The sequence below is a fragment of the Jaculus jaculus genome, chromosome 7 (genome assembly GCF_020740685.1).
Source record: "Jaculus jaculus isolate mJacJac1 chromosome 7, mJacJac1.mat.Y.cur, whole genome shotgun sequence".
NCBI classification, from domain to species: Eukaryota; Metazoa; Chordata; class Mammalia; order Rodentia; family Dipodidae; genus Jaculus; species Jaculus jaculus.
Window position 1 is genome coordinate 87,677,603 of NC_059108.1, and position 72,089 is coordinate 87,749,691.

Genomic DNA, 72,089 nt, shown 5'->3' on the forward strand with positions numbered 1-72,089 from the left:
GTTGGCCAGGGAGGTCATTGATGCCCCCAAAACATTATATGCCATTGCTGAGGCCCTTTGTTTCCCACCAGGAATAGATGGTAAGATGTATTGCTGAAGACTCCACATACTTGGGTTGCAGGGCCACTGAAAATTCCTGCTGGAACTGAGCTGATAACCTCCTCCATGTAGGCCAGCTGACAGAAAGCTGGAAGAAGCCATTCTGCATGCAGTTCAATGGGAGAGAGAGAAATCACCAGTAAAGATATTCAACAGTGGACTCTGCAAGCCTTATATTTGGCCTGCTAGGCCAAATGAGCCAATGAGTGCAATAGTGGCATGTCTGGAATGGTGGATACAAACTGCCCTCTAATTGGAATGGAGGCCTGTTCCATGGTGCGGGGGGAGGAATACATCCCTGATACTAAAACTTAAAACAGGGGTAGTTATGAGCCCTAGGGGTGTAACGTCTACTGCTGTTTGGCTAAATGTATATACTATGCATATCAAACTTCCCAGTAAGCACTTCTCTTGATGTTCATATCCTTACATTAATGCTACTCTCAACTTTGGTAGAGAATCTTCTCTTTTTAGATGGCAGTGACCTTGGGATGACTCAGAAGGCATCATGGTGCTGGAAAGAAATGACCAGTGTGCTCAGTACTGCAATATCTCTATCACACCTTCCAAGGCTCAGGGTCTATGGCAGAAAAGATGGTGGAAGAATGTAAGAGCCAAAGAAAGGGTAGGACTCCTTACAACGTGCTTCCCCCAGACACAAAATGGCCTCGATATCCATGATCTCACAGTGCCTGACACTACCTACTCAAAACCATCATAATAGGAAGAAAAGATCATGACATCAAAATAAAAGAGAGTCTGTTTGAGATGGGGAGAGGATATGATGGAGAATGGAGTTTCAAAGGGGAAAGTGGGAGGAGGGAGGGTATTAACGTGGGGTACTTTTATAATCATGGAAGTTGTTAATAAAAATATTTGCAAAGAAAACACCAAACAACCAAGCAAAAAGAATTATGGCTCTCATTGTAATGACTTCCAGCGATATTGGAATATATGAAAGTTCATATATTTTAAATGAATGATTATAATTATGTTCAAAGAAATCAAATAAGAGAAACACATGAAGAAATACCAAGAGCATGCATAAAAACAGATGAACAAAATAAGGAGGCTGTTACAAGATATGTGCAAGGAGATAGGAAATACTGAAGAAGAACCAATGTGAAATATTGGAAATAAAATATACAATAAGTCAATTAACATGGCATAAAGCTCACCAATAGAATAAATCAAGGAGATGACAGAATACATGAGTTTAAGAATAAGGTAGAAAGCCGGGTGTGGTGACACACGCCTTTAATTCTAGCACTCGGGAGGCAGAGGTAGGAGGACTGCCATGAGTTCAAGGCCACCCTGAGACTCCATAGTGAATTCCAGGTCAGCCTGGGCTAGAATGAGACCCTACCTCGAAAAACCAAAAAGAAAAAAAAAAAAAATAAGAAGGTAGAAGACTTGGAATATTTCAATGAGGAGAAATAAATTAAAAAGAAGGTAAGAAAAGGACTTACAAGATATCTGAAAACACCATGAGGAGGTCAACTCTGAGATTTCTTGGCATATATAAGGAGAATAATTTTAGTCTAGGCATAATAATTATTTTGGGGGGGGGGTTCGAGGTAGGGTCTCACTCTGTTCCAGGCTGACCTGGAATTAACTCTGTCATCTCAGGGTGGCCTTGAACTCATGGCAATCCTCCTACCTTTGCCTCCGAGTGCTGGGATTAAAGGCGTGCGCCACCATGCCCGGCTCATAATAACTATTTTTAACAAAATCTTAGAAGAAAATTTCCCCAAATTAGGGAAAGAGATGTCAAGTGCAGCCACAGGAGGCATTTGGAACGCCAAACAGACAAGACCAGGAAAGAACCTCCCCTCGTTATTGTTATAATTAAAATACTAATATATAAACCAAAGAAAGAATATTGAAAGCAGCAGTACAGAAGCATCAAGTCACTTACAAAGTCTTGCCAATCAGAACAACTTATTTCTCAGTAGAAACTTTAAAAGCCAGGACAGCTTGGAATGTTGTTTTTCAAGTTCTGAAAAGATAACAACTGCCAACCCAGACTGCTATTACCCAGCAAATCTGTCATAGTTGCAAGAGAAGAAAGAGTTTTCCATTATCAAAACAGACTAAATGGATTTAAAGAGTTGACCTAACCAGCTCTTGATGAATGTTCTTGTGTGTGGATTGATGCCATTATTACAGAAGGAAGTTAATTATCTTGAGAGTTGGTTCATAATAAAAGGATGAGTTTGTCTCGCTCATCTCTTTTTCCTTTGCTCTCTTTCCCTGTTACCTTCCATCATGGTATTGTGGTTTGACTTTGATGTCCCCATAAACTCATGTGTTTTGAATGTTTGGTCCTGAGCTGATGGTAATTTAGGAGGTATAACCTTTTGGGAGGAGGTGTATTGTTGAGGGAGGTTTAGGGTTGTTATAGCCACCTCCCCCTTGCTATGGTTGGGCTCACTTTGCTGCTGCTGTTTTCCACCTGCTGTGGCAAGGAGTGATGGTTGGCCTCTGCAAATGCCATGATTTCTGCCATCATGAAGCTTCCCCTTAAGACTGTAAATCAATACAACATCAACAAAAAGTTTTCCTCCCATCAGCTTTTCTTTTGTTGTTGTTGTTGAGGTAGGGTTTCACTCTAGCTCAGGCTGACCTGGAGTTCACAATGATGTAGTCTCAGGTGGCCTTGAGCTCACAGTGATCCTCCTACCTCTGCCTCTCAAGTGCTGGGATTAATGGTGTGTGCCACCATGTCTGGCCCATCAGCTGCTTTTGGTCAGGTGCTTTGTCTCAGCAATGAGAGGGTAGCCACAACAGGATGACTTAGGAAAAGGTCCTTGTCACATATACATCTTCTTGATATTAGACTTTTCAGTTTTCAAAATGATAGGAATATCTATTCTTGATCAGTTAGCCTTTTACTTTTTTTTTTTTTTTTGTCTTTCAAGGTAGGGTCTCGCTCTAGCCCAGGATGACCTGGAATTCACTATGTAGTTTCAGGGTGGCCTTGAACTCACAGCAATCCTCCTACCTCTGTCTCCCATGTGCTGGGATTAAAGGAGTGCACCACCATGCCCGGCTGCCTTTTATTTTCAATACTGTACTCCTTTAGAATTCTATTATAGCAACACAAAGACATTTGATTTTCTTTATTTGTGTGTGTGTGTGTGAGATAGTATGATTTGATACATCGTGGTATGGTATGGTGTGGTGCCCCATATACTTACCTGCATTGGGGGATACTTTCCTATGATGCTTGGAGCACAATGTCAAGTATCCTGTTCCATCACTTTTCTGCCCAGTCTTTTTTTGAGCCAGAGTGTATTTACTGATTCTGTAGTATGCAGGCCTCTGATGATTCTTATGTATCTATACTCCTGTGGGCTGTGGTTACAGGTGCACTTGGCCATACTCAGCTGTTTATGTGAGATCTCAAGATTAAACTCTGGTGGTCTTGGCCCCTCTCATGTCATCATGCTTGTATAGGAAGCACTACTAACCAATGAGCCTTGTTCTTTATTTTTATTCTGCTTGGGGCTCATTAAGTTTCCTGGTGTTTAGGTTCATAATTTCATTAGTTTTAGAAATTTAAACTTTTATTTATTCAAATAAATGCTTTTTTCATTTTGAAATACAATCATATGTGTTAGACCACTTGATATTACCTCGTGATATCTATTGATTTTCCTCCAGTCTCTTTCTTGTTACTTTGTTTTTGATGGCTGCTAGTCTTGCAGCCTCAGGTAATCTTATATTTTGTTCTGAAATGTGTAGTCTGCACTAAATTTTTTACAGTGTACATTTTACTTTTTATTTATTTATTTATTTATTTATTTATTTATTTATTTATTTGAGAGCGACAGACACAGAGAGAAAGACAGATAGAGGGAGAGAGAGAGAATGGGCGCGCCAGGGCTTCCAGCCTCTGCAAACGAACTCCAGACGCGTTTGCCCCCTTGTGCATCTGGCTAACGTGGGACCTGGGGAACCGAGCCTCGAACCGGGGTCCTTAGGCTTCACAGGCAAGCACTTAACCGCTAAGCCATCTCTCCAGCCACCTTTTACTTTTAATACTATATTACTTTAGACATTTTACTTGACTCATTATTTAATATAGCATAATTTAATATAATTAATAAAATTTAATATATTAATTATTTACTATATTCATACTTCTGCAGATTTTCTTTTTTTTAAGAGCAGAAGATAATTATATATTTAAATTTAAAAACTGAATCACAGTGGATTATTTTATATTTCCTTTCTTTCTTTCTTAGATTATTTATGTATTTTATTTTATTTTTTTTAACTTAATTTATTAGTTTTCTTTTCAGCAAATACAGGCAGTTTGGCACCATTGTTTAGGCTCATCTATGATCTACCCCCTCCCGTTGGACCCTCCTTGATGTAAATGGGTCGTGCATTGTGGAGTTAGCCCCCAGTTATTGGTATGATAAATGTCTCTGCAAATCATGACCCAACATGTGACTCTGACATTCTTTCCGCCCCCTCTTCCACAAAATTTCCCTGAGCCATGTTGGGTTCATTTTTGGTCTGCTTCAGTGCTGAGGTGTTGGGGGCCTCTGAGGCTCTGGCTCTCTGATTTGGTAGGAGTTGATTTTTCTCTGCGTTGGTCTCCTTCCCCTTTGTGCTGGTATCCGGTTCATCAGGAAAACATCACCTTTGCTTGTTTCGCCAATTGTCCTTAGTTTCAGTTGGGCCCCTTTTGAGGTATGTTGGGGCAGCTCTCTCCTTAGGATCTGCATCTATCTGAAAAAGAGAAGCAGATTCTCCAACGGAGAGTAAGTTAGTACCCGGAAAATTGAGATAACACTTACTTTTTTGATAGACAGTTTGATAGGTGTAGGCCCTCTTGTACCCCATGATTGATGGTAGCTTGATATTGTAGAGTGGGCTTGTGTTTGGGTATGGTTCTGACTTGTTTCCCAGCTCCAGCTATGGGTCTAGTACCACTGAGTGGATCAGTTAGCCAAATCAAGAGCAGTTGGTTCATCACCATGGCTGTGTGCCACTATTGTACTTGTGTGGGCATGACATCAGGTTATTTGTTGCTAATTAGGTTAGACAATGAGTTGCTTGGACAGATATTGTTCATTTCCCCCAGTCGCCCAAGTAGCACCTTCTGGCACTAGACACTCTGACTGTCTGGGGACTGACTCTCTCCTGGCTTCCAGCCATGTCATTCCATTTTACGTGTCAGTTATGTATGGAGTCTTCAGCAATAGGGTCTTCCCACTGGCCTTTGGTGGGTCATCAAGTACTCTGACATAAGTCTATCATTGTTTTGGGAAACCTTGTAGGTTTCTCTGATCAAAAGCTCATTGTGGATGGTAGGCCCAAGCTGGAGGTGGGGGTTACAGGTCAGTGCCCACTAAGAAATTGAGGAAAAACATAACTAATATACAAGAGTTAGACAGGAGAGAGAGAGAGGGGAGAGGGGGAGAGTGAGGGAGAGAAGATGTAGAAGATTTAGGTTAGTCTTTATCCTACCCTCTCCAGTGTCTTGTGGTTCAGGTGTTTCCTGTAAGGGTCTAGTGAAGGTTCAGCCATTTGGTCTGTCTTTTAGGAAGTAGAATTTTATGGTACCATTGCCATTTGGATCCAGATTACTGTTTTCCACCCTTCAATGCCCTCCCTGCCCTCCCATCCATCCTATTGTCTAGTCCATGAGGTGCTTGCTGGGTATGTAAGGTATCTTGGGTAGATTCAGGTTAGGTGTTGTAGATGAGTGAGACTATGTGTCGATTTTTTTTTCTGTGATTGGGTAAGTTCGCTGAGAATGATCTGTTCCAGGTTCAACCATTTTTCCTCAAATTTCTTTGTGTCATTTTTTTCTTACTGCTGTATAGAATTCCATTGTGTAGATATACCACATCTTTGTTATCCATTCTTCTAATGATGGACATCTGGGTTGATTCCAGCTTTTATCACTTCTGCAGATTTTCTTAACCATACAGAACATATTTATTTTACAGATTTTACTATCAGTTCCATGATCTCGTACTTCTGGGCTACTTTCTATTGAATAACTTTTTTCATGGTTATAGGCTATAGTTTTTAATGTGTATTTTTATTATTAACATATTTTATATGGATACATTGGGTGCTGGTACCCTCTTTTCCCTTGTCCCTGCCCCCATTCCATTGGGGACCTTTCTCATTGGAGTTGCAGATATTCCCCATGGGGTTGTGGCTCATGCCTTTTGGGAGCATCAGTCAGTTATTTTGGGGTGGAGGCAATGCCTCTGGACATGACGTTGCAACTTGTGGCTCTTACAGTCTTTCTGCCCCCTCTTCTGCAAAATTCCCTGAGCTGTGGTGGATGAGTTTTAAGGCTACTTCAGTGATGAGCTCTTAGGAGCCTCTGGATCTCTTTTGGTAGGAGTTGAGTATCCTCAGGGTCTGTGTCCTGCACCCTGCCACTGATTAGCAGGTTCACCATGGAAGGCTGCAGCACTCATGTTCATCTCTCCAGTTCCTCTGTGGTTTCAGCTGTGGCTTGGATATAGTGCAAGGGGTAGTTTATCTCCTTGGGTCTCACCACCTTCTGAAAAAGAACAGATTCTCCAATGAAGAGTGGAGTCAGCATAGTTTAAATGGTATAAGCATTATTAATTTAGGGAGAATTTGATTATGCAATCCCTTTTTTAGCTGAAGACCAGTGAGAGCTTGACAATGGATAGCATAATCTTTGTCTCCATAGGATTCTGATCTGCTTCCCGATTCCGGATATGGGTTCCTTTACACTGAGTGGATCTCTTAGGCAATCTAAAGCTATTGGTTATCCACTGAGGCTGTGTGCCACTATTGTACTGGTGTGTACATCATGTAAGGATGTTTGTTTCTGGGTAGCTTAGACCTCTGGTTTATCAGACCTTTGTTGGCCACTTTCCCCCAGTAGCTCATGTAGCACTTTCGAGCACTAGACAGGCTAACTGTCTGGGGACAGGCTTTCTTCTGAATTCCATCCAGTTCTGTCTGTGCTTGGTGTCAGCAGCATATGGTGTCTTCACCAATAGGATCTTAGCTTTTGCCTCAGGCAGGTAATCAAGTGCTTTGACAAAATGCTGTCTTGATTTGGGGTCATTGTAGGTCTCTACAATCGTCAGCTCAATGTGGGTAGCTACCAATATCTGGTACTGGGAGTTACAGGTCAGAGATAGAAAAAAATGCTTTTAAGCTCAGGCTTCATTTCACCCTCTCCAAGGGCCTACTTTCCAAGTGATCCCCCCTTACTCCTTTTGAGGGTTACATCTTTTAGGCCATCTCCAAGGATAAAGATCTCTATGGTATCAACTCATTTTAGATTTAATTTTGTGTTTGTTTTCCTCCTGCCCTTCCATTCCCCATAAACTCTTCCATCCCAGTTTTCTGGGCCTTGAGTTGCCTAACAGGTATGACAGCAACTCGAGCAGTTCCAGGTTAAGAACCACAGATAAGTGACACCATGTGGCATTTGTTTTTCTGTAATTGTGTGAGTTCGCTGAGTATGATCTGTTCCAAGTCTGTCTATTTTTCTACAAATTTCATTATATCGTTTCTTTCCTTACTGCTGAGTAGAATTCCATTGTACCACAACTTCTTTATCCATTCATCCAATGATGGCCATCTAGGCCAATTCTAGTTCTTAGCTATAATGAATTGAGCAGCTATAAATATGGTTGAGCAAATATCTCTGTATTGATGTATGGCACATTCAAGATAAATAAGGGAATAACTGGGTCTGTTGGTAGCACTATGTTTATCTTTTTCAAGAATCTCTAAAATGATTTTCGTAGTGGTTTTTCAAGTTTACATTCCCACCAACAGTGGATGAGGGTTCCTCTTTCCTCACATCCTAGCCAACATTTGTCACTGTTAGATTTTTTTATTGCCATCCTTACTGGAATAAGCTAGAATCTCATGGTTGTTTTAATTTGCATTTCCCTAATGGTTAGGAATGTTGAACATTTTCTTCAGTGTGTATTAGCCATTTGTAATTCTTCCTCTGAAAACTCCCTATTCAGTTCTCTGCCCCATTTTTGGAGTAGGTTGTTTGATTTTTTATTGTTTAGTTTTTTGAGTTCTTTGTAGATTCTAGAATTAGGCTTCTGTAAGTGGAGTAGCTGGTGAAGATTTTCTCCCATTCACTGGGTAATCTATTGGCTCTGCTTATGGTATGTTTGTCTGTGCAAAGGTTTTTTTAGCTTCATGAGATCCCAATAGTTGAGTGATTGTTTAATTTCCTGGGCTATTGTGGTTTTGTTCAGGAAGTCTTTCCACACATCTGTAAAATGGAGAGTTCTTCCTAGTTTTTCTTCCAGTAGTTGAAGAGTTTCAGGTCTTATACTGAGGTCTATTTGGACTTGATTTTTGTGTACAGAAAGATGAGTGAGTCTAGTTTCATTTTTCTACATGTGGTCAGCAGTTTATCCAACAACATTTGTTGAAGATGCTGTTTTTTTCTCCAGTCTACATTATTGGCACCTTTGTCAAAGATAAACTGCTGTAGTTACTTGACCTAAGGTTTAAATCTTCAATTCTGTTCCATCAGTCTATGTTTCTGTTCCCATGCTAGTACCATGGTCGTTTTGTTACTATGGCTTTGTAATATAGCTTTAGATCAGGTATGGTGCTACCTCCAGAGATGTTTTCTTTTTTTAATGTATAATTTTATTATTGACAACTTCCATACTTACAGACAATAAACCATAATAATTCCCTCCCCTCCCCCACTTTCCCCTTCACAACTCCACTGTCCATCACATTCCCTCCCTCTCTCCATTAGTCTCTCTTTTATTTTGATGTCATTGTCTTTTTCTCCTATTGTGAGGGTCTTGTGAAGGTATTGCTAGGCACTATGAGGTTATGGATATCAAGGCCAATTTCTGTTTGGATAGTTGCATTGTAAGGAGTGGTGCCCATCCTTTGGCTCTTATGTTTTTTCTGCCACCTCTTCTGCAATGGGCCCTCAGCCTTGGAGGGTCTTTCAGTGCTGGACAATCCTCACTGTTAAGAGTTTTAACTATGATGTGCCTTGGAGAGTTTCTCCTTTGGTCCAGTGTGTTTGGAGTCTGTTAGCTTCCTATATCTGGATGAGCCTATCTTTTGAGAGATTGGGAGAATTTTCTTCAGTGATTTTGTTGAATATGTTCTCTATGCATCTGGCCTGGATTTCCTCTCCTTCTGGTATTCCCATCATCCAGCTGTTTGGTCAATTTTAAGGTATCCCACAGTTCCCTCATATTTTGTTCACTTGATTATTTGAACTTAGCAAAGTTGTTGACCTCCCAATCAATTTCTTCTGTCTTGTCTTCCAGGTCAGTGGTTCTGTCTTCCACATGAGTAACTGTGTTGGTGAGGGTTTCTAAAGAGGTTTTAATAAGCTCTATTTGATTTTTGTTTTATGTTGTGTTATTTTGCATCGTGTCCATCTCTGTTTTGAGGTATAATTTCAGTTTGAGTTCTGCATTTGATCAAGTCTTAATTAAGCTTAATCAGTTGGTTATTGAGATCTTCCATTTGACTTACCTTCAATTCATTTCTCTCTTTTTTGAGAGTTCTAACCTTGTCTTCAATCAAGTTAAGCCTACCATTGAAATCTAAACACTTTAAGAGATGATTCTGCTCAATTTTATTGATATGATTGGTGGTTTTTTTGGTTGTTACTTCCAGTTCAGCAATTCTTTTGATTAGGGCCTCACATTGATTGTTGTGTTTTCATTTTGGTATTGAATTTCTGTTGATTTCTTTATGATCTTATTGGAGGCTTCCACTATAGGACTAGGACTAGGCATCCTTAGTGGAAATCTCTCAGTTTTCTGACTTTCTTTTTTTTTTTTCTTTTCCTTCCTTTTCTCCTTTCTTTCTTCTTTCTTTTTTTTTTTTTTTTGGTATTATTGTCTATCCATGTTGGAGAAACGTTTTAGTCTACTGAAGAGGAAGCAAGTATTTGTCCTTGTAGGATATTCAGAAAATTCCCAGACATTGTATAGTTTACTTTATTTCTGAGTTTTGCTGAATTTTTTAAAATATAGTTTTACTCTGATATGTCATTAAGTTGCATATGATCAGTTAGAGGCTTTTGAGACTTGTAAACCTTGTTGTGGCATGCTCAAAGCAGCTTTAGCTCAAGGATACTTTAACCTGACAACTAAGGGATTCACTAAATATGCTAATAAGTATTATAAGGTTTTTTCCAGTCATGTTTGTGGGAATATTTCAACACTAATGTGAGTTCTTGGAATTGTTATGACTATTAATTTCCACCCTTAAGTACTTTTTTGAAAACACACTCATAGTTCAATACTCAGAGGGATCCCTCAGCAGATGCCCAAAGCTGTCCTTCTCTGTAGAGTTCCTTTTTCTTAGATAATCTGCCCCATAGATTCTAGCTATATTGCCTTCTCAAATTCTGATCACTTTCTCCTCAAATCAAATATGTCCAGATTTTATTTAGATTCTATTTCTATCTTATAAAGGCTAGAAACTGCCTTTAGACAATGTACACCTGAAATGATGGGATAAATTGAGTTGTTTCCTTCTTCTTTAAGGATTAAAGCCCTGTGTAATCTCTTACTTGAACCCAATTTGGCTAGTCTAGATAGTCAGCTTGTCCTGGAGAATCCCCTGCCCCCCACCTCCTGGGTGCTGGTATTCTAGGTGGCTGTTTCACCCACCAGGCATTATTGTGTGTGCTGAGAATCTGAACCCTAATGGTCACACTTGTGTGGCAAGCACTTTATCCACTGAGGTATCTCCTCAGCTCTCATTCTTTTTTATGATTGAATAAAATATCATTATGTATGTGCACATTTTTTTTTGTTTTTTGTTTTTTTTGAGGTTGGGTCTCACTGCAGCCCAGGCTGACCTGGAATTCACTATGGAGTCTCAGGGTGGCCTCGAACTCATGGCGATCCTCCTACCTCTGCCTCCCGAGTGCTGGAATTAAAGGCGTGCGCCACCGTGCCCAGCTACATTTTTTTTATCTATCCATCATTTGTGGCCACCTTGGCTGTTTCTATAACTTCAATATTGGGGATAGCATCATAGCCCATAGACTTGATACTTTTGGAGTGGTACAGCTAATCATATGGTAGTTCTATTTTTAGATTTAAACTTTTTATTTATATATTTGCAAGGAAAGAGAGCAAGGCAAGAATGAGAATAGGCATGCCAGGGCTTCTTGCCACTTCCTATGAACTCCAGACACATATATCACTTTGCATATCTAGCTTTATGTGGGTACTGTGGAATTAAACCAAGGCCATTGGGCTTTGCAAGCAGGCACCTTGGTTACTGATCCATCTCTCCAGCCCTATTTTTAGATTTATTTTATTTTATTTATTTGAGCAAGAGAGAGAAACAGGTGTTGGGGGGGGAGGGGGATAATGGGCATGCCAGGACCTTCAGCCACTGCCTACAAACTCCAGAATCATGTGCCACCTCATGCATCTGGCTTACATGGGTCCTGGGGAATCTAACCTGGGTCCTTTGACTTTGCAGGCAAACTCCTTAACTGCTAAGCCATCTCTCCAGCCCTAATTTTAGTTTTTGAAGTAACTCTCTTCTGATTTACAAAGTAGCTGTACTAATTTACACTTCCACCAGCAGTTCCTTTCCTCCTACAGTGTTGACTTTCATGATAACCATTCTCAGTGGGGTAAGATGGCATCTGAGTGTAGTTTTGATTTGTATTTTCTTTATTAATTTTTAATTTTTTATGAGAGAGAGAGAGAGAGAGAACAAGTGAGAGAGAGCATTGGCATGTTAAGGCCTCTAGCCACTGAAATCTAACTCCAGACACATGTGCCACCTTGTGAGCATGCATAACTTTAACACTTACTGTAAAATTGTTAACTATTCTCAAAATTTGCCCACTCACTATTCGTTTTATCCTTTCCTCCTTTAAAAGTGTACCCTAAATGTATCTTTTATGATATAGGGAGATCAAACGTTGGATCCTCAACTTGCCAGACAAGTACTCTATCCCTGAACTATACTCCTGATCCCCTATTGTTTTATTTCATCTGCTTGTTTATTTGTTTGAGACAGGGTCTTGCTATATAGCTCAGACTGGCCTGGAATTTCATATATGGCCCATATTACCCTAGAACTAGAGACCCTCCTTGTTTCAGCCTCTCCGTAGCTGGAATATATATATATTGGATATATATATATAATTTTTACACATTTTACATATTGGTGATAGAGCTTTTTTCAGTATTATCATCCAGCTCATTCGTTTGCTTTTAATCTGTATTTTGTTGTTTATTTTTCTGTCTTCTGAGTTTGTTTTTAGTTTCAGATCTAGCTTTTATATTTCTGGATATCTAGCTGATTATTTTCCTTAGTTACTTTTTTGTTTAATCACTTTCTATCTTTGTTTGCTTGCTGATTTTCCCTCTTTGAGACTATTAAAAAGTATGAATTGAGAAGCCCTGTTGAAGGCTGGGGAGATAGTTTAGTGGGTAAAAGTATTGGTTGTGCAATCACAAGGCTCTAGATTTGGACTTCCAGACCCACGTAGAGGCACATGTGAAGATCTGTAATTTTAACACTCCTATGGTGAGATGAGAGACAGAGACTGGAGCAGGAGAAAACAACAAAAGTATACAAAGATACTTTGTTTCAAACCAGGAAACAAGGTGGAAGGAGCAGACCAACATCAGAGACTGTCTCTGACTTTCACATGTGCACCATGGTATGTGTTCTCACTCACACATGAACATGCACAACATACACACACACAAAAAGGAAAAAGAGAGAAGCCCTACTCCCTCTATTATCCTTAGCCTGGAGTAAATTCTTCTACTTAATACTTAAATGTATTTGTCTTTGTACTATTGGTCTGTTCTTTCAATTAGGAAGTCTTATCTTAAGAGTAAATCTTTTTAAAAGAATATTCCCCCTGACCAATATATATAAATATAAGAACTCATGTGTTTCCTATTGGATTTAACTACATTTTCCTTTGTGTGGAGGTGGTAGCATTGTATCAGACATTGGATTTGTGAATTTCTACCAGTATAGAAGATTTATAGTTAAATAGGAGTATGTTACTGAGTTTTGACCAATGGAGGTATGCAGAGGTGGTGAGCACCATATCCAGATTACATTGCTGGAACTTCTTTCATAGTTCTTGGTGTTACTTTTCCTCTAATATGCTATAGACAATCTAGGACAGAAATTTGAGGCATAGATATTCCAGTCTACCAGATTAGGAGTTCCTCTTCTGGGAGCCACAGACCTTACAAGGAATTTATGGACTGAAATAAGGACATCATCCATAAGCCTGATAGTGCTAGCCTTTATCTAAAATTTAGAATTTAGAACTGTGAAAGAATAAAGTGCTATTTAAAGCCACCAATTTGTGACCATATTTTTCAACTTATTATCCCAGCATTATTCTTCTATACATGAGTACAGTTTTTCCTCTGTATTTGTGGATTGCATATCCCCAGATCCACTTTAAAAAACACTACATCTTCTGTACTGAACAGGTATGGATTTCCCCTTGTTATTACCCCTAAACAGTTCCGTAAAATAAGTACTGTTTATATAACACTTATACTGTATTAAGTAGTATAATTAACCCAGAGATTATTTCAAGTATCTGAAAGGATGTGTGCTTGTTACTACTATGCCATTTATTATAAGGGCCTTACATATTGTCTGATTTTTGGTATCAAAAAGAGCTTTTAGAACCAATCCCTTGGGGATAATGAGGGGTGTCTCTTATTTTGCTACTTTTAGTAGTCACTAGTAGTGTGATTCTGAGTAAGTTAGTGAGCCTCTGTGTGCTTTTGTCTTTCTTAACTACACAATGAGAACAATAACAGGTCTGTCTTATGTGATTGCTTATGATAGATGTTTTTGTTCATGTAAATGCCTAAAGAAGATCATAGAATATAATAAGCACTCTAAGGTTTTGCTCTTATTGTTTTAAAAGTCTTATGTCATTCAGCAAATAATGTTTAGAATACTTGCATAAGAATAAGCAATAAAAGTGATCTCTCTCTCTCTCTCTCTCTCTCTCAGAGGGCTGTAAGGTATGTGTAACTAATCATAATTAAAGTTAGAAGACAAGCATACATTTCTAACTACACAATACTTATAATTACATAGTAGCAAGAAGTATAAAATGAAGTTATAATTGATGAGAGTTGTTATATGGGATTAGTGCTAAGTCAGATATAAAGTAATCTTTTAATTAAGTATGTATATGCATTTCTAGAGCAAAGAAATCTGAAAGATTGTGAAATAGCAACAGAAACTGTTAGGCCATTGATTAATAATAGTTCACTGGGCAGAATGTATTGAATAATGTTCATTCTTCAAACAATGGCCATCCCAGAGGAAACCATGCTTGAAATGTTAAAGGTGGTTTACAGAATGTATGTAAAGGGAGTGTGCTTGCTATGAGATATGGTTAGGGTAACAGTAGTAAGGATAGAGCTGGTTTACTATCAGCAAAAGAACACGATGCAGAGTCATATGTCTACATTTTTTAAAATTAATTTATTTATTAGTGCTCACATTAAAAAAACACATTTCTTTATTTTTATTTATGTTTTTGAGAGGGAGAGAAAGAAAGAGGGAGGGAGAGAGAGAATGGGCGTGTCAGGGCTTCCAGCCACTGCAAATGAACTCCAGATGTGTGTGCCCCCTTGTGCATCTGGCTAACGTGGGTCCTGGGGAATTGAGCCTCGAACCAGGGTCCTTAGGTTTCACAGGCAAGTGCTTAACTGCTAAGCCATCTCTCTAGCCCAGTGCCTACATTTTTGAAAGTCACAACTTGTTTCTGTGGGCATGCTAATTTTAGTGAACATAACTCACCCAATATATCCTTGAACTATATTATACAAAAATCACTGGGATAATCCTAGAAAAATAACAACTATGCAATAACATTTGTTCTATTTTGTGTACTACCCCTGGACTTAATCTATTATTGCTAATCAATTTTCAGTTACTATAACAAATAATTAAATTGTAAAGACAAAAGGTTTATTTTAGCTCACAAATGTAGAAGCTTCTGTCCATGATCAGTTAGTCACATTGCTTTGGGCCTTTAATGAGGCAACATATCATGGATGGGGCATGTGGCAGAAAAAAACTGCTTACTTCAAGGCTGGGACACAAAGAGGAAGGGGTTGGGGTCCCATCATGCCTTTCAAGGGCATGACCCAATGATCTGAAGGCCTCCCTCTAGTCTGTACCTCTTAATGTTTCCATTTTATCTCAATAGTACAATGCAAAGAAGCAAGCCTTTAACATATGGATCTTTGAGGAATATCAAAAGTCCAAACTATAATATCTGCCAAGGTAATATATATGCAGCATCTTCTCTCTTCTCCTCTCCTTTCTTCTTCTCTCCTCTCTTGTCTTCTCCTCTGCTCTTCTCCCCCTCTTTTCTATACTTTTTTCTCTCATCTCTATATCCTCTCCTCTCTCTCTCTCTCTTTCTCTCTCTCTCTACACACACACACACACACACACACACACACACACACACACACCCGTGTGGAAGAGACATGGCTACTGTGGAGTAAAAATTACATTCTCTCTGTATTTTCATTCCTTCTTCTGAAGCTGTTGACTAAGGCTTTATGACATATGGAAAGTAGACAGAAGGCATTTGAATACTATAAATAGGCTTATTCATAAGCCCTACATTGCCAGTTTGGTACTTTACCCTTGTTTAGATATGACCAAAGGGCTCACCTCTTTACTTTCATTCAGAAAATAAGATCAGCTTCAAGTCTAGTATTTCTCTTCTCTTTTCTTCAGATCTTTGTCCAGCTGGTTTTTGCTGTAACATAACATTGAACATAGGGGGAATCTTTACTCCTACTAACTACATGTTCTTAGCCTTTTTAAAATTATTATTAACTAAAGTAGGTATTTATTATTTCCAAATTTCTTGTGATGATGCTCTCTGTTTCCTGAATAACACAAATAAGACCCATGATTTCTAATGAGTGTTTGGCATTAGAAATTTTATAATTTTTTTCATTGTGAACTTAAAAAGTAACTCTGCCTTATGTTTTTATTATTATTGACTATGAGCTTTACTGTATGAACAAATCTAGAAACTGAACATATTTTATCTTTAACACACTAGACCCCTGTTTGTTTGCCTCATCCCTGTAGCTCCTGGAGGTACATGGCTGTTAGAGCAGAGCACAGGCACTGAAGCTCTGACTAAGCAATTCAATTAAGAGAGTGTAGGTTGACTGTTTTTCTCTAAATGTGTAGGTTATATTTGATTTACCTTTGAATATTTAAATCTGCAGATTATTTAAATATATACAGTTTAATATTCACATTTTATGCACATCTTTTTTGAGGCATAAAAATCCCATTTTAAAAGATGAATTTGAACAAGTCGTAGAATGAAATGGTAAGTATATTGATTTTTAAATATACTAGCTAAGCCATTCTATAATTTTCTTGGTATCAATTTTCATTTCTGAACCAAATATATTATCTTCTATACAATGATAATCATTAATGTCATAGAGTTTCTCAGCTTAGCCCAGATATATGTAGCTTCTGGTGTTTTGACATCCTAGTATTATCACTTAAGCCTGATTTCCAAACATCTTCCTGTATGTAAATTATCTCAATGCATATTTGCAAGTCCAGCCTGACTGAATTCTTTATGGTCCCTTTAGTTTTACTATCAAATTTTCTTCTACTTGTCTTCAGTCATCCAAGACTTATGATTCTTTTAAAGGTTATCTGTTTAGGTGATCTGTCTGTTGATGATAGTGGGGTATTAAAATCTTCTATTATTGTGTAGTTCTGATTTAATGTCTAGTCGATTTTGCTTGATAAAATTTTGTGCACTTGTGTTTGGCACATATAAGTTTATTATTATAATATCCTCTTACTAAATTGTTTCTTTAATGAACATAAAAGGCCCTCTTTGGCGGGCATGGTGGTGCATACCTTTAATCCCAATACTCAGGAGGCAGAGGTAGGAGGATCATCATGAGTTCGAGCCCAGCCTGAGACTACATAGTGAATTCCAGGTTAGCTTGAGCTAGAGAGAGACCCTACCTCAAAAAAAAAAAAAAGAAAGAAAGACCTTCTTTTTCTCTTTTGATAGTCCTACTTGTTTCCAATTTCCATTTGCTTGGAATATCTTTTTCCAGCCTTTTACTCTAAAGAGGTACCTATCTTTACAGGCAATGTGGGTTTCTTGTAGACAGTAAATGGATGGGTCCACTTTTCTGATCCAGTCTGTTAGCCTGTATCTTTTGACTAGGGAGTTGAGTTCATTGATATTCAGAGTTATAATGGAGAGGTGTGAGTTAATCCCTGCCAAATTAAAGACTTTGTGGAGTCTCATGTTTTTTTGACCTTCATATGTTTTCATGTCCTAGTTTTGATTATTGCTTTTTCCCTCTTATAGCCTCTTGAGTGTATTTGTTCATCTCTTCAATGTGGAGCACTCCATCCAGTATTTTCAATTGGGCTGGCTTAGTGCTCATATATTCATAAAGACTGCTTTTATCATGGAAAGTTTTTTTCACATTCTATTATAATGGATTTTGCTTAATATAGTGTTTTGGGCTGGCAACCATGGTCTTTTAAGATTTAAAATACCCCATTCTAAGCCCTCTGTCTTTTAAAGTTTCTAGTAGAAAATTAGGGGTAATTCTGATGGGCTTACTTTTTTAAATAATAAGCTGTTTTTCTCTTGTAGCTTTTAGTACTCTCCCTTTGTTTTCTGAGTTTAGTATTTTAACTATAATGTGACATGGAGTATTTCTACTCTTATCTTGCTTATTTGATGGTCTGTGTGCATCCTGTATCCAGATGGGCCTCTCTTTTGTAAGATGCTCTATATCCTTGGCCTGTAGTTTTTGCCCTTCTTGTATGACCATGACCTGAATGTTTTGCCTTTTTAATGTGCTCCATATTTCCCTTGTGTTAAATTCACATATTTTTTGAAATTGTCATTGATTTTTGTGCCTAGCCTGTTTCTTCTGTTTTTTCCTAAAGCTCGGATAGTTTGTCCTATACATGATCTGGTGACAGTATGGGGAAAGAGGAACCCTTCTCCACTGCTGCTGGGAGTGTTGTATGGCCACTATGGCAATCAGCATAAAGACTTCCAAAAAAATCCAAAAATAATTCTACCATTTGAGCCAGTTATATAACTCCTAAGCATATACCCTAAAGAATCTACTCTTAACTACAGAGATAACTTTTTCAGTTATAGGTAGGCATTGGAATTTAGCCAGATCTTCATAAACTGATGAGTGGATAATTAAGATGTAGTACATATAGACAATCAAATTCTACTCAGCAGTAAGGAAGAATGAAATAGTGAAATTTGCACAAAAATAGATGAACTTTTAAAAAAAATTCTATTAAGCAAGGTTACCCAGGCTTAGAAAGACAAATTTCACATGTTCTCTCTCATATATGGTTCCTAACATGGAAAACTTGATGTGTTTGTAAGTTGTATTAAGCTTGAATAGTATTGGCAAGGAACTTGACTGAGGCTAGGAGAGAGTGGAAAGGATGAGAAGATGGGATAGTTGATATTCATGAGGGGAAGGACAGAATACAGGGTTGTGGAAGGATCTTGGGGGCACAGGGGTAAAGAAGTGGGTGTTGTTGACAGTTTAAATTATTGGGATGAACATCCAAACCAGTCACAGCTTAAGGGAGGAAGGGATTTATTTTAAGCTTACAGATCCAGAGGATGTACCATCAATGGTAGAGAAGCTCCCATTTATAAATCCAAGAGAGGGAAACCACCAGCAGCTACCAAACACCAAAAAGCAGCAACATAAACCAGCAGCAAGCAGAACCGGCCTGAGCTCACACTGCTTTTCACATAATCAGATCTGCCCCCCCAACCATGCCTTTAGGCTAGATCTCAGGATCTTCTCCCAGTGACACCTCCTCCAGCCAAGTGGCTACTGGAGACCCAAATTACAAGCTCAACGCTCAATGAACCATCTGAGACAATGGAGGACATACATTCCCATTCAAACCACCACAGGGTGAAATACACAAAACTAATGATGGTATGAATCACTACCATGTAAACCTTCTTTATGGTCAGCTAAACATATGTATATAACTCTTAATATAGGGGATAGTCTTGGCAGAAGTGCCCTAGAAGGTGTGGAGGAAGCTTAACCATAAAACCATAGACTCTTGTTAGTTACCCTTGCCACAGTGAGCTATTGATCAGGTAGGCCCAGGAGGTCCCCAGAACAATGCAGGCAATTGCAAAAATGCTAATTTGCTCACAGAAACTAAATGCTAAAGACACCAAAAGCTGTAGTGACAAGATATTAGGAGATCATGCTGGACTGGAAAGGAAGCCAATTCCCTGCTGGCTACCCCTCATAATGCTGCAAAATGCTATATGAGCTGCTGGGTAATAATGGTCACTAATAGTGTAAACAAGTAGGGGATCCTTCAAGCTACAGAATCAGCCAGTCAGGCAAGATGCAAACACCTGTGCATTAGTGACCCACAGCCTATGGGGTACTCAACTGCTTTCTGATTGGATATGGGGCCCACTCAGTAGTAGGAGGGAATTCGTCCTGGTACTGAGAACCAAGTCAGATTCCTATTGCTTGTAAAGTCATGGACTCTAAATGGAAGCTTCCACTGTTCTTTGGCTAAGAAGAGAGGGTATGCCCATCAAAGAGTCTTTTAGGTAACTATACTTATCCTCTGATTTATGCTGCTTTCACTCTTGGTTGGAGAATCTGCTTTTGACAGATGGCAGTGAATACCAGGGAGATCCAAGATCCCTCAGCATTATAAAAGAAAGCTGACTGCCTAGCATGAAACAAGTCATCTCTGTTACATGTGCCATAGCACAGGAGACATTTCAGAGGAAGTGGCAATTTAAACACAAGTGCTATTCGCACTGCTAGCCTGAGAACCTCCTCCAGGGAGATGGCAGTAGACCCTGAGGAGACTCAAAACTCATCAAAGAATAAATTCAGAGGATGCAGAGGGCTTAATACAAAAGGAGACTTATAACATACCCACACCAAGGCTCAGGGAACATTGCAAAAGAGGGGCAGTAAGATTGTAAGATACACAAGGGCAGGAAGGACTATTCTGAGATATTATTTTCCCCTCCACAGAGTCTGACTGGTACATTCATGACCCCACAGTGAATACCAATAACCCCACTGAGGAGGGCTCTCAGTGGAATGGTGGTGAGAGAGAGAGGATATAAACATGTAACCTGACAGGAATATGACCAATGTGTAAAGTGTTCATACAGCAAAGTTCACAAATATTTTTTAAAAGGTTATATTAAGAACAATATACAATAACATCAAAACTTATTTATGTGTAAAGGCTGGCTAATATACCAGATACATATTGTTTATTTGATCTTGTCAGAATGAGTAATAAGGATATCAATAAAAACAATGCACTTAGTGATGTCATGAACTTTTTATCCTATTATGGATGATCTTGTGTAAGTAGTGTCAGACACTGTGGGGTCATGTATATTCAGGCCATTTTGTGCCTGGGGGGAACACGTTGTAAGGAGTCCTACCCTTCCTTTGGCTCTTACATTCTTTCAGACACCTCTTCCACAATGGACCCTGAGCCTTGGAAGGCGTGATAGAGATATTGCAGTGCTGAGCACTCCTCTCTCAGGACCGTGATGCCTTCTGAGTCATCCCAAGGTCACTGACATTTAAAAAGAGAAGGTTCTCCACCAAAAGTGAGAGTAGCATTAATATATGGGTATGAACATTAAGAGAAGTACTTATTGGGCAGTTTGATGAGCATAGTATATACATTTAGCCAGACAGTAACAGATGTTATACCCCTAGGGCTCATGACTAACTCTGTTGTAGGTTTTCAATATCAGAGATATATTCCCTGCCATGGAATGAGATGGCAGTCCAATTAGAGGGCAGTTGGTTTCTACCATGACAGAGGTGTCACTATTGCACCTGGACTAGCTGGCCAAATATAAGGCTTGCAGTGTCCACTGTTGGATATCTTCACTGGTGATTTCTGTCTCTCCCATTGAACTGCATGCAAAATGGCTTCTTCCAGCGTTCTGTCAGCTGGTCTACATGGAGGAGGTTATCAGCTCAGTTCCAGCAGGATTTCTCAGTGGCCTTGCAGCAAAGTATGTGGAGTCTTTAGCAATAAGGTCTTACCATCTATTCCTGGTAGGAAACTAAGGGCCTCGGCAATGGCCTGTAATGTTTTGGGGGCATCAGGGACCTCCCTGGCCAACAAATCACTGGAAGGTATTCCATCCCTGCCACTGAAAATTTTCTAGTAACAACCTATAGCTCCCGAGTGTTCCATTGTGCAAAAAAGTAGGTTTCCATATGATTTATCTATATCTTCTTGGATTTTGATTAGCCCTCTCTCCACTTTTTCTTTTCTCAATCTCTTTCCCTGACCTCACTTAGGCCTTTTCACCCGCATTAATCTATACTTCTACTTACATATATACAATACCATCCTATTAAGTACCCCCCTCCCTTCCTTTCTATTCCCTTTATATTTCCTTTATAGCTTACTGGCCTCTGCTACTGAGTTTTCTTCCTACTCACACAGAAGTTCAATCATCTGTAGCTAGGATCCACATATGAGAGAGAACATACAACATTTGGCTTTCTGGACCTGGGTTACCTCACATAGTATGATCCTTTCCACATCCGTCCATTTTCCTGCATATTTCATAACTTCATTTTTCTTCACCACTGAGTAGACCTCCATTGTTTACATGTGCCATATCTTCATTATCCACTCATCAGTTGAGGTACATCCAGGCTGGTTTCACCTCCCAGCTATTGTGATTGGAGCAGCAGTAAACTTGGTTGAGCAAGTATCTCTACAGCAGTAAGATGAGTTCTTAGGATATATGCCTAGCTGTGCTATAGCTGGGTCATATGGTAGATCTATTTTTAGCTGTCTAAGGAACCTCCACACTGATTTACACAGTGGCTGGACCAGATTGCATTCCCACCAACAGTGTAGAAGGGTTCCTCTTTCTCCACATCTTCACCAGCACTTAAGGTCATTTGTTTTCATGATGGTAGCCAATGTGATAGGAGTGAGATGGAATCCCAATGTAGTTTTAATCTACCTTTGACTGATAAATAGGGATGTAGAACATTTTTTAGATGTTTATATGCCCTCTGTATTTCTTCTTTTGAGAACTCTCTATTTAGTTTCATAGCCCATTTTTAATTGGCTTGTATGATTTCTTATTATTTAACTTTTTTGAGTTCTTTGTATATCCTAGGTATTAATTCTCTATCAGATGTATAGCTAGCAAACATTGTTTCCCATTCTGTAGGTTGCCTCTTTGCTTTATTCACAGTGTCCTTTGCCATACAAAATCTTTGTGATTTTATGAGGTCCCAGCAGTTAATCTGTGGTTTTATTGCCTGAGCAACTGGGGTTATATTCAGAAAGTCTTTGCCAAGACCAATGTGTTGAAGGGTTTCCCCTACTTTTTCCTCTATCAGTTTCAGAGTTTCAGGCCTAATATTAAGATCTTTAATCTATTTGGATTTAATTCTTGTTCATGGAGAGAGATAAGGATCTAATTTCATCTTCTACAGATACATATCTAGTTTTCTCAGCACCATTTGCTGAAGAGGCCGTCTTTTCTCCAGTGAATATTTGTGGCATTTTTTTACTAATACCAGTTGGCTATAGCATACCCAGACTTACATCTGGGTCCTCTATTCTGTTCCATTGATATACATGTCTGCTTTTGTGCCAGTACCATACTGCTTTTGTTACTATGGCTCTATAGTATTGGTTAAAATCAGGTATGATGATACCACCAGTCTTGTTTTTGTTACTTAATATTGTTTTAGATATTTGAGATTTTTGTGCTTTCAGGTGAATTTTTGGATTGTTTTTTTCTATTTCCATGAAGAATGCCATTGGAATTTTGATGGGGATTGCATTAAATATGTAGATTGCTTTTGGTAAGATTGCCATTTTCACAATATTGATTCTTTCAATACAGGAACAAGGGATGTTTTTCCATTTCCTAGTGTCTTCTGCAATTTCTTGCTTAAGTATTTTAAAGTTTTCATTGTAGAGATCCTTCACTTAGTTAGGTTTGTTCCAAGATATTTTATTTATTGATTTTTTTTGATGCAATTGTGAATGGGAGTGACTCTCTGATTTCATCCTCTGTGTGTTTGTTGTTAGCATATAGGAAGGCTACTGATTTCTTTGCGTTTATTTGGTCCTGTTACATGGCTATAGGTGTTTATCAGCTTTAACAGTTTTCTAGTAGAGTCTTTGGGGTCCTTTATATATAGAATCATCCCATCTGCAAATAATGATAACTTGATCTTTTCCTTTCCAAGTTGTATCCCTTTTATGTGTGTCTCTAGCCTTTTGCAATGGCTAAGACTTCCAGTACTATATTAAATAAAAGTGGGGACAGTGGACACCCTTGTCTTGTTCCTAATTTTAGTGGAAAATCTTCGTTTTTCCCCATTTAGTAATATATTGGCTGTGGGCTTGTCATAAATAGCCCTTATTATGTTGAGATATGTTCCTTCTAGTCCCAGTCTCTGTAGGACTTTTTATCATGATGGGATGTTGGATTTTGTCAACTGCTTTCTCTGCATCTAATGAGATGATCATGTGATTTTTGTCCTTCCATCCATTTATATAATCATTACATTTATTGATTTGTGTATGTTCAACCATCCCTGCATCTCTTGGATAAAGCCTACTTGGTTGGGGGAATGATCTTTCTAATATATTCTTGTATTCTGTTGGCCAATATTTTGTTGAGTATTTTTGCATCTATGTTCATGAGGGAGATTGGTCTGTAATTTTCTTTTATGTTCTATCTATGCCTGGTTTTGTTATCAGGGTGATCCCGGCTTCATAGAAAGAGTTTGGTAGAATTCCTTCTTTTTCTATTTTATGGAAAATCTCAAGAAGCAGTGGTGTTAGTTCTTCCATGAAGGTCTGGTAAAATTCAGCAATGAATCCATCTGGGACTGGACTTTTTGTAATTGGGAGATTATTGATAACTGCTTGGATCTCCATACTTGTTATAGGTCTATTTAAGTGATTAATCTCATCTTGATTTAATTCAGGTAGGTCATATAAATCAAGGAAATCATCCATTTTTTTCAGATTTTCATACTTAGTGGAGTATATGTTTTTATAGTATGTTCCTATGATTTTTTGAATTTCTCTGATATCTGTTGTGATGGTGCCTTTTTCATCTCTAATTTTATTAATTTGTGTCTCTTCTTTTTCTTTTGGTCAGATTTGCCAAGAGTTTACCAATCTTGTTTATCCTTTCAAAGAACCAACTCTTTTTTTCATTGTTCTTTGGGTTTCTAGTTCATTAATTTCTGCCCTAATTTTTATTATTTCTTCCCATCTGCTAATTTTCAGTTTGCCTTGTTCTTCTTTTTTCCAAGGCTTTAAAGTGAAACATTAGGTTGTTTGTTGAGACCTTTGTAATTTCTTAATATAGGCACTTAAAGCTATAAATTTCCCTCTTAGAACTGCCTTCATTGTGTCCCAAAGGCTTTGGTATGTTGGGTTCTCATTATCATTTGACATTATTAATTTTTTGAATTCCTTCTTGATTTCTTCATTGACCCATTTATTATTGAGTAGTGTATTGCATAGTTTCCATGCTTTTGTGTATGCTTTATAGATTTTCTTGCTATTGATTTGTAGTTTGATCCCATTTTGGTCAGATAGAATGTAAGGAATTATTTCATTTTTCCTGTATTTGTTAAGATTTGCTTTTTGTCCTAATATATGGTCTATTCTAGAGAATGTTCCATGTGCTACTAAAAAGAATGTATATGCTGAAGCATTTGGATGAAATGTCCTGTATTTATTTGTTAGGCCATTTGTTCTATGACCTCGTTTAATCCAGATGCCCCTCTGTTTATTTTTTTGCCAGGATGAACTGTCAGTTGATGAGAGTCGGGTGTTGAAGTCACCCACTACAACTGGGTTGGGTGAATCTGTGACCTTAGTTCTAAAAGCATTGGTTTGATGAAGTTGGGAGCCCCCATATTAAGTGAATATATGTTTATGATTGTAACATCCTCCTGTTGAAGTGTGCCTTTAATCAATATAAAGTGTTATCTTTCCTGACTAATGTTGGACTGAAGTCTACCTTGTCAGGTATTAGGGTAGGAAACCCTGCTTGTTTTCTAGGCCCATTTGCTTGAAATGGCATTTTCCATCCTTTCACCCTAAGAGAGTGTCCTCCCTTTGTTGAAAGGTGAGTTTCTTGGAGGCAACAAATTGAAGGGTCCTGTTTTTCAACCCAGTCTGCAAACCTATGTCTTTTGGTTGGAGCATTGAGGCCATTCATATTAAGAGATATTATTGAAATGTGTGTATTTATTTTTGCCAGTTTTTAATAGTTCTTCCAGTTTTACCTTTGCTGTCTTGTGTAACTAGTATTTGAGTATGGTTTGTTTTTTCCAGGTTCATTATATGTGTGCTTTTCTTTCTCTTCATCATGGAGGATTATTTCAAGTATTTTCTGTAGAGCTGGTTTTGTCTTCAAATATTCTTTTAGCCTGCTTTTGTTGTGGAATGTCCTTATTTCTCCATCTACTTGAATGGATAGCTTTGCAGGATAAAGTAACCTTGGTTGACAGTTGTTATCTTTCAGAACTTGTAATACATCTCTCCAAGCCCTTCTGACTTTTAAAGTTTGTGTTAAGTAATCTGCTGTGATCCTGATGGGCTTGCCTTTGTATGTCACTTGATTTTTCTCTCTAATTGCTTTAAATAAATTTTCTTTGATTTATATATTTGGTAGCTTACTTATAATATGGCAAGGAGAGGTTCTTTCCAGGTTTTGTCTGTTTGTTGTTCTAAAGGATTCCTGTATCTGCATTGGCATCTCTTTCCCAATTTGGGGGAAGTTTTCTTCTACAATTTTGTTGAAAATGCCTACTATACCTTTGTAGTGAAATTCTTCTCTTTCTACTAGACCCTGAATTCTTATGTTTGATCTTTTCATAGTGTCCCGAATATCTTGAAATTCCCCTTCATGCTTTCCTATTAGTTTGTCTTTTGTTGGACTATATTAGATCTGACACCTCTTCTTCTAGTTTGTATATTCTTTCCTGTCCTTCATCCAGTCTGCTGGTGAGATTTTGTACAGAGTGTTTTATTCCATTGACTGTGGTGGGTTTTTTTTTTTTTGGTTTTTCAAGGGAGGGTCTCACTCTAGTCCAGACTGACCTGGAACTCACTATGTAGTCTCAGGGTGGCCTCGAACTCATGGCAATCCATCTACCTCTGCCTCCCAAGTGCTGTGATTAAAGGCATGCACTACCATGCCTGGATTATTGACTGTGTTTTTATTGTTAGTAGTCTTGACTGGTTTTTCTTTATTATTTCTCTTTCCTTATTTATGTCTTGTATTGACTTCTTTATTTTATTAAATTGGTTTTCTGTGTCTTCTTTGATTCCTTTGATTTCCTTTTTGACTTCTTTGGACATGTTTATAATAATTCTTTTGAAATCTTTCTCAAGCATTTCCTCTAAATCATTCTCACTGGAGGTCATTTGTGATGCATTAATACTTTTTGGTGGATTTATATTGTCCTGATTTTTTATGTTTCTTGTGTTATAATGTACATTTTTTGCATCTTGGATTAATTTAATGCTTGGAATTTATAATTAGTTGCAGTATGGTTAGATGCACCAATCAATCTGATGTTATATATCTTCAGGGTAGGAGCTTAAGGTGCTAGATGTGGCTCTTAAGACTCTCAGAGCATCCACAAGCATGACCATAGATGTTGGGTTCGTCTGCTATGAGAGAATTCAAGGAGGCTGAGTGGAACAAAATACAGGCAGATTCTAAAATTTAACTAAACAATGTACACATTCATTGAAAAACAGCACAGAGTATTTATGCAAGAGTAGGTATTATGACAACCAGATCCTCTAACAAAGTCACAGTCCCTTAGGATGTGTGTTGTCCCATGCCCTTAATTCTGTCAACTAGGAGGCTAAGATTTCTGGTCCATTGAGGGTTACTTGTCAGCTTGTTAGCAAGTGAGACCCTTCCCTAGTGACCAACAAAAGAGAGAAAAAAGCCACTAGAAATCAGGAGGCAACAAATGACAAACCCAAAATATGGCTTATTTAAGAACGGCAAATCAGACAATCCATCAGATTTAACATATAATTTATCCGGATATGGAAGGTGCAAGTAGCACTTCCAATTTAAGCCTATTTACAAGGCTTATTTTGTGGGTACTGACCTGGTGTAATACCAGTTACCTGTAGGGATGATTTTGGTCTCAGTTATGCTGTGTTCCTGCTTGGGTCCCTCTTTGGTGCACTGTGGGTTCAAGTAGGCTGACTGGGTCACGGGATCACTGCTCTGGTCACCAGTGCTGGGTGCTGTGAGCTGTCTTCCCCAGGTCTCTGGTGCTTGCTGGCGCTTGCACTGGTGGTGGGGGAGGGGCAGCTGTGGATGGCGGCTCTAGTTCTATTGCTGGTCCATGAGATCCTCTACCTCATTAGCTGCTCTTCCTGTACTTGCAGTCCTCCCTTCACGTTTCTTGAGTTTGTGAGGAGCTCCTCTGAGTGGAGAATCCCCTCAGCTGGCTTTTCTTGCAGCTCAAGGGAAGGCTTGAAGCTGTGTGCCCACAGTCCTGGAGCTGCCGCTGCTGGAGCCGCTTCTGCCTGCCTAGGCGGGCTCTGGGCGCTCTGGATCTCCTACTTCTCTGCTGCAGCTGGTAATTTCTTATACACCTCACTTTCTAGTAGAAGAGTGTATTTTGCTGGTTTTTTTTTTTTTTTTTTTTTTTTTTTTGGCGCCGGGGGGACGTTTTCTTCTCTAGGCTTTTTTGGCGTGGTTTCTACACCACTATCTTAACCTGAAGTGTGTATTTCAACATCTTCTAAAAGACAGTCAGTAGTATTAATGACTTTAGAGGTAGAATTCTGGCTCTTGAATTAACTTCTCATATGACTTTTGGAAGTTTACATAACTGCTTAAATGACAGCTATCCTCATAGTTGGTATACAATAAGAATTTCCTCCAAGGAATATAATGATTTAGTGAAATATAGTTTATTTAGTTTTAAAGAAGAGGTTAATTTCTGATAACTTATGTTTTAGTACTCTCTTGTCTTCCCAAATTGTTTTAACCAAAATATTATATATATCTGTTCATTGTACTTTTACTGTAGTATTTTCCCTCCTTCTCAATCCAGACTTCTATATTTTGTGATATATTTGCTTGTCAGTTCCTCTCCTGGGATTGGGGAATCACTTGGTGCAACTGTACATATAAATATAAAATTTTGAGTGCATAAAAACTATTATTATTTCCAAATGTCATCGATGGATGAATGGGTAATAAAAATGTGTATTTATATAAATGGCATTCTGTTCAAGTATAAAGAAAAAAATGAAATTATAAATTTTGCAGGAAAATAGATGGACCTAGAAAGTATTATATGAAGTGAGGCAATGCAGTCACAGAAAGATAGCATACCATGATCTCTCATGTAGGTCCTAGCTTCAGATTTTATGTGTATATGTTAATGTGGGAGTGACAGTGTGTAAACATCAAGAAACTAAAAAGGGCCCTTGCAAGGGTGAAAAGAGGCTTTCAGGGAGAGAAGTAGCGAAGGTAATAGAACTTAAATGATATGAAAGTCAAAGGGGGAATATTGGAGGTGGGAAGGCATAAGTGGGGAAAGACAAGAAGATGAGAAAGGAGAGGAGATGGGCAACCAAAACTAAATAAGGGTAAATTTTTTTTTTTTTTTTTTTTTTTTTTTGGTTTTTTGAGGTAGGGTCTCACTCTGGTCCAGGCTGACCTGGAATTAACTCTGTAGTCTCAGGGTGGCCTTGAACTCATGGCGATCCTCCTACCTCTGCCTCCTGAGTGCTGGGATTAAAGGCGTGCGCCACCACGCCCGGCTTAAGGGTAAATATTTTTTAAAACTACTGAACACATGTAAAAATCCCAGATTTTGGTTCCTTTTCTAAAGTTAACTGTTTTCCTCTCTTTGATCTCCATATTACATCTATGCTTCTTTTATTTTCTTTCTATTGCTTTTAGAAGCAAAGAAAAGTACCTTTGACACTCTACTTCCTTCATCCAATTGTGTTCCTCTCCCATCTTTAATCATGTCTAAGTATTTATTCTACAAAACCTCAAAGATCAGAAATTGTCTCTGGGAGAATTGGAGAATATAATGAGAAGAATACAAACTGTGACTTACTGGTTTCTGTCTTTAGCATTTATGGGAAATTGAAGGACATTGTGGATACATTTTCCAGGGAGGTGAAAATAGTGTTATCTCAAAGGAAACATGACCAACTGTATGACAATTCTCAGTAGATTCCATGGCTATTTCTAGTATTTTGTAAATATAAATTCATCCTAAGGAAGTATGCAGAAACATATAGATAAAATTTGTGGGGTTGGGGCTGAGGTTGTAATTCATTGGTATAGCATTTGCCTAGTATGTGGAAGACCTTGAATTTGATCCTAAGAGCCACAGAGGAGAGAGGGAGAGGAAGGAGAGATAGGGGAGTGAAAGAAAGATATTTTAAATTTAATTAATTAATTAATTTGAAAGAGAAACAGGGAGAGAGAATGAATGAATGGATGCACCAGACCTCTAGCTGCTACAAATGAACTCCAGGTGTATATGCCCCTTTTTGCATCTGGCTTTACTTGGATGCTAGAGAATTGAACTGGGGTCCATAGGCTTTGCAAGCAAGCATCATAACTGCTGATCCATCTCTCCAGCCCCAAAAGAGAAAAATTTGAGGGAGCTGAGGATGTATCTCAGTGGTAAATTAAACCCCAGAACTAAAAAGAAGGTAGCACTGGAGAGATGGCTTAGAGGTTAAGGCACTTGCCTGCAAAGCCTAAGGACCCAGGTTTGATTCTCCAGGTCCCATGTAAGCCAGATGCACATCATGGCGCATGCATCTGGAGTTCGTTTGCAGTGGATAGAGGCCTTGGCATGCTCATTCTCTCTCTCCCTTTGTTCCTCCCTCTGTCTCTGATAAATGAATAAATAAAAAGATTTAAAAAGAAGGGAAATATGAAGTTTTGAACATAAAGATATACATAGTATCTATTTATGAATGTTGAAAAACTAGAAATTTCTTATGTTATTCAAATATTTTTTACATACTTTATTTGAGAGTATGGGTGTTCCAGGATCTCTAGCCAGTGCAAATGAACTCCAGACGTATGTACCACTATGTGCATCTGGCTTATATGGCTACTGGGGCATCAAACCTGGGTCCTTAGTCTTCACAGACAAGTATCTTAACCATTAACCCATCTATCTATCCCACTCCTATTGGAATATTTTAACGACAAAGGGAAGGTGTTTGTTAATAGTTTCAAAAAGGGTGAAAAACTGCATAGATGATTAATTTCAATACAGGAATTGTATCCAGATAAAGTGACTAAGAGGAAGTTCACCAAAATTTTAATTGTGGGTCTGGAGAGATGGCTTAGTGGCTAAGGCGTTTGCCTGTGAAGCCTAACGTCCAGGTTTGATTCTCTCATTCCCAAATAAGCCAGATGCACATGCTGGCACATGTGTCTGGAGTTCGTTTATAGTGGCTAGAGGCTCTGGTGCACCCATTCTCTCTCTCTCCCTCTAATAACTAAATAAATAAAAATCTTTATAAACAAGTTAATTGTGATTGGTTTAGAGTGATCTCTTCTTAAATGTTTCCCTGTATCTAAATTTTCTACAATGACTATTAATTGTTTCAATAATGAAGGAATTAAAAAAAGGTCTAGCATTAGCTTATAATTTGTTCAAATAAAATAATATGAAATAAATGCTGTGAACTATATACTGAAATACTAAGGTAAATTATTAATAATAACTGAAAATAACAAAATTTATCTTTTGAATTCTCAAATGGAGTGCTCTCTTTTTTGTCAACTTTATCACATTTATTTATTGTCAGTTAAAATGGGTTTCCAAAACACTTTGGAAAATCTCCATGAATTTAATCAATTGTGTTATCTGCTGTTTTATTACTTTAAACTGCTGCAATAGTGATTATCCTTTAAGCTGGTTTTACCACTTCATATCCAGGCAACAGTATCATCTCTCTAAAAAATAATAGAAAGATAGATAGATAGACAGATAAATGAAAGAAGGAATATAAACATTGAGCTTTTCAGCAACTTTCTCTAAAAGGTGAGCTTGTTAAATCATATGCAAAGAAACTACCAAAATTTACATGAATAAATGTATGCCTATTAAGCAACACATTAACTGCAAGTGATTTCATATGTAAATTACCTATAATTTGAATGCAATTTTCTAAATTTTTTTAATGTGAGTAGTTCCAAAAGTTCTTTGGTGTTTAATAACATGAGCTATTATTAAGACAGTTGTTAAATTGCAGATGTTTTGTTCAGTGCCTGACCCTTTCAACGTACTGCCTAGGAAAATGTTACTTAGTATGGAAGCTAACTCTCATGGGCCTCTCTAGTCCTTCCTCATCAACATCCATTATGTCTTTGATAGTGTAGACTATGGAGATTTAACTGTACAGTCAGATATAGACCTGCCTTTTAGTTGTACAGAGTCTAGTCACATAAGCATTTGAGAGTCTGGAATGAGTCCAGCCCTGACCTGGGAATTTTATAGTTCTTTTATATAGGTCAGAATTTTATCACTATAACAAAATATCAAACAGGCCACATATGATGAAGCAGAGGTTTATTTGTCTCACAGTTTTGAAGATCAAGGGCATGGCTCCAGCACACACTCATTCAGGCAAGGGCCAACTTTCTTGGCTGTATCACATTTTAATAATTTCCTGCTACACATTTAATGTACCTTAGTAGGGTCTCATTTATAGAAATTTTTAGGATTTATAATATTATATTTCCAAGATCTCACAATAGAAAAATAAATATTGCCAATTGTGGTGATGCATGCCTTTAATCCCAGCACTTGGAAGGCAGAGGTAGGTAGATTGCAGTGAGTTAAAGGCCACCCTGAGACTACACAATGAATTCCAGGTCATCCGGGGCTAGAGTGAGATCCTACCTTGCAAAACCAAAAAACATCAAAATAAAAAAGAAAGAAAAGAAAAAGTAAATATTGTTTATTACTTCATTATTAATTTATAATAGCTTGAATTTAACCTGTTATATAGTTTTATAAAAGTTTATCACAAGGCAGGTCTATAGACATTATGATACAAATAAGAGTTCTAAAACAAATTTTCTTTTTAAAAATATTTTGGTTTTATTTATTTATTTATTTATTTGAGAGAGAGAAAGAGGGAGTGAGGAAGAAAGAGAGAGAGAGAGAATGGATGTGCCAGGGCTTCCAGCCACTGCAAACAAACTCCAGATGCATGTGCCACCTTGTGCATCTGGCTCTACATGGGTCCTTTGGCTTTGCAGGCAAGTGCCTTAACCACTAAGGTATCTCTCCAGCTCCTAAAACAAGTTTTCTATGTACACATTATTTCAGAAGTCACATCATAATGCAATTTGAGAATAGAATAGTTTAAATATAAGAATTAATTTTTCTCATGGGTAAAGAAAACGGGGTAACTATCATATAACACCAAATTATTTGGGAGACAGATAAGTTGCCATTAGCAAAATGTGAAACTTTCTTTGCATTAATTGTTAAACCTTTTATCTTTCCTTTAAACTAATTTTCCACTTTCAATAACCCCTTTACTCTTCTGTGTTTCCCCTGATCCTTTCCCTATGCTGTAGTGAATTTTGTTACAGTTATATTCTTGGGCAAATCATGTATAGCACTGGCTTACTACAGAATGAATCTACCCTACTTCTCCAGGGTTCTCATGGCTGCCTTGCAGCCTTGGTATTGATCTCTCTTTATTCCCTAGCACATTTCCCTTAGCAGGTGCTTCAAATCCCTCTCTGTTCACACATCTAATTCACTACTTACCCTTTCCATTCTCACCAGATAATAACCATCATACTTTACTGAGAAATTTGCAGATAACTAGTCTGTGCTTTCTCATATTCTCTTTTCTCTACTACAAAGCAACAAACTTTCATGAATATCAACCAGAGGGCATGTACTATGCCAGGCAATCCTATGTTAAAAATGAGGTGGTTGGTTGACTTTTGTACTCACTACATTCAGTACAGTTCCTGGTACTAATTCTCACCTGTTTCTAAGGCCCAGTTGGAGACTCACTTTTCACAGCAAGCTTTCTCTGTCCCCCTAATGAAGCTGCCTTAAGAGTACTAGCATTGTTTACACCACTTATTGCATGTATCCTAACCTTCCTTCTTATTCCATGCAGTGCCATGGGTTTCATAGGCAGAGTTCAATAAATACTGAGTGAGCATTGATCATTGCCTATCATCATTGGAGTTGGGAAAGAAAAAATTATTAACATCATCTTTTGATAATGTATTTTCTAAGATAATTATAATAAGCAATTGATTTTAAGTGTCATTGCTATGTGTCTTGTCACATAAAAGAAGCTGTTAGAAATGTGTCTAGCCCGATTTTTAGCTAGCAAGACATTGTTTGAAATGATGATAGCCATATACCTCTGTTCTCTCTTTCTACTATAGGAAGAAATTACATTAGTATCATATAAGTTATGACAGATTCAATTTCTCTGATGAATCTTCAAGGGAATTAAAGGGCCTATGAAAGACTAGCTTTTTACAAGTTCCAAGACAGATTGTTTAAGACTAAAAATGAGTATTTCTGGTTGCTTTCAGATTGTTCTGCTATTTCTCATTTTGTGTTGATTTTTTTTTCTTTAGCTTGTACTACTATCTCTCAAATAGCTTCCCTGTTTCAACTAAGATGAAGAGATTCTTGGATAAAGAACTTGTAAAAATCAGGTACAACAAAAAAGTCATGGATGGTTCTTGGAATTTGCTAGAATGAAATGCTACATCTAAGTGCAACATAAGTGCAACGTCTTAGCCGTGTAAGATCATTATCATAAAGTAATCATCATGATTAAAAAACTCTAATTGAATCATTCTTTCCAAAAGATTGGAATTCTAAGAATACTTCTCAGAAGCTCTCAAACTTAATATGGAGCAGGAAATACTGCAATGACTTTTCAAGAGTGATAAATTTAAAAACCCAGTTGTACCATGCTGTCATTATGCCTTTTAATCATTATTCATCACTATATAGTACTTGTATATGGCAGCAAATATAGTTGTAGAATAATGTATCTACCAGCACATAAAATAACAAAAGTAAAAATAAAGTAAGTATACTCATTAGGTTCTTATATTTCATATTTGGAACTTGAAAAATATGCTATTTTTGAAACAAATACAAGGAAACATTATAATTAAAACATTAATAGGTAAAAACAAATCTTAAATAAATTAGTAAAGACAAATCTATGATTTTCTTAAAAATATTTTTATTTATTTATTTATTGGAGAGAGAGAGAGGGAGAGAAAGGCAGATAGAGAGAGAATGGGCATGCCAGGACCTCCAGCTACTACATACTTCAGATGGGTGCACCCCTTGTGCATCTGACTTACGAGGGTACTAGGGAATTGAACCTAGGTCCTTAGGATTTGCAGGCAATCACCTTACCTGCTAAGCCATCTCTCTAGCCCTAAATCTATGATTTCTTATCTAAACTTCCTGGACACACCAGTAGAAAAATATAGCCAAAATCTGCATATAATTTTGCTACCATACCTTCAAGAACATGTGATAGTTTAATATTCAACCTGATATGTCATATATATACATATATATTATAGATATCATATATATATATATCATATATATATCACATATATCTATATATATCTATATCATCTATATCATATATATCTACATATCTATCTATCTATATATATATATATCATATATATCTATATATATCTATAATATATAATATATATTATAGAAATACATCACAAGCCTTTTTTATTGGCCATACCAGCTTTTTGTGGAGTGCAGAGATTGAGCCCAAGTCAAGGAATATGCTGGGAAAGAGCACCATACAGGTGATATATCTACAATTTGCCAATTTTCACATTCTAAGAAAGGAAATCAGTATTTGGAAGAGCAACATGCATCCATGTATTCATTATAGCATTATTGACAGTCAGACAACAGAACCCCAGATAACATTTTTGAAAAGTAAATTAAGATGAGAGCCTATGAAGTAAAAACAGCCAGGCCTGTACAGAAGACCCAGTTCTCATATTCTCACATAATCTAATATACTTTGTAGGCATATTTGAAGATGCTTCAATTTAACCAGGCTTTCTAGTTTTGGTCTTGTCACATCTTGGCATACGGAATTTCCACCTTGACATTAGTACGTGATGATAATAACCAGGGTAGAATTTGCTGTACTGTAGTAAACCTTAATAGCTTCCAATAAGGCAAGTCAAGTCTGTTTCTTACTCCTGTTACATACTCATCATGAGTTGACTTGGGATTCTGCTCTGTTTACTGTTATGGACCCTGTCTGAGGGGATAGTTCGGCCTTCATTCTTCTACAGTTGTCACACCAAGGAAAAGGTAAAATGGCAAACAGCACACAAATTATTAAAGCATCTTCCTAAATAGGATACTAACTACTTCTGATCACATTAGTTGTCCAATGAACATGTGAATTCTGAGTGGAGGTCAAGAAAGGTAATATCATGTGCCTAGAAGACAATTCATGTTTTGTTGAAGTCAGATCTCAGTGAAGAGCCCTTGCTTTTCTGGTTTCAGTATCAGGTCAGCTTGGTGAATATGCCTATAATAACAGCACTCAGGAGGCTGAGGCAGAAGGGTCTCAAACTCAAGCCCATCATAGGCTACATGGTTAGGTTTTGTCTCAGAAATGAATAAATCGATGAATAAAAACACTTATCTGCTTATAGGACTAGAAAGGTCTCAAATGGAATATTAAGATCAACTCTCTTATTATTCGTACATTCATTTATAGATTAATATGTTTGTTTTGCTTTGTTTACCATCAGGAGGGTGATACTTTGGTGGAGAATATAGGTCTCAGCTTCATAAAACAATTATAAGATGAGGCCAACCATCATACCAATCAAGGACATGGTGAAGGCATACTGAAGTAATACCGTCGGATGGAATTAAATGAAAGATCAGTGCTGCACTGGATGGGGAAAATCTTTTAATTTTTTTTGGAAAAGGTATATTATAAGATGTATATAAAATAGGAAGTTTGGATTAATAGAAAGAAGGAAGGAGGAGATTTTTAGTATGAAATCCAGCAAGTGGGTGTCCAGACATGAGAATAAGCAAGGAAGAAGTACAGAGTAGATTTTCTCCATTGGAGCAATGGAAGAGATGATACTTGAAATAGCACATCTATTCACATGAAGTTTTCTATGAAATTGAACATAAGACAAAAATATTTAGGTTCTTTGAAAAGATTAGAATTGATGGATACACCTCCTTAGGTTGCATAGGTTTTATAGGATACACCTAAGGAGAAAATTCCTAAGAGGTTTCTTAATTGCACACACAAAAATAAAAATGCTAAAGACAGTCCTTTAAGAACTGCATTCTGATCAGAGAGATATACTGCAGCTTTGTGGATAAAACAATCTTTTTCTTTTTCTTTTTCTTTTTCTTTTTCTTTTTCTTTTCACTGTCCCTTCCTCCCTCCTTCCCTCCTCTTTTGTCCTTCTTTCTTTCCTTCCTTCCTTCCTCATTCCCTCCTTTCTTTCCTTCCTTCCTTCCTTCTTCTTCTTCTTCTTCTTCTTCTTTTTTTTTTAAGATGGTGACTTGTCATGTAGTCTAGGCTGGCATTGAACTCATGTTCCTTTTCCATCCGCCCCCCAAATGCTGGGATTACAGGCATGTACCACCCTATTTGACCTTAAAGTAGTCTTTCAGTAAAAACCCTTTCCCCTGAAGTAGTTAAAAAAAAAACAAAACACAATTCACTTATACAAATGAAAAAGTTAATCATTCAACCTGAGATAATAGGTTAGTTTAAATTATATAATGATTAAAAAATAACACATATAAAATATAAATATATACATATGTGATAAAGGAGCATATTGTGTTTTTAAAACATTAATAAGTAAAATTTTATTTTTTCACTATTGATTAAAACATGGTCTATGAACAGGTCATTAGGAGACAGAGCTGGGTTCAAATTCTGAAACTTAGTAGAGAAGATTAAATCATTCTATATTTTGGAAGCTCCCATAAAATGGGAATGATTGTATTGCTTCAGAGGATTGTTATAAGGATTATAAGATAAGCATAAAGTACTATAATAGTTTATATATTATGTGTCTCCACCAAAGCTGCTAGCTCCACAAGAGGTGATTGGACCATGAAGATGCTAATGTCATCAGGGGATCAGTAAGTTGATTGTGTTTATGGCTGAATCATACAGTTGGAGGTGGGAACTAGGTGGAAGAAGTATATTTGGTTACATGCCCTTAAGGGCTATATCCTGTCCCTAATTCTCTCTTTCTTTTTTCTCTCACCTTCCCTCCTGTCTGCCATGAGGTGAGCAACTGTTCTCTATCAGATGCTTCCCTTCATGATGTCGTGGCTCACTTCACATGTGAAATCCATTGAGCCAAGCAACCATTAACTTAAACTTCTGAATGTGAGCCAAAAGAATTATTTATTCCTTTAAATTTTTGTCTTTAGTATTTTTTTTCAAACCGCCAAAAAAGTTGACTAATACAAGTGCCTGGGACATACAGACATTATAACAATAATGGCAATTATTAAATATGGTCAGCTCTAATTTAAGACAATAAAATGGTTCAATGGCATTATATTGTGAGGCTTTTTAAATTAACAAATACTACTTTATTACCATTTATTAACCAAATTCAACCTCATACAACTTTATTTTATTAAAAATAAGTTTAAAAAGAAATGAATAAGAAAGCTCAAGTTAGAAACTACGATGTTATATTTCTATAGTGTTCATGATCGTTTATTGGTTTTGTTTTACTTAGCAGGAATCCTAAACTCAGAAATCTTCAACAGGGGCTAATCCTTAAAATTGTTGGTAGAACACTGTACTCCCTAATCTACAGCTGAGGAAACTATATAAATAACTCACTTATTTACAAAGTTAGTTGAAAAGCAGCACTTTAAATCATGGCACTGGTTTAGATTACTGTGTTGATTTTGTTGTTCCTCAATATTTTTATATTACTTTATTTTTTTAGATTACAAGTTATGATTTGGAATGTTTTGACCCTTAATTGTATTCCAAGGATAATATTTAACCAATTTAGACTCCTTGAGTAGTTTAGGTTAACACTCCCCCAAATGGTATCCATAGTTGAAATCCATTACCCATAGATGAAAGCATCATATCTTCTTGACACCTTGAATATGAGCTGACAGTGTAGTGATAAGTAAAATGAAAATGAAGCAATAAGGTAGAAGTCATATTTTATGACCCTAAACAATAATATTAATTTTTATTTTAAAATGTCATTAGAACAGACAGAAACCAGTCCACACATTTTAATAGTTCATATACATATCTATGTAATATATACTATATATGTGGATATAGTAATTATTATCATTAATTTCTGGTTGTCAATTTGATATGTTTTAGACTGAACATGGAAACAAATCTATGGACTTATATTTAAGGGATTTTTTTTAGAGGAGATTATTTGAGGGTGGGAAGACTCACCATAACTGTGGGCAGCAATATCCCACAGACTAGGTTATTGAACTGTCTAAGAACTGAAAAGCTAAGTGAGCAATAGTGTTCATCTCTTTCTGCTTTCTCCCTGCTAATATGACCATGTGATGCCAGGGTTTTGCTCCTGCCATAACTTCCCTGCCATGACCGATTTCTTCTCAAAACTCTAAGTAGAAAATAACGCCTTTTCTTCCTTAGGTTTCTTCTGGTCAGATATTTTGTCCTGGCAATGAGCAAGTAACTGATACAGTAACAAACCTTTAGATTAATGAGTTTTCAGGTTTTATAGGCATAGGTGGTCCCTCACTAAGTAAGAGTTCATGGTGTGGGGAAAACATTCTTAGTGTGAGCACTGATGAAGAAAAGAGAAGTGGTAATTATTTCCCTGGAATACTTACTTTGATAGCTACCCATAAATTGGACCAGAGTTTCTGCTTTTCTGTAATATCATCCGCCCCATCAGCACTTTCACATCACTGATCACAAATCATGGACTGGAGAGTATTGTGCATGTGTGGGAGGGGTGTATGTGTAGGAAAAATGTCAGAAGGTGACACAGTAAACTCTTTGTGACTGGACTGGGCAAGGTGTTTATTTAAGCCTTAGTGTATGAATGGGTCTTTGGAGAAATGCATTTGGGAAACCACTGAGGAGAGTATGACATTTGTTATTAGATAGGACTGCAGCTATGCCATGTAAGTGACAAGTTCACCTCTAAAACATTAAAGAGGAAAGAAAAGGGAAAAGACTCCCCAGCTTAATTCATAGGCTTTGTGTTTTACTGTTTTATGATTTCTCAGTGGAGATTACAGTTTCCTTTTTCCTCTTTCTACTTTTATACATATAGCTCAGAATATGGACATTTGGCAAGCCATAATAGACTGCTCCTTTCCCAGGTATCTCCTGCTTGTTTCCTTTATCTCTGAATAGGAAATGGCTTAAAGGCACCTGTGTGATGAAGGTCCCAGGGGCAGCTGCCTGACTAGTGAATGCCTGATTATGTGCTAACATGCTTTGTCAGATATTGGCAGAATCTGTTCTCTTCTTTTGCCTTTTCAGCAAGGGTACCATTGACAGCCTGGCTACCCATTTATAGAAATGTTGTCCATCAAACTGTGAGGAAGGACAATAGTGTTTTTCTGTGGCCAGTGACTGTGGGAAACTTTTCTTTGGCTATTCAGGCAATTTTTGTAGCTTGCTCTGAAGAGGAGAGTCTGATGAGTGCAAAAAGTACAATTAAGCAAAGCCAGACTTCAATTGAATGCTGTAGTGTAGTCTGCTGTTCTCATTTTTTTTAGAGGAGGAAAAAACCCCTATGGGTTTTCACATTGCTGTGTGGCATTCAGCAGGGGGCTATTACAATCCTAAATTTTTTTTCTAGACCACCTAATTCTAAGTTAAAATTAAATGTAATGAGAGCCACTTGGAGTTCTGAATATTTTAAAGCATAATTCCCACAGAAGGGATTCGACCTAAACTGCAGTGAGCATCAGTTGGCTAATTATAGCTGCATTTTATATTACAGCAGGTGTCAGATGCAGTCATCTCAATAAAGTCCACATAATACTCTGGGAAATAACAAAGACTTTCTGTGAATGTGGGTACTAATTTCTGCTAGGTGTCATATGAGCCTTGATACTTCTTATTGGCATTAACAAGAGCACTGCAGCACTCAGAAATGCTTTTTGCTTGGGATGAATTGATACTGTAAAGCACTTACCAGTCAGACTTGGCAGATGTCAGTAGTTAATACTAGTGCTGCAGAGGTTGGAATATAATGCAAAGAGTCTTATGTAAATACTCTTAGATGATGGGCTGGTTTTGAGAAGGCGCCCGAGCACTGTACCAACTCACTTAATGAAGGTTAAATAGATAACAGTGGGGTATCTGCATTTACTTTGGCTCCTGTTTTATTGAAAGTCCTCCAGAAGTGAAGGGCAGATGGTAAAGCAGTAAACTAGGTGAACAAATACCCTGGACAGGGATAAGGACTTGTTATAGTCACAGTGCTTTCCTTAAACTTGTGTGAGTGATTCAAATGATGGAAATGACAGTGACAGCAAAAGCATGCCTAAAGATGAGGACTCCTTACCTTATCAAGAAATAAATTCAACTCAGAAAATGTGCCTGCAATTGAAATACAAATAGACAATGGGGTAGACAAGTGGACATAAAATCATGACAACTATCCCATAGTCCTTCATTCTTTTAGGACAGTGATAGTTTATCCAATCTATTGTGGTCACATTAGATCATAGCAGATGATATATAAATGGAGACTGTATTAAAAACTGTATTACAAAATACCAACTGAGAAATCATAAATGAACTCTGCATACATAGACTCGAATCAATTCCCGTTTTTGGTTTTGCTTTTAAAATCTCATTCTTAGCAAAATAAAAGAAGTGTGTCCTTAATTTTAGTTCCCAGAAACAGCTTTGGCAGGTTATAATTTATGTACATTTTTACTAGACTCTGCAGGGTGCTGACAGCAATTAGCTCCAACATGGAGGAGTTTAACACTCGTTCAACATGGATTCACTGACTGAGAGCTGGTAGGCACAAAGCACTATTAAGCCCAGAAGTGGAGTCGAAGGTGTGAATGAAGATACGGTGTCGCCACAGTGCTGACTGTAGAGTCAGAAAGTAATGTCCAATCATGAAAGAAAGATTTGCTAAACAATTATCAAATATATCCATGGATTTTGATAAGTCAAAATTATGAAATATTTTCATGAGTCACAGAAATTCTGGTCAAGGAACCCAAGTAACCTACCTCTGGTACTCTCTTAGAAATGGTCAAGTATTTTGAATACCTGGTTTCCCAATTGTGATAATCACTTTTTATTTCTTATCTTCTCTTTCATATATGTAATATTTGCTCTTGTAGAAAATTTAGGAAATGTCAAATACAAAAGAAAAAATAATTCACAATTGTACTGCCTAGGTCAGAGAATGTTGTCAATACTTTTAGTATTTTTTCCAATAGTACATATAGAATGTATTATAAATTTTAATTATTTTGTAGTAATCTATCAAAATAAACCATATTTAGAAATTTAGACATTTCTTTAAAAATATATTCATCCCAACATAATTTTCAGTGATTATATGATATTCTAGTACATTAGTATATGCATTGATACTCTATTTTTACCACATTTTATAAGTTCCCACTTTGTACACTTAGCATATTTTCACTTTTACTCCTATACATCAGACTGTAATGAACATGTGTGTAACTTAGAGCATGTATGTTTTTAAGCTCATATAGTCCCTAAAGTACCATTCCTGGCATAGCAAAGGACATATGCAATTTTATTAAAGCTATAGATTTTTAAGGCACATTTCATAAAGAAGAAAAATACCTTTAGTATGAAATTATTTTTTATTTTGATGTGATATTTTTCTTATTGATAGACTTTTAAAGTCAAGAGCTTGGTTTACAATAATAAGTTGTGAATAAACAGGATCTTTTAGCACAACTATGAAATTGTTCAGTTACTGATTAGTAAGCAGATGGTTCCTATAGCAAGAGACTTTTCAGTATGAACAGACATTACATACTGAATTCTAAATATGCAGTGTCTGGCAGTGTGAAGATTCAAGGTACCAGAGTCAATATTTCGATCCTTATTCTGGAATATATTTAAAGAGTTTTGACGTATATTTAAGTATAGATTCTTTATGCATTTAGTATGTTGAATTTACCTAAAGAGTGAAAATGCCATTACTCATAAACTGATTTAGGCCATCCAATTTTATCTGGCCTTCACTATGACTTGGAAATTCTTTGGTACATCATTTTTACCAGGCTTCATTCAATAATTAACCTGAGCATTTTTCATTCTCCCCTAAGCTGGTACAAAAAGACTCCTGAGAAATAAAGAGGTACAAAAGCACTAATTTCTCTATTTTTTCATTGATTGCAAACTAGAAGTATTTTGCCTTAATAGAAAATTAAAGATAGTAAGTAATATTGGAGATGTTTTTGGGCTATGATTATTTTTCAAGTAGACTACTATAGCCATAACCATTCAAATTGAAGTGGAAGAGAGTAGCTGACCTTATTAACCCTATATCTAACAGAGAGAGAGAGAGAAAGAGAGAGAGAGAGAGAGAGAGAGAGAGAGAGAGAGAGAGAGAGAGAGAGAAGAGAGAGGACAGTACTACTTTGAAATTCTTTAGTTAAGTATCTATGACCTACCCTAACCTTGCATTCTACTGTTTAATATACTCTTCATAAATCTCTTAAGTTATTTCATAAAGTAGACACAGATTGAGATGATTGCCTGAATTTGGCATTTCTATAGCAACCTATCTGTGTTATCTGTGTTATTTGTTTATCTGGTTCTGAGTGGCCATATTCTTACATTATGACTAAATAAACTAATCACATATACTTTCTCATTATATAAATAATTCATTATTTATTTTCAAGTAGAGACAGCAAGAGAGATAATGATAATGAACGGGTGTACTCTTGCTACTGAAAACAAACTCCAGATGCATGCATCACTTTGTACATCTGGCCTTACATGTGTACTGGGGAATTGAGATGGGTCACCAGGCTTTTCAAACAAGTGCCTTTAACCACTGAGCACCTCTCCAGCTTTCACATATACTTTATACAAGCAATATAATATGAGGCATCTATTACTTTCATGCAGAGTTTTGAGTAATAAACATTCTAAGTTTCTTATTGCTTATTCTCAGAAAAAGTTCTGGAGTTTGCAGTGAAAATTTAGTACCTATTCTCAGAGTTCTGTTCTTAGCTGAAAACATTGACAGAGTATAATACTTATTTTAACAATAGTTATAATATTAATTGATCTCAGGCTTCATTTTATAATCATTTATCTATTCGTGTTTTTCTGTATGCAAGGGACAGTAGGAATGTGGTGAAGGAATAAGAGCTCCTTTTGCCTTTAGGATTTACAAGTTGAGATTGTCATGATGCCAAATACTGTTTGTTATGGTATTAGTCTAACTGCTTACTGCATTCATTTCTCTAATCTTAACTGCAACTTAAGAAATAAATAGAAGTTATTCTTACCTCTATTTTTATGAGTGAGAAGACCAAGCCACACATACCCTGAGTAGCTTTTCCACTGTCCCATAGCTGATCATGGATGAAGTTGGGATTAGAACCGGAGCCATATGGCCACAGAGTCCAAATTCCTCCCCTCTGATCAGTTGCCTCTAGTAGTTGTAAAGTCTGATACTTCTGGGCAGGGCACTTTATTTAAGAATATCATTATTCATATTGAGTTCTTCATGTACTACATTTTAGGTCACTTTGATTGTAACTGTATAAAATAAACCTACAATTCTTTTCAATATATGCAAAAACATCCACAATGTGAAAATAACTAGCTTTATTTACATGTTTCACCATTAAGGCTCTCATGAGTTTCCTAGGTGCTTTTTAATGCCTAATTACTTTTTATCTGCTCTAAAAGGATACACTTATTTTAAATATATGAAAACACAGAAAAAGTTTTAAACTACTAACACTATCTTCTAAATATATCCATTGATAATATTCTGCAGTACATGGTATAAACATTTTTAATGTTAGATAGAAAAGTAATAGCAACAAAAAATATTTTAAGAACTAAAACACTGCCAGGCGTGGTGGCGCACGCCTTTAATCCTAGCACTTGGAGGCAGAGGTAGGAGGATCGCTGTGAGTTCGAGGCCACCCTGAGACTACATAGTGAATTCCAGGTCAGCCTGGGCTAGAGTGAGACCCTACCTCAAAAAAAAAACAAAAAAACAAAAAAAAACTATAACACTTTGAGCTAAAGAGATAGCTCAGCTGGCAAAGTGCTTGCCTTGCAAGCATAAGGACCTGAGTTCAATCCCCTGTACCCATTTTTAAAAAGAAAGCAAGAAAAGTTATAGCAGTACAGCCTATGTTTCTGTTAATTTCATCAAGTATTAGAATGTTAGTTTTAATATCTTGCAAAGTTTCTATTCTAATTTAGAGTGAAAGGTATGCTTTTTAGTATATTGCTGCCTTTCTTGATAATTTATATTAAGATTGGTTGATGCAACTAAATTAATATAATTCTGAGAAACTCGATTGTGTAAATTGCATATTTCTAGCTATTATGCCTTACTTAATGTGATGCATGTTGCTGGACACCCATAAGCAGGGCAAATAGGTCACCACTTACTTGAAAAGGAACACATAAATTACTTTTCTTCAGAAGAATAATTCCTCATCTAAAATATCACCTGATATTTGAAGACATTTGATTTTAAGATAATGTTATTAAAATCTGAGTACTCTGTAAGCTTAACAACTCTAATTAGCACCTTATTTTTATTTTGTATGTATGTATCTATGTATGTTCACATGCATGTGGGCAAGTGTGTGTATAGTGAGCAAGTGCACATGCACATATGGGCATCTGGGTTCACATCTGGCCTCTACCATGTGCTAGTTGCACTTAGCAGCTCTGTACCTCAGTTTCCATAAATGGAGACTAGGATACATTATTATTAATTATTTTGTTATTGTTATTAATTATTATATATCAACACTAAATGAATTAATACATGTATAAGGCCAATAATATTACTATGATTAATTTTTACTACTTACTAGGTGCCTGACATAAGATATTAAGGATTCAGTAGTAAATAAAAAATTGTATTTTAGAAACTTATTGACCAGTAATTAAGTAAATTTACAGTATCATAGATGATGGTGAATGCTGTGAAAGGGAAAGAAATAAAGCACAATGAGGATTAAAATTCCATTCTGGAAGAGGAAAGTTAAGTATGAAATAAGATGGCAAGAGAAAACCTTAGCAAAAAGATGACCCTTGAGCAGTCATGTAAGGGAGAAGGAAGTAAGCTAGATATATACCCAAAGCAAGGGAGTTCCATGCTGAAAACAGACAAAGGGGCTTCAGGAAAAGCTGAGATTATGAATAGTGAAAAAGAGCTCAGATACACAGAAACTGTGTGCTGTATGTGGCTATGAGCCAGTTTTACTAAAAACTCATTAAAGTAGAAAGGCAGAGGCTGCTGAGAGCTCAACACTAAAGGAGACTTATCACACTGTCTCCAAGGCTCAAGGAACATTGCAAAAGAGGGGGCAGAAAGAATGTAAGAGTCACAGTGGGGGAAGGAGTATTATGAAGTATTGCCCCTCACCCTACAGGCTGACTGGTGCATCCATGACCCTATGATGAATCCGATAACCCCACAGGAGGGCTGCCAGTGGAATTGGGGTGAGGGAGGGGGAGCATAAGAATATAACCCAATGAGAATATTATCATTAGGCAATATGTTCATAAAATAAAGTTCTCAATTTTAAAAAATGAGAAATATTCTAGATATCTCTCTTTCTAAATTTATACTCAAGAAAGGTTAGCTGGAAGTATGAACCTATATATTCAGAGGACCATTTAAATCAAAAGTATTATCTTTTTAAATCATCTATAATAGTTCACATTTCTTTTCCAAGTATAGAATGGTATTTTCCTGAGGATAAATGACCTGTGACACTGTTGACAAACTGAATGCTGAAGCAGATGAGAACCCAGCTATTTTCTATTAAACTGGATACTGAAAAGATCTGTGAAGATGGAGAACAATGTTGGTCCTCTTTTGTTTTGAAAAGTCATGTTTCATTTAAAATATTGCTTTTATTAACTTGTAATTGCTTACTACTATTACTTAAAACTAATAGATATACATTTAAATTTTAAAAAAAAAAAAACAGCTAAATCAGGCAAGGTGGAATACACCTATAACCCCACCACTAGGGAGACTGAGGTCTGAGGATCCCAAGAGTGGGGATACAATGAGATCCTGTCTATAAACAAAACAAACATAATGCAGCTAGTTAAGTTAAAGTATTAATGAATAAGATTGACTTTTGGAGCCAGGCATAGTAGCAACATGCCTATGATCTTAGCACATAGGATCCAGAGGCAGAAGCAGTAGGATTGCCAATCTGTATACAAAGTGAATTCCAGGCCAGCCAGGGCTATGTAGAGAGACCTTGTCTCAAAAACAAACAAACAAATAATAAAATCAATTTCTGGCATGATAGTATGAAAAGTTTTGCTGACTCTACTCTAGTAAAACTAATCAAGATTTTAAAAACAAAGAATTAAATACCAAAATGACACATGGGGATTTAAAAATCCTCACATATAACAGAAGCCTCTGTGGCACATGATGTGCCCTGTCAGGCCACCTTTGTTGACAGCCATGACTGGTGTAGATAGTTGAGCAATTTCAGACTCAACCTTGTCAGGGTCCCATTTCAAGCAGGAAATAATTTTCAGCTTTTTGCCCCAGAGTCTTCTCCAAGGATACAGGTGCTTAATTGCAAGGGCAGCCTAAAAGTGGGGCAATTAATGCCTCTATCACACTTTCAATCAATGGAAGGCGCAAGCAGTGGACAAGTGTCAGTCTCTTTGGGATCGGCAAGTCTGGAAGGCATTCTCTATAATTCTTAAATGCCCAGGTGAGACAGAGCCAATTTTACCTTAGAGTCACCTTGATTCCACACCTTTTCTTGACATCTCTTCTGTCATCCTCTTACTACTCTTTACTCCTGCCTCCTAGAATCCTACACCAAGTAAACTGTGTGCATGCAAATTCTTTGGGGGATGGACCAAAGCTAAGAAAGAAGCATCTCCCATAACCTTAGGAGTGCATAGTGCACCCCCATACCAATGTGAGTTGGAATATGACAGTGAGGAGTAGAAAGGCAAGACTAGAGCTCAGTGTATACAATAGCCCTATTTTGTTACTTGTACCATATTGCCATGAGATATGTTTCTATGGCTCTGTAGTGCTAAAGAGGAATGATGTTTAGTTTTCAAATTCTTGTTCTTGAGGATCAGTAAACAACATTGTCTTGTCACTAAGCCTTGGTTGTCCTCTGCAAAGGGAGGATAATTCTGACCCCATTAGTTACCTGTGAAGATAAAATGAAAATCATGAAAGAGAAAGGTATTGGGCTGGAGAGATAGCTTAGCGGTTAAGCGCTTGCCTGTGAAGCCTAAGGACCCCGGTTCGAGGCTCGGTTCCCCAGGTCCCACGTTAGCCAGATTCACAAGGGGGCGCATGTGTCTGGAGTTCGTTTGCAGAGGCTGGAAGCCCTGGCGCGCCCATTCTCTCTCTCTCCCTCTATCTGTCTTTCTCTCTGTGTCTGTCGCTCTCAAATAAATAAATAAATAAAAATTTAAAAAAAAAGAGAAAGGTATTTATAGATTGCAAAGGACCTTTAAAACATTGGGGGGCTGGAGAGATGGCTTAGCAGTTAAGTACTTGCCTGTGAAACCTAAGGACCCTGGTTCAAGGCTCAATTCCCCAGGACCCACATTAGCCAGATTCATAAGGGGTGAATGCGTCTGGAGTTCATTTGCAGTGGCTGGAGGCCCTAGTGTGCCCATTCTCTCCCTCCCTCCCTCTTCCTCCCCCCCCTCTCTCTCTCTGTCTCTTTCTCTTTCTGTCACTCTCAAATAAATAAATAAAATAAACACAAAAAATTTTTAAAGCCTGCATAGTGTATTCACTGGGAGTATCAGGAGTACTACTTGAGTTCAACTTACCAGCTATGCAACTGGACAAATTATTCTTTGTGCCTTAGTTTCCTCATCCCTCAATGGGGCTAATATCAGTACCTATGCCAGATGATCCTTAGCATGGGTAAAATGAGATCACGAATGTAGATATTTAAATAGCACTAGATATATAGTACTTAATAGATGACATTATTACTAAATATTATACATAATTAAGCAAGTTTTCAAGTACCTAAAATAATCAAAGGTCTGTACATAAAATAATATTGTATAAATAAATTTGAATCAAGTTGAACTGAATTGTGAGCAGAGAATGCTACTTATCCTGGGGAATATGGCATTTCCCTAACCATGCATGGTACCAAAGCTGGTAGAGGAATGGAGTTGAGTTGGACAGGCTCTGAGAGATGGTCGCTGTGTATTTTGATATGCAAAGATGAGAAATGACCATTTTATTCAGCAAGAGGTACGATAATGAAGGCTCATGTATATGAGTGTCATGCCATTTAAAGTGAGAGAATGCATTGGGTCTAGGTTGTTGAGAGTCTAGGATAGCAGGGCTTGGTGTCCAGATTCTTTCTGGTGAGTCGGGTAGAGCCACTGATGGACTTTTGAGCAAAATAATGTGAACGGAATGCCACTTTAGGAAAATTAGTTTGATGATAGTTTGTGTAAAAGAACAGCAGGCTGTAAAAGAAGGCTTTGAAATCTAGAGAGCAGGTATAAGAAATGTGTGGTGCTATGGAGGTGAAATGATACAGCCCTAACCAAAATAAGGAAGTAGGATCAGAAAAGTCAAGAGATGGCTTAGTGGTTAAGCGCTTGCCTGTGAAGCCTAAGGACTCTGGTTCGAGATTCAATTCCTCAGGACCCACATAAGCCAGATGCACAAAGGGGTGCATGCATCTGGAATTCATTTTCAGTGGCTGGAGGCCCTGGCACACCCATTCTCTCTCCCCTCCCCCCTTCTCTTTCTCTTTGTCTGTCACTCTCAAATAAATAAATAAAAATAAACAATAACAAAAAACATTCTTTAAAAAAAAGAAAAAGAAAAGTCAAAATAGATTGAACAGACTTTTTCTGAAAAAGTTGAATAGATGGTATGCTTTTCACCCTCTTCTCATAGAGAAGTGACACCATGGTTTACTTCAACCCCTAGCAACAACAGGCAAATAAATAGAGATTCAAACACAGACAGACAGCCATTCATCCTTACTTTATACTTTTGTGGGGTCTCCTAAAGACTCAAACTTTATCAGTCTAAAGATTTTTGAAAGGTGGCAAAGGCAATATTATATCATGAATTAGTAAAATGGGTAGAGTAAATTTACACTTTTTTTTCAAGGTAGACTGTCACTTTAGACCAGGCTGACCAGGAGCTCACTCTGTAGACCCAAGCTGACTTTAAACTCACAGTGATCCTCCTACTTCTGCCTCCCAAGTGCCACAGTTTATAATGTTTTCATTTATGTTTATTTTCTTTTAAGATACAATCTTGGAATGTCTATACATTTTATAAAAACACTGTTCATAAACAAATATAATTTTATTATCCAGCTTTATTCTAAGTTAGGTATGCTGTGGAAGGGGTTTTTTCTGTGGAGCCTGAGCCAATCTCTAAGGCATGGCCTGCTGATTCTTTCAGGAGCTACTGACATGAAGTGATGGTGGGGCATATGCCAAAAGGACATTCCTGTGCCTCCCAAGGCTGATACACAGTTTTTGAGAAGAGATCATTACTGTTGCTGAACTGTTCCTGAAGTTGGATTGGCCCTGTAAATATTACTGTAGACTAGCATATGAGAACTGTGATTATCCTTAGAATATCCTTAGATATAATAAGATAAATATTAAAACTGAAAATTCTATAACTTTCTTTAAAATAAAAAAAAAAACTAATCCTGTCCATGTTTTCAGTCTTATCTCAAATGTGATCTTTTCCCTGGGGAACTTTTAGAGTCTGAAAGTAATTTGAACCCTCTGAAGACTTGTTATATTCTTTTATGTTATTTAACCTTGTATTATGGTCATTTTGTGTACAAGTTTTATCTCACTTATTAAATGATAAATTCTTCTGATATGAAGGGAATTGATCTCATCTTTGTATTCACCACAGTGCATAATCCTAGTGCCTGACATATGATATAGTAGAGGGCTCAAAAACATTTGTTGGGTTGATTGAAGTGTGAACAAGTAATAAACCCTAGTTTACTATGGGTGTTTATTTAAATGTGTAATTAGTTAGCTTCCCTTTGGATTCCTTGAAGCATATGATACCTTAGCAGCTCTTTGAACTTCTGGTGCATTTAATTAAATGTTTTATCTTTTTGGAGTTCTTACACCATTAAGGTAGATTGCATAATATGATGTATTCATTGTTAAATTCAAAATAAAGAGACCTGTGCATCTATGTTAGTATTCAATTAACAAAGACACCAAAGATAAGAAATAACAGCAGCCCAAAGTGTTAACTAATTCTAGTCACCTAAAATTTGACATTTTAAGGTAGTCTTTGTTTTATTTTCTATTCTTCTTCCTCCCCTTTTGGTCAGAAGGGATTTCTTCTTAGACAGTTCCATGTGTTTCTGATTTATTTATTTATTTACTTACTTATTTAACAGAGAGAGAGAAAGAAGGAGGGAGAGAACAGGTGCTCCAGGGCCTCCAGCCACTGCAAATGAACTCCAGATGTGTGCACCCCCTTGTGTATCTGGCTAATGTGGGTCCTGGGGAATTGAACCTGGGTCCTTTGGCTTTGCAGGCAAATGCAGCCATCCCTCCACCCCTGATATTTTTTAAAAAATTTATTATTTATTTATTTATTTGTATGGAGAAACAAGAGAGAATGAGGACTGCTAAGTGCACCAGGGCCTCTAGCAACTGCATGTGAATACCAGACGCATGTTCTGCTTTGCACATCTGGCTTTACAGTGAGTACTGAGTCAAACCTGGGACAATAGGCTTTTGCAAGCAAGTGCCTTTGACTTCTGAGGAATCTCCCCAGGCCTTTTTTATCTTTCTTTTAAAAAATTTCTTATGTATTTGAGAAAAAGAGGGAGCGAGGAAGGGGGGTGGGGAAGAAAATGGGCATACCAGTGCCTTCAGCCATGGCAAATGAACTCCAGATTCATGTGCCACCTTGTGCATCTGGCTTACGTGGGTCCTGAGGAATCAAACCTGGGTCCTTTGGCTTCACAGGCAAGTGCCTTAACCACAAAGTCATTTCTTCAGCCTGCTTTTATTTTCCTTATTGATGTTACTTGAGGTAAGAATTTGCTGATGTTCTGAACTGGTTTAGTTTGAGGACGTTCTAACCCAAGAGCCATTTCCTATAAGTGATCATGCTGGAAGACTGCCTTAGTCTTATAGGCAAACTAATAGCTATATCCTTCTACAGAGATGCCACTCTGGGGCTCTAGCCTCATAGCCTTTATCTAGGGGACACTTTGTGCCTCCTATCATCCCATAGCTTTCAATTGATAATGTTGCTAGGCAGGCTTGGTTTTCTGTGAGGAATTATGGTTTCATGGTATCACTTCTCAAAGAGGACTAATCTTTAGGTTCACTTGGGGTGCTTGTAATTGTTTCCCTCTCAAGCTCTACTTCAGAATCTACTTCCAAGGAACTAAAGGAGCTTGAAATATGTGGATTTTTTGTGAAGCATCTCAGATAAATCATGGCCAAAGGAATTGGGGCACTTTCATATGATGGATGAAAGTAACTGGCTCCATTAGCTTTCATATATCTGCTGTGTGAATCTTAAGCAAGTTGCATCTCTTTTCTAATTTGGTTTCCTCTACTGCTAAGAGAGGACAATTACCTGTTTTTTATGATTTTTGGAGATGGGTAAGGTAAATGGTCATGCATGTTAAAAACAGCATAGGGGCAGGAGAGATGGCTTAGTGGTTAAGACTCTTGCTGAGAAGCCAAAGGACCCCGGTTCGATTCCCAGTATGCACATAAGTCAGCTACACAAGGTGGTACATGCATCTGTTTTGCAGTGGCTAGAGGCCCTAGCATGTTCATTCATTCATTCTCTCTCTTCCTCTCTCAAATAAATAAATGTAAAAATATTTTTTTAAAAGCAATATAGTATTGGGGCAGAGTAGACAATAAATGAATAGTGAAAACTTTCCTCCTTTATACCAGCAATCCTGCCTAATAGAAGATGTTATGAACACCTGGGCCATTGTGTCCATTAGATATTTTCTATCTAATTTGAAAAAAAAATAACTGAGGATTCCCTAGGAGATCATAGTGTTTTAGAATTGAGAAAGACTTGGAGGCCTTATAACTCACTACACCTTTATTTGTTCAATTTTTTGGTCTGTTGTCTATTTGATCCAGGTTAAAACTTATTCACCTAGACTGGGAAACTGGAAAATATTTCATACATAGTCCTCCTGTGCCCTGAAAATGCCCTGGCATTGGGCTTGCTCCTTGACCAAATATACTATGACAGTGTTGTCTTCCTGTCCAAGGAGAAGTTTTGTAATTACTAACTTGTGAATTTTAAAACCTAGTTTTCCTCACTACTAGAAGTGCAAAAGTCAATTTTAATGTTTTTATTCTCTTTGTCTAGTTCTCTTTCTACTTAAATGAATCTACATCAGCATTATTGTGTTAGACTATATATTCTTGAAAGGCAGAAATTTTCTAATTTTTTCATTGCCCCAGAGAAAAATTATATCCATGCACAAAACAAATATACAAAAATCTAGTGCTGCTGCTGCTGCATGTAATGGAGTTCACTGAGACAGTTACATGGTCTTTGTCTTAGCAACATTTTTCTAGTCACATGGTATAGTTCCATGATTCCTTCTCATTTGAAAATCAACTTAATGCACAATTAATTTTTTTCTTTTGCAATTCTCCAATTTTAAGAACCACTTCTTTGAAAGTGTGAATTTGTCAAGCAAAATTTTAACAAACATCTGGAAATTTAGAATGGAGAATTTTAAAGCATTCATTTGCTTTCCTTGGCATTTACTTCCTTAAAGAAGTCAAAAAATTATTGAAGCATGACTTTCATTCCAGAGACTGCATTGGCTACCCTTAATCAAGCTGTGCTTTTCTCAGTGTTCCCCATTTAATCTCCTAAAATACTTCCTAAGACTTGGCCCCCCACAATGGAATCAAAACTAAATGGTCTGTAATTTCCTCAAGTGTTCCCAGATCCTGTTGTAAATAATGACATTGTGCTGGCCACTTTCCAGTCTGAATGAAGTGACCTTGTAAAAATGTCTGCTCACTCTTCTGTAATGTCTTTTTCTGCTTTCTGTAGGGCTCTTGGCTACAGCTTGGCAAACAATACCTATTCCAAGAAACACCATTCTTCACCTCAGTTGTGCCATTTCCTTCATATAGGCCATTGCTATATCCAAAGCTAAAAGACTTATGCTTAAAAGTTAATTAATATTTTAAAATAAGGAATTATAGGTTCACTGTGGTAGAAGGCCAGATAGGATGACCTATGAATATTTGAATTGACAGAAAGAAAGTCTATTGTGGTTTTGTAAACTCTATAAGAAAATGCTGAGCTTCCTTTCAGCCATGAGATAGCTTGTATTGTAATCATGTTCAATACCTTTTTTAAAAAAAGAAAAGAAACCATTTCCTACTTTATAACACAAAACATTTTAAATTAGTTACCCTAAGCTGGCAGTTAGAAAGGGAACATTTCACCCCATTGGTAAAGATAGTTGTTCTCTTCTTTCTAAGTAATTATGCTGTATTCAAGTAAGAAATGTCTGATATTCTGCTTGTCTCCATGCTCTCTCCATGCCCTCCACCCCCCCCCCCCCCCCCCGCAAGAGAATCTGGACATCTGGCAAGACCGGGGAAAAGCAGTTAAACCCACTGAAGGGACAGGGCACTTCTCACACCAAGACAGACTGAAAGTACAAAAACCGATTAGTGTGAAATAACAAAAGCTGAAAGGGAAGAAATAACTAGGTCCTCTGAATCCCCAGCTATGTGGGACCACCAGCTAGACAAGCTAATTAAAATTAGCAACACCCATTTTGTTCATGACCTACATGTGCATACAAGTTCTATAAGCTAGATATAAGTTAAGTAGGTGAAGGTATTGGTAATTTTTATCCCAATGACAGTAATTTTTTTCGTTAAGAAAAATCACATGGTGATAAATTTGTAAGACCATTGACCATGTCATGCTTCAGATTAATCAGCATCTAAGGATATTTTGAAGAATTATCAAGCTATCAAATAGACTAGCAATTTTTTCCTTCATAAAATATGAACAAGACTATTTAAATTTTGGCTGTTTGGTTCTAATTTTGAGTAAAGTGATTGCTTTTGCTTGTGCTTTCCTCATTATAAACATCACATGCATTTGTTGTGGGTGGGGGAGTCAACGTGCACTCACCTTCCCTCAGTATTGTTCATCTCTATCAACCACCTACAACATCGCACACTCCATCGTAGGAGACTGGCAGCAAGGTCCTATTTAATTAACTAATTAGATGACTCATCCTAAGCCTAAATTAGCATTATGAGGTCTTTTATAATGATTGTTGAAGCATGTAAATTAATTTTCTTACTGACTATGACCATCATTTGCTGCTATCATGGTATTAGAGATAATGCCATGCACAGTAGGAAATCTCTATGGGCAGAAAATGAACATGGTCATCCTTGGATCACCAATTAGGAAACCTATTGTGTGGCAAAAACATCATTTCTATGCTGTAATATGATCAAATAACCATTAATTACCTTTACTAGTGAGAATTACCTTCTTTGTAGGAGAAATATTGCATTCCATATTATAGTTCATAAATGTCAGGAGAAACCAGAAACAAAAACCTCAATGTCTAAAAATGATACATGCAATCCAAATCATATTAACCTAACATGCTACGTGTCAGGCTAAATTGGCATATATTTTGTTATAGAACCTGAATAATATAGCTTATCTCTTAGCCTTCAGATGTTCTCTAGGGAGCTGAAGAGCAAAAAACAAACAACAACAAAACAAAACAAACAACAACAACAACAAAAAAACCCAAAAACCTGGTAAGGATTGTATCAATCCTGGTTCATGATAACTGAAAGTGTGCTTATTGACCTATACAGAGATGACAGAGTGAAGATGAAACAAGCCCCTGGAAGCTATTTTTACAGCTGGTGTGTGATTGTATATGGACATGCTTACATACCTATGAACATGTACTTGTTCATAAGTGCAAATATGGACAGATTGTATGAGCGTTCATGAGACCCTCAAGGAAATATATGAGAGAACCCATGCCCCTCCAAACTTTATTACCTTGAAAGGTTTATAAAAGCATAAAAGCAGTCATCTTGGAGTAGAATCCTTATGTGGAATTTCAGATAATGTTCATCATTCATGTTTTGTACCCATGAGTACATTAGTGTGGACATGGATGTAAGTGTGAGGTCTCAATCCTGCTCTGCTCGGTTGTTGAAGCCTCACCAGGCAGAGACATGGTGTGATGATCAGGCAAGGGAGCCTTGCACAGTTGCGAGGATTTTGGTCTCATCTCCAACTCTTTCTAAGCTATGTGACCTTAACATATATATTCTCAGAATGATCTAAATATCAGCAAACGTAAAGTGAAAAATTCATATATCTAATTACAAAAAAAATAAATCATTTCAGGACTGTTATTGTGGTATAAAATTATGTATTTATTTAAAAATAATCCATAGCAGACCTGGGGAGATAGCTCAGTCAATAAAGTGTTTGCCTCAAAAGCATGCAGACCTAAGTTAGATTCCTAGTACTCATTTTAAAATGATGGGCGTAGTCCAGGACTGCAATCTCAGTACTGTGAAGATGGATGATCTAGGGCTTGCTGACTAGCCTGACTAGCTTATTTGATGGACTCCAGGCCAGTGAAAGACTATGTCTCAAAGAAGGTGGACAGTGTTTCTGAGGTGAGGGTGACACCTGAGGTTGTCCTCTGGCCTCTATGTGCATGTGCACACACGTGCATGTACTTCCCATGCACAAACATACATAAAATCATTCACTAGGGCATAGCTAGAGAACTGTAAAGTATTAATAAGTTTGTGTATACTAAGATTGTGTAATGATAAGTATTTATATCATAACTATTTATTAAGATATTCTATTTTGTGCATACTTTTAATTTTCTGAGTTATCTCCCCTGCCACTGAAGTTATCAGTCTAGCATCCATTCTAGATCTCCCTTCAATCTCCCAATTACTTACTTTATAAGCAACCTTATATCACATCACTGCATCCTCTGGGAAGAGTCATCTTCCTCTGGCTCCATTGCAAGTTTGAACTTGCCACCTAAAGCAGCCCCTCAGGTGTAAGCTAGATGTGAGTTGATGTTTTCCATTCAGTTTGTAGCATTCAGAAAATTATTTTCATTTCCTGAAGAAATATTGCAAAACAGTATAGTCCCTCACTGGTGAGAAATATATCATTAGTAAAGTAAGCAATTCAATGATCATTCATCTTAGTAGACTAATCATAAAATAAATAGCATGTCTATTAGCTTGAGTTTGGTTTTGACCTTTAGGGACCACTGCTACCATCAACCTCTGCTCATTATGCTAAGAAATGTTTTCTCTCTCCTAACTGAGGACTGACAGCTTTACAAAAGCAATCACTTGAGCTACCCAAAGAAGGGCCCTAGTTCACATGCTGTGGCTCCAATTAAGATCCTTTTAATTCCAGTTTTCTGATGAAGGTGAAAAAGGTTTTTTCACAATTTGAATAATTTCTTTCAAATGTGTAGGTATGGCTTGCCTTTTGGGGAGGTGGGGTTGAGGAGAACAATCTCCCCTGTGCCACAAAACCTCCTCTCTCATAACAAAACCACAAAATCCCCTTTGAACAAAAGATGGACTTCTGTAAGAAGTAAGAGAGTAAGTCCAGGTGTCTCTGCCCCTATGCGTAGCTGAAGTGGTGGCAAGAAATGCTTTCCTTAATTTTTTTCAAGTAGCCATGAACTGGAAATATGACCTGTTTGAACCGTATGCACAGTCATGTGGCACCTGCTAGATACATCCCCACTTTTCAGTTGGACCTCAAAGGGGATGCCCAAAGCCCCTCTGAGCATGTGCAAGGGAACAGATTTCTGCTGCCCTCTGCTGGAGGATAGCCTTACTACCAGGATTTTTTTCTCCCATGGGGAAATATGCCTAGGTAAATTTACTTTCCCTACTGGTGGCTCTGCTTAACAGAGTCAAAGAGAAGTGACCCCTAAAAATTTAGAAGTTGAGTCTAGATGGCGCTGAGGTGAAAATGGACAGAGAATGCAGGCCAGAAGAATCAGACAGACCACAAGCCAGAAAGATGGCACTATTAGAATTCAATATAGCCCACAGGTTCATCTGTGCATTTGCGTTTTAGGGGAAATTTTCCATTTGAACTTTTGTGACATTTGAGTTACTTAATACTGAATGCATTCTGTGATGTATTCATAAAATGCATTTCACTAATTTTTCTCTAATTCATGGGGGCTGCTGTTTTACCAGTCACCATGATCCTTAATCAGTGGAGTTATATAGCATGTAGTCTGTAAAAGTGCTTAATAAAAATCATTTAATTCTAAATTACATGAGTGCACTTAACCCTAAAGATATTAAAACTGATTGTTTGATGTATTGCCACGAGTAAGTAGAAATTCAAAAATAAAAGCTTCCTGCACTTAAATCAAAGAGCACTGAGCTCATAGCCACTTGGTACAAGCACATGCATCAGTGTCATGAAGCTGGGCTATGATAAACTAACCCATTTTGGGCTTTTAAACTGTAAATACAAAGTACTTGAATTTGATCAGTGATGAGATACATAAGTGAGTTTTCCCCAGCACAGTACTGTGTATAACCTGATAGCCTGTTAAAAGCCTGTGGAGATCACCTGGCACTTATTTGTGGACTTTGGTGAGGGTGGCAGTGGGGCCAGCTGCTGATGTTTGATAGGGCTAATAATAGTCTAGACACCAGCTTGGAGGCAAATAGGGAAGAGCAGGTATTTTCAATGATTTTCTGTACTATGACTCTTAATTCTTAATGTGTTCAGCATAGCCCTGAACACAATACTGTGTTTGGAAGGGGACTTAAATCAATCTTAATTATGAATCAGAACAAATTTTGGAGGGCTATAGCTGAGCTGGTCAGGACCCCATTTGTTATATGGCCACAGCACAACCCCACTAAGAGGGTTTTTCAAACACTGTTGGTCTTTGGGTATAAGTGGTAGCTTATAGTTACTTTAGTATATGGCCATAGGTTCATTCAGGAAGGAGGGTGCCCATGTCAAGTCTCAGGACCTCATTCCTTTTCAATAACGTCCATGACCTTAGTTAGCATAGGAGACTTGCTAATGTTCAGAAGTCATCCTTCTCTGGAAGCCTTCCACCCTTCATATTGTCAGAACCTGGTCCTCATCATTTCTTTGCTCTCCTGCTGTAGGAAATGAGAAACAACATATGGCCAAGGAGGCCCACTACCTTTCATACTTTGACAGCCATTAGTAGTTATATACCCCACTACCTTCCATTGTCTTTCTTAAATACATCAATAATACTTAACAGCTATAAGTTGCACAAGTCCTTATAAGTAGTACTTTTGCTGTACTTCTCACATGCCTGAGATTCCCGGATCTATTCCTGGCACCTACTTTCTTAGGTCAGGGTCCCAGGAAATAACCTCTGACAGAGAGTTGTTTGCAGTGGGAATTTATAGAAAAGCCTGTGAGAAAGCAAAGGAAGTAGGATGGGGGAAAGGAAGAAGTTGAAGTGGAAAATGGCTGCAACATGTTAGGCAATCTCCTAAGAGTAATGATGCCCTTCCCAAACTGAGGCAGAATTCCAGCAGAATTTCCTGCCTCTCTACAATCAAAATGTCTGTCAGATTGCTGAATGTCCCCTGTGGGAACTGGTGTCTCTAGTTGAGTGTCATCTAAGTTGAAGGAATGCTCCAGTGCTCCTTAAGCACTTCAGACCTCAGGATGCTAAATCAACAGAGCCTGGCTCCTGAAGGAAGGTCTGGGTATCAACTACCTGGTTTATGTGAGGGACAGGGAGAAAGAGAGAACTGAAAGAGAGGAGATAATATCTAATTCAATTATGTGCAACTTTATGCTTTAATACTTAAAAATTAATCTGTTTGGAATTCATTGGCATGTGATATGTTAAAGTAATACTGTTAATTTCATTAGTTTCAAAAATGACAGTTATTTTTCTTCTTCAATGTGTTATTCCTCCTAATTTCTCAAGTATCATCACTTATTAATTCCTGAAGATTAAACTTAAAATCAAACTGGACATAGTAGTCCTCAGGAAGGTTTCTTGAGCTCAGAAGTTTGTGGCCAACTTAGGTAACATAGTGATAGTGGTATCCATTTTGAAGTCCCACAAATAATAGAAACTTAAAAACTAGAAATTAATTTGAAATATATAAAGATTATGATTTGGATTTTATTAGAATTTCATTAAATTTCTAGGCTAGAGTACATTGGATTTTTAAGATATAAAATATAGCTTTCCTCTAATATAGGAATTTGATATTTTTCCATTCATTCAATTTTGTTTATCTTATTGTAGTTATTTTATTGGCATTATAAAGAAGGGTTTATTTGGCTCCAACTCTGAGGGTGCAGTTCTTGTTGAGAAAGGCAGGAGCCTGGGGCCGCGGGTCGTATTGCATCATAGGCAGGCAGCAGAGAGTGATGAGTGTTGATAGTCAACTCACTGTCTCTTTTAAATATTTTATTTATTTGAGAAAGAGAGAGAGAATAAATGGACACGCCAGGGCCTCTTGCCACTGCAAATGAACTCCAGCCGTATGCTCCACCTTGTGCATCTGGCTTATGTGGGTACTGGGGAATCAAATCTGGCTCCGTTAGCTTTGTTAGCAACAACCTTAATTGCTAAGCCATCTTTCCAGCTCCTAATACTCTCTCTTTTACTTCTCAGATTATGTGGATGAAGATGTCCACATTCTTTATTTTCAATTCTGCTTTTATGTAGCTCAGTAAAATATTATAATATTCTTCAATATAAATCATGATTTGGCATTTTGGGGGTTGTGGCTAATATGAATGAGTTTTCCTCTACTATATTTTCAAGTAACATCTTACCAGAAAGTTATTAATTTTTCTTCCCTTATTAGTTCCTCTTACTGAAATTTATTAGTTCAATTTATTTTAGCTAATTCTTTTACAGTAAATATGTACATCTATGTTTTTCTTATACCTTGCCTAGAATCTTCTCTTCAGAAAATAAAATCTTTGCTATTTCTAGAGAAAGTTATTTCTTCCCTCCAGTCTTATGTAACATGCATGTACATACATTCCTGTACATATGATACACATATGTGCATAAACACTAGAAAAGCCTATAGATTTTTTTCCACCATTAAATTTGATTCCTATGGGTTTATGATAAGTATTCCATATCATTTTATAAATACTTTACTGTATTTCTACTTCATTAGGGCATCTTATTAAGAATTGCTATTGCATTACATCATTTTCTACTGTGATATTAATACATTACTCACTTAGAAGGTGGCTGAAAGAATGCTATTCTTTTGGGAAACTGAACATTGACTTGGAAAAGCAATCACCTTTTCATCTTCCTCAAATGCCTATTAGCTATAGATCCACAAGTATGAAGGTCTATACTCTACTAGCACAAGCAAGGACACACACCTGAGAGGCAGAGGGAGAAAATCCACTGTGCCACCACAGTCATGTGTAATGACGAAGAAACATAAGAGATAAAGCCAGCAATGACAGCAAACTAGGGATGAAGAAAATGGGCAAAATTGTAACAATTTCACGGGTGTCTAGGCCTGAAAGGGGCTTCAGGGCTAGGGAAAGAGAGAACCAATGTGTTTATCATCATATTGGGTGATACATTATTCCGTGTAGTTTAGCTCCTCCATATCCCCAATAACATGCCTCAAAACTCCAATTCACCTTCTCAGTCTTAGAGCCCACAACTTGGAGAAAATGAACTGTCTTGAAAACTGAAATTAAAGACAATACTGGGTCCAGGGTTTCGTCTCCAGTAGTCACACCACTCAAAAAAAGTTAGGGGAGACAATCTTCTCAAATAATTTAACATTGGGCTTTTAAGACCAAGGTAGATAGAGTCCAGGCTGGCCTCATACTCCCTATATACTAAAGCTGGCCTTGAACACTTTATCCTCTTGCTTCTACTTCCCAAGGATTACAGGTGTGTGCCACCACATGTGACTAAAAATTGGGCTTTCAAATAAAGTGAATAAAATATATGTGGGCATCAGAAGGCCCAAGAGGAAAAACTGTGCATGGCTGATTGTATTTATGCAAATGGATGCATTGTGTATATAGGTGTTTATGTATGTTGTAGAAGGTTGGAGGGAAGAGATAACATTTATCTGGAATAATTCTGTATAGAATTATATAAGAAATCACAGTTTGAAATGGTGTTAGTCTTATTTGAATGTGAAACATGGTATCTTGTATTTGTCATGTCTTAATCTGTGAGGGGCAAATAAGTAGTGTTTTAGTGGTGAGGACTCAAGGTAGAGAAAGGATTCTTGGCAAGTAAGGACACTTCCAATTTGGTTGTCTCTGCTTTATGCAATTTGATCAGGAATACACCAGATAATTTAGGAATATTAGAGCAAGGTTTACTTTGGATCTCTCCCAAATGCTTTTATAGTAGGAAGGAGTCTTTCAGGGACTGAATACTCAATCATGTTTGCTCTGGACCATCTCACTTTTGGTGCCAAGTGTTTGGTAAAAAATAACAAAACCAGTACCCAGAGGCAATACTGGGGCAAGAAGCAAGGGTACAAGAGCAAAGACCAAATTCAGTCAACAAGGGTGGCAAACTGCCTAAACATTCCTGGCAGTCATCTCTTTCCACTTGAAATTCCATACCCCTACCCCAAGTCCTGAATGTCATGTCCTACTTCCATTCCCAAATTCATATGTCGATGCCTTAACTCCCAAAGTTGTGTTATTTGGAGCAGAGGCTTTGGGGAGGTAATTAGCTCATATAGCCCTCAAAATGAGATTAGTGCCCATATAAACAATGACAGAAAAGAGATGATCTCTCTCTCTCTCTCTCTCCTCTCTCCCTCTTCTTTTATTCTCCTCCTCTGTATTCATTCTTTCTCCTCTTCTTCCTTCTTCATCTTCCTCTATCTTCTCTCCTCTCCTCTCTTCTCTCTCTCCCATGTTAGGACATGGAAGTTATCCCTCTATAAGTGAGCAAGTATGTCCACACAAAGAAACAAATAAGCTGGCCTCTTGATCTCAGCCTTTAGAAATGTTTACAACAGATTTCTGTTGTTTAAGTCTATGGTATAAACAGACAAAAACTAAGACAAAGACAGACCATCATTTTTTCTTGCATCTTATTAATTGAAATAACTGATGCTCTCAGGAGGCCATTCACAATCTGTTTGTTTTTTTTTTTAATTTCTTATTTATTTATTTGAGAGAAGGAGAGAGAGAGAAGCAGATATGTAGAGAGAAAGAAGGAGCATGCCAGGTCCTCCAGCCACTACGAACTCCAGATGCATGTGATGCATGTGCCACTTTGTGCATCTGGCTTTACGTGAGTACTGGGGGATTGAATCTGTGTCCTTTGGCTTTGCAAGCAAGTGCCTTAATTGCTAAGCCACCTCTCCTGCCCCCAATCTATTTTCTTTGCATTCTTCAGTTATTGACTTTAAATGCAGAAATGATCATGTCACTGCTTAAATAAGTATTTCTTACCTGAAGTGTTTTTTGTTTGTTTGTTTTTGTTTTTGAAGTGGGTTCTGTATCTGGGATGCTGATCAAAATGTTGTATCTAAAGGGAAAATTGCCAGCATCAAAGTTGCTGGGCATGTGGCATTTAAAAAAGAATCCCCAAATGATTCTTCTGCATACTGCAGTGAGGCAAGAGCTAAGTCAAGTCTGAGTGCAAACTCTTCATGGCATTAAGGGTCCTTTCAGATCCTGGACCTTTGGCCTATCTCCCTGGCTTTATCTCTACAACTCACTCCCCATCTTTGTACTGAGAGCTGTGCCCACTTGAACTTTTTGTGCTCTGTTACACATACCAGACATGTCTCTGCATCTGTGCTTTTTTTCTTCTATGACTGTAAAGCTACAGTGTCCTAAAACTCACCTCCTCCTTGAAGCCTGCCTGGTCATGCTCTTTACCAACATCTTTCCTAGGGCTCTCACAATGCTCACTGTTATTCTGTGTGCTAAGACTCAGTTTGGGCTATTGCTTCTCTCCTAGTTTGTGAACTCTCAGAGCATAGCCTTGGCTGTATTTATTCTGACACATCAGATAGTCAGTAGACACTGGCTGAGGGAATGGATGAATGAGTATATGACACCCACTGGAGACCAGGTCTGCCCCATAAAGGTGTAATGTAAGTCATTGGATATGGGTTTTAATTTTCTAGTAGCCATACTAAAGATAGTAAAAGGGAGCAAGTGAAATTAATTCCATTTATATCTTTAACCTACTCTATCAAAACTATCATTTCAATGTATAATGGTGCAAATAAGTACTGATATAGTTTAAGTTGGTTTTGCATATTGTGTCTTCAGAATTTCACTGTGTATTTCATACTGAACAGCACAACTCACATGAGACTAGCCACATTTCAGGTGTTCGGTAGCCCTAGGTCACCTACTGTCACCATATAGGACAGTGCATTCTAGGCCATTGAGGTGTCTGTGAAAACCTTTGCATTATGAAGAAAGTAGTAAATGAGAGCAAAATAGACCATACTTGCTGGTTACATGTCACTTTAACAGTTTTTACGTTTTTTACAGTTTTAAAAGTATTTCTACCCCTGCCCCCCAACAAGACATAAGGGCAGGTCTGATTGTGAGAGATCTCTATTTGACATGCAAACAGCCAATGAGAACCAACAACACTGTCAGCATCGAAGAAACCAACTTTGCAGCCAGGACTTTGGAGCTGAAATACACAAATAAACTACCTCTCTGGGGAACATGAAACAACATTCTTTGGTGTGCAAAGCCATGCCTTCTAATGTCATCATCAGCAAGGTTTTACACACCTAAAGAAAACGCCACAGAAATGTAAATATAGTTCATTTGTCGATGCTGTGGTAGAAGAGTGCTCCAGGTATCCACACCCTCTAGGGACATCATTCCATCTGAGGGAGGAGATAAAAAGAAATTTTTTAAGCAGGAAACATAGACCATTCCAAAACCTGAGCTGTTTGTCTTGCTCAGACCTGTCTGCTAGTTCCATCTAATTCAGTCTGCAGTGAGTGTTTGCTGGCCCCAACCTCTACTCTATTGGGGTCAGAACTTAAAACAGAAAATGTTTCTCCATCTCCCAGTCTCATACTGTGGTGACCTCAATTGAGAAGCCTTGTGCCAACTGGCATTGAACCTAAGGTGGAACTGAGAGTCAACTTGGCACTCCTAGCCTGGCACCTTCTTGGTGGGCAGTGTCCTAAAGCAGTCTGTCATGCTTCCCTTCCACTAGAACAACAGGCCTTATTTGAAAGAAAGCAAGTGAGATACACAAACTAGCATCAGAACCAAACTGATTTCCTGGGAAACAAATGTAGATATTCCAGTTTTAAAATATTTTCTTTGCAACCTACAGAATGAAGCCATGTCTTTCACAAGGAGGACAAAAGCCTCCTGCCAAGGAACTCATCTCATAGAGGGTAATCATTGACCAAAGATTATAGAATAGATGAAAACTTCTGTTTGAGGCTTTCAGTACATTCTATGTGTATTTGCTTATACTTATGCTCTAATAGAATCTTATCTTTTCACTCATTCCTGTTTTGTTTTTATTTTTTATAGAAGTGAAATATTTCCTCATCAATCTCTTTTCACAGTGGTCCTTCTTGCAAAAATTTGGACTATTTGCAATGCAGAGAGCTAGAGGATGGGCCAGAGGTTATTGCCCTTATTAGGTAGAAAACACTCAGGCAAGCATACCTCCACCATCAAAACCTGCCTCTTGGACATTATTTGAGAAAACAATTTGCATTTGAATGACAGCGACATGAGTAGAATGGTCCATAGTTTGCAAAAATTGTCTTCATATACATTTTTCCATTTGGATATGTTTATTACATATATAAATTTTTACATAATAATAAAAATACAGTTTTTTTATTAAGTAGGAACTTTGTAAGGACACATCATGTGTTGGTACCCTTTCCTGCCTCTCTGCCCCAATTCTACTGAGGGCCCTCCTCAGTGGGATTGCTGGTATTTACCATGGAGTTGTGAGTTATGAGTTATGAGTTGTAAGAGCAGCAATCAGTCATTGTGGGGTGTGGGGAATGCCTCTGGATATTCCCTCCCACCCTGTAATTCTTACAATCTTTCTGTCCTCTCTTCTTCAAAGTTCCCTGAACCTTGGTAAGTATATTTTAAGTCTCCTTTATTGTTGAGCTCTCAGCAACTTTTGGATTTCCACTTGGTATGTTTTGAGTATTCTCAGTGTCTATCACCATCACCCTGGCACAGGTAGAAACAATAGGTCCTATCTGTATGTGATGTTTTTTTCCTAGAAAGGTTCATCCAATTAGCACATTGTATTGAGAATCTTCTGTGTACTGGCCTTGAAGAAAGCCCTGGGGAATAGAGGCACTGAGACAGAGCCCCTTTTGGGAGAAGCTGAGATGTATGGTAAAAAATAGGAAACAATTAAAACTCATGGAAACCCTTTGAAGAAGTGTCCAGCATGCTGTAGAAGCACATGAGAGGGGCCCTCCAGCTCCTTAGAGATGGGAGTTTCTAGTGTCCTAATAGGCCAATAAGAACGTTGTAGGCAGAGACCTGAGAGGGACTCTAACTCACAGTGATCAACAGTTTCTTATCTGTAAGATATAATTATGATCTGTGTACCTGTGTACAATATGTGTGAATTTAGTAATAAAGTCATATAGTATTAAACTAAAGACTACATAGTGGTCATGACTTCATGTATAGTTCTAACAAGTCTGATTTTCTTCATAATATATGAGGATCCATATGCTTTCCAAATGAGTATTAGACTCTGAATGTAGAACAACTCCTTCTGAATGTAAACGTTGCTTAAAACACTTTAAAAATTCCCTTTTATTTGTATTTGCTTTGGAATCTGGAAGGAGTCTTTGCTATCCTGCTTTTGTCTTGTACTTGGAAAAATTTATTGTTGATAATTATGTGAGTATATAATTTTTAACATTTTGTAATCATCTCTCCCACCCCAAAGCACTAAGAATTTTGAGGTATACCCTTCTAGGGTTTTAAAAGATGTTTATACACCATTTTCAAACAAGAAGAAGACCCTATTATAAATATCAGAACTTCCTTGAGGAATAGTTACTTCAGGCATCTTTCCAAACTTGTAAAAACATGTAATGGCAGCATGAATTCTCAATATATAGATGGACCATAAGTTATTTAAGCATTCTTAAATAACACTGAGTTATTCTTATGTTTTCAATCAATTAATTATTAATTAATATTCTTCCTTACTCATATTCATGTATATATCTTGGTATTTCTAGAACTAAATTTCTAGAAGTTTAATTGCTAACAGAGTTTTCATAGATTCTCAATGTTTGCAAAGTCTTAACATTTAAACATAACAAATAAGGTGTTTGAAAGCATTTTGGTGAAAATAAAACGTAATTAAGTGAGGGTGGAGGAAAGATTTACTGAGTAGCTGATGTATAGCAGTCACAGAGAAAAACTGTATTACTTCATTATTCCTGAAAATACAGAAAATATTGATACTCTTATTCTCATTTTAGCAATGACCAAATTTAGACACAAAGAGGCTAAGCCCCTTCTCCAGAGTTACACAGTTAACAAATGGCAGAGTCAGGATTGGAAACTAGGTCTTTTGAATTCTCTCTTCAGTTCGTGCACTTTTTACTCCTACATAGTCATATTCCAGGTTTCTTGATTAAAACTCCAACTGTTAAGCTGGGCTTGGTGGCATATGCCTATAATTCCAGCTACTGCAAAAGCTGAGGTAAGTCCACAGCCTTCCTGGGCATAAACATAAGTATTTAGAGGGCAATTTGATGAGCACAACATAGCCATTTAGTCAAATAATAGTAATAGCTATCTCCTGGAGCCTTTGGCCTTCCCAGCCATTGGCTCTTTCACTGAGTTTCCAGTACCTGGCATGCATTCCTTCCTATGGAGTGGTCCTCAAATCCGTAAATTGGCAGCTGGTTACCTCCATACCAGTCATGCAACTATTGCACCAGTGGGCACATCTCGCCTAGTTGGCCAATTGTGTAATTCACATGGTGTACTTTTGGGTAAGATTCTTGATTACTTTGACCCAGCAAACTTCATAGAACTTTCTAGTGTTTTAGCCAGCAGGAAGGAGACTTCAGTTCTATTTGAGCTTGTTTTCTCAGTATCCTGCAACTGAGAAATACAACTTCTCTCTTATTAAGATCTTAGTACTATGGTATCTTCAAAAATAGGGTCTTACTATCTAGTTCTGGTGGGCAACCAATGCCTATATTGTTTGGGGGACTCATGGGGCCCCCTGACTAACAACTCCCACCCATGGTATCCAACACCTGGCCCTGGAATTTTCCTATAACAAAATATGGCTTCTGGGCATAGGTTTCTCTACCCATGAAGGGTGCTTCTTCCAAAATTCATGTTCCCCCCTTATTATATTTTTGACTGGCTGGTGAAGACATAGATTTCCATATGGCTTATTCATATCATCTTTAGTTTTCATTATCCCTGCCCCCACCCCTTCCTCCCTTCTATCCTCCTCTCCTGGTCTCCCTTAGACCTTTCCGATTTCAGTATTCTATCCTTCTACTTACATACCCATTATTCCCTCCTATTGTAGTTACTTTTATGTTGCTGAGACAAGACACCTGACTAAAGGCATTCAAACACATGTTTTTATGAGGGCATCTGGTTTAAACCATCACTACTCCCTTTAAGTCACAACCACCACCCATTTCTTCCCTCTCATGATCTCTTTGTAGATATTTGGCAAGCAGCACTCATGAGAGTTGAAAGGTTAAGTGCCTCAGGCTTTCATAATTAAGCATCAAAACAAATATCAAGCAAATGCATCACAGTTCTGAAAGCAGCATGCAGTTAGCCCAGAGGAAACAGTGGAATGAAATTCAGTGGAGCCATATCCTGGATATATCTAGAAAGTTCTTGAGGCCATAATTATCTGTGTATGATTACCTTCTGACTCTGAAATTGGCAGTTCAGTAAGCAAAAGGAGGCTGATTCAAAGTCTGAAACCTTTAGCAGCAGGGCCTCTTAGGGCCAATTCAAAAGGACTATTCTTGCTACAGATTCTTCCACATTTTTTTTTCCATTTCTGTGTATTCCATGAGCAGGTGGCCACTACCTGTGGCTGATAATTACAGGCTTTATGTATGCTGCATTGTGAAAGGAACTTGTCTGTGGTCAGGGCTGTTACAGGGAAGTATGTGACATATGTTTGACCCTGTAAAAAGAGGGAAATTTTCCTTTTGTAATGGGCCTTTGGGTTTTCAAGGCTGCTATCCATGGCAAATGCTTGCCATGTTCAAGGGCTAAGGGTCATGCACACAACCTTTTAAGGGCTTGTCAGCATAAAGTCCATTCATTGAAAACCTTGGTTATCCTATGCAATTGGTAGGTAATCAGAGTCCTATTATGTGACCTACTTTGTAAAAGGTAAAATTTTATAGTTTCTGACACTGAAAATATTTAATACTATACCTTTGATTTTCCTTAATAATCATACCAATAAAGATGCTACTATGGACTTTGTAAATAACAAATGGAGGATTTAGTCTTTGGGGAGGTATTTTCTCTGGGAATGGAGCTAGGCAGCCATTGTAACATTGCCTAAGTAAATGGCACAAAAGTCCCTGGCAAAAATGTTGCAACAACTCCACTGAAACTACTAGAACAATTGAAACAAAGAAATAGCTGCAACCTGGGTAATTATGTCTCCCTTTCTCAGAGCTACTCAATCCATATTTGTTTAATTATTAAAGGTATTGAACAGCATTACACTATTGTATTAGCATTACTGGAATTTTTATTTAATATTAGTAATCAAATAATTAGTAATCAGATACAATGCTGTATTAGGTCACAGAGTAATTAAAGGAAAAGTAGAGTGTGTTTTTACTATGACAGCAATTAATTTTGTTCTTTCTGATTTCTAAAATATGCTTGAAAACATGCTGAAAGATCACATATTTGTTCAAATAAATAAGTATTTTGGGGTTACAGGCAAAATTATGGAATTTTAGAATTGGAAGTTACCTGTCAGATTACTAGATACATATATCTTTTACAAGTAAGAAAAGAGAGGTTGAATTACCCAAGGTACTGTATTTAGGACAGAGATCTAGGCCTCTTGGTTCATTGGCAGTCTTCTTTCCATTAGAAGAAACATATGCTTTTCTTATCAATACTGTATACATATATATATATATATATATACATATACATATACATATATATATATATATATATATATATATATATATATATGTTGCTGAAAATTGCTATTGGAAATAAAAAGAAAAGGGGTTGGAAAGATTGCTTAGTGGTTAAGGAGCTTGCCTGCAAAGACAAAAGACCCAGGTTCAATTCCCCAGTACCCACATGAAGCCAGATACACAAGGTGGCACATGTGGCTAAAGGCCCTGGAGTGCCCATTCTCTCTCTTTCTCTCTCACTCTCTTTGTCTCTCTGCATCTCTCTCTCATTCTTTCTCAAATAAATAAATAAACGAACATGTTAAGAAAAGAAAAGGAAGACCTACATGTCATTTTGACTACAGCATGTTTGGTATTGTATTTTTATGTTCCAGAGAAAGCTAGATTTGAGACAGTGTGAACCTCAACTTGATTTGGACCTTGGGCACAGGTGATGGATTAACTTTGTGATCACACATCTTGGAGTTTTAGCCTTTCTGACTTTCATCTCCCCGTGCTCAGAATTCTGGCAGATTTGAGAGTACTTATGACAGTAGAACCTGGTGATACTTCTAAAACTCCTAACTTGATTGCAATTGATAGCAATGCCTTTGTAAATTATAGCATTTCGTTTTGTTCATTTTCCTAAATAATGGTAGATACTTGCAAATTGATGACTTGGATAGGTATTTCTACCAAGAATCTATTATACTTCTATTATTATACTTCACTAAGGGTGACCCTACAAATCTGGAGCTACATTTTCCAATTATCCACATTACCAGAAAATACAACTAGAAGGGTGAGAATGCAAGTCCTTTGTAAGAAAAAGCTCTTATCATTAAAGAACTATTCATTCATTTGTTACTGCTTGGCCTGGTCTTGAACTCCTAAGCTTAAGTGATCCTCTTTTCTTGGCCTCCCTAGGAGCTGGGACTATAGATATGTACCATTTCACATCTTCAGAGTGTTGCCTTATGAGTGCTTTGAAAACCTTTAAACAAGTATCAGCTTTAAGAGCACATTTGTTATTTGTATTTTGCAGGTCTTTTCTATAATTGCCAAGTTTCCAGTTCTCCATGTGTCGCATTTTGGGGCAGAGTGTGTGGATCAGTGGCAGAGTATTTGACTAGCATGCCTGAGCCCTGGGTTTGGTCCACAGTGCCACAAACAAAAAACAGTTTGGGAAGTGGATGTAGCCATGGGGATCAGGCATTGCTCTTCATAGCCCATCCCAATTAGTCCACCTGCTCTGCAAATCTAGGATGTTGATATTTCTTATTTGTAAGCAATGTGTTTATTTCTTTAAATGAGGGTGTTACTGATTTGTGTTGCTGGGGGGATAGATGTACCAGATGATGCCTGGTATAATAATGGTCTTTGTTGCATTAATGTATATTTATCCTCTGATAGACTTCAATGTCACACAGTATCCCTTTCTTTTTTTTTTGTTCATTTTTTTTTATTTATTTATTTGAGAGCGACAGACATAGAGAGAAAGACAGATAGAGGGGGAGAGAGAGAGAATGGGTGTGCCAGGGCCTCCAGCCACTGCAAACGAACTCCAGATGCGTGCGCCTCCTTGTGCATCTGGCTAACGTGGGACCTGGGGAATCGAGCCTCGAACCGGGGTCCTTAGGCTTCACAGGCAAGCGCTTAACTGCTAAGCCATCTCTCCAGCCCCACAGTATCCCTTTCTCTGCTTCCATTCTTGCCTGCTTCAAAGTTCTGTCAGACAAAAGAGGGGCCCTTGAGAGGGCCTTTTGACTTTCTAATATAAACTAGAACCTGGAGTCTTTCAGTCTGACCTGATCAGGCATAGAGTTGTGATCTTTGTATTAGGGTTTGTATTAAGTTTCTAGGAGTGATGCAACCAGAGATAACTAATGAGACTTAAAAAGCAACTAATGACTTAAAAAACAAAAATATGCTGCCTCATAGTTCTCAGGCCTAGACATCCAAAAGTAAGGTATCCACAGGGTTTGTTCCTTCTGAAAGCTGCAAGGGAAAGGTAGCTCCTTGTTGTTCTCCTAGATTTTGAAGCTTAATGGCAATCTGAGCGTCCCCTGGCCCATGGATGCATCATCCAAACCTCTGCCCTCATCTTCACATGTGTTCTCCCTGTGCATGTGCCTGTGTCCACATTCCCTTTTCTATAATGACATAGTCAAATTAGATCTAATTATGTCCTTTAAACGAGACCATGTACAAAATCCCTTCTAAAAAGGATGCATTTACAGGTATTGGGACTTTATTAAGGTTAAGATTTTAACATCTTTTTTTGAAAGAATGCCTTCAACCACAGCAAGCCTTCTGATATGAATCCAATGGAA